General features: G+C 51.8%; 1 protein-coding gene, 1 long non-coding RNA gene and 1 pseudogene across 31 annotated transcripts; 1 reads left to right on the forward strand and 2 right to left on the reverse strand.

Moving 5' to 3' along the window:
• Positions 1–5,323: 5,323 nt before the first annotated feature.
• LOC118473446 (myosin-1-like) lies at positions 5,324–6,485 on the reverse strand (annotated as a pseudogene).
• A 4,295-nt stretch (positions 6,486–10,780) lies between these two features.
• LOC103638382 (uncharacterized) lies at positions 10,781–14,514 on the reverse strand. 23 transcript variants are annotated; one of them, XR_002265096.2, is made up of 9 exons: positions 14,267–14,509; positions 13,573–13,694; positions 13,392–13,476; positions 13,174–13,246; positions 12,983–13,080; positions 12,753–12,845; positions 11,499–11,585; positions 11,148–11,257; positions 10,781–11,005 (listed from the first exon to the last, which is right to left on the reverse strand). It is a non-coding gene; the product is annotated as an uncharacterized lncRNA (long non-coding RNA). The 23 variants fall into 23 exon arrangements; XR_004852646.1 differs by having other exon boundaries at positions 10,800–11,005; positions 11,148–11,413; XR_004852648.1 differs by having other exon boundaries at positions 10,800–11,005; positions 11,148–11,413; positions 11,499–11,590.
• A 10,807-nt stretch (positions 14,515–25,321) lies between these two features.
• Positions 25,322–52,833, forward strand: LOC103638383 (serine/threonine-protein kinase BLUS1). 8 transcript variants are annotated; one of them, XR_558742.3, is made up of 23 exons: positions 25,369–25,651; positions 25,902–26,433; positions 27,643–27,897; positions 28,372–28,496; positions 28,611–28,655; positions 28,816–28,897; positions 28,978–29,046; positions 29,118–29,288; positions 29,362–29,427; positions 30,065–30,133; positions 30,256–30,393; positions 30,484–30,560; positions 31,134–31,394; positions 32,687–32,778; positions 32,969–33,051; positions 34,996–35,121; positions 35,196–35,238; positions 35,327–35,361; positions 51,498–51,559; positions 51,628–51,679; positions 51,840–51,931; positions 52,260–52,361; positions 52,472–52,705. XR_558742.3 is itself a non-coding variant. In XM_035962542.1 (22 exons), exons 2-21 carry the CDS (start codon positions 26,263–26,265, stop codon positions 51,900–51,902), a joined length of 2,085 nt encoding a protein of 694 aa, XP_035818435.1. In that variant the 5' UTR covers positions 25,369–25,651; positions 25,902–26,262; the 3' UTR covers positions 51,903–51,931; positions 52,472–52,833. The 8 variants fall into 8 exon arrangements, 6 of the variants coding, with proteins under 6 accessions (XP_020399460.1, XP_035818435.1, XP_008659537.1 ...); XR_002264790.3 differs by having other exon boundaries at positions 25,375–25,651; positions 30,481–30,560; positions 52,472–52,833; XM_035962542.1 differs by lacking the exon at positions 52,260–52,361 and having other exon boundaries at positions 52,472–52,833.
• Positions 52,834–70,155: the final 17,322 nt, after the last annotated feature.

Here is a 70,155-nt window from a genome sequence, read left to right on the forward strand (position 1 = left end):
GACACCTATCATGATGAGCAATACTAGTAACTCTCTTATCATAAAGATAGGCATGGTTCTTTTTAGAGCTACTAGCCATGGGAGCCTTCCCTTTCTCTTTGTTGAGATTGGAAGTCCTTTGGCTTGTTAAGTTCTTGGTTCCCTTTTGGAAACCAAGTCCATCCTTAATAAAGGGGTGTCTACCAATGGTGTAGGCATCCCTAGCAAATTTTAATTTCTCATAATTATCCTTGCCAGTCCTAAGTTAAGCATTAAGACTTGCAACATCATTATTTAAATTGAGAATGGTACAAACATGTTCATTGCAAGCATCAATATTAAAATCTCTACACCTATTGCAGATTTCAACATGCTCTACACTTGAACTAGCCACATTAAATTTTTCTAGCTTAGTATTTAAATCATCATTCAAAAATTTGAGACTAGAAATAGAATCATGATAGGTAGACAGCTCAGAGGACAATATTTCATTTTTCTTAATTTCTAGAGCAAGAGATTTTTGAACATTAATAAATTTATCATGTTCGTCAAACAGAATATCTTCTTGCTTTTCTAGCAACCTATCCTTTTCATTAAGGCCATCAATCAACTCATTTATTTTATCTACCTTAGATCTATCTAATCCTTTAAATAAACCACTATAAGCTACTTCATCGTCAGAAGATTCTTCATCGCTAGAAGAAGTGTACTTAGGTGTATCTCGTATACGTAGATTCTTCTCCTTAGCCATAAGGCATGTGTGGCGTTCGTTGGGGAAGTGGAAGGATTTGTTGAAGGACGAGGCAGCTAGTCCTTCATCATCGGAGTCAGACTAAGCACAGTCGGAGTCCCATTCTTTTCTAATGTGCACCTTGCCCTTTGCCTTCCTGTAGTTCTTCTTTCTTTCCTTCTTCCCTTTCTTTTCTTCTGCCTGGTCATTGTCATTATCGGGACATTGTGCTATGAAATGACCAGACTTACCGCACTTGAAGCAGGAGCGCTTTCCCCTTGATTTGTTCTTGTTGGGATACTCCTTGCGTCCATTCAAGGCGGTCTTGAAGCACTTGATTATAAGCGCCATTTTGTCCTCGTTAAGCCCGACAGCCTCCACTTGTGCTACCTTGCTAGGTAGCGCCTCCTTGCTACTGGTTGCTTTGAGAGCAACGGGCTGTGACTCATAGAGAGGAAGTGGTTCGTTTGCAGCATCGTCCACGTACCTCGCTTCCTTCACCATCATGCGCTCGCTTACAAATTTTCCGAGAATTTCCTCGGGTGTCATCTTGGTGTATCTGGGATTCTCACGGATAAGATTCACAAGATGAGGATCAGTAACGGCAAAAGACCTTAGCATGAGTCGGACGACGTCATGATCCGTCCATCTTGTACTCCCATAGCTTCGAATCTTGTTGACTAGGGTCTTGAGCCTGTTGTAAGTTTGAGTTGACTCCTCTCCCCTTATCATGGCGAACCTCCCTAGCTCGCCTTCCACCAGTTCCATCTTGGTAATCATGGTGGCATCATTACCCTCGTGAGAGATTTTGAGGGTATCCCATATTTGCTTGGCATTGTCCAACCCGCTCACTTTGTTGTATTCATCCTTGCATAGAGATGCTAGCAAAACAGTAGTAGCTTGGGCATTTTTATGTATTTGCTCATTGATAAATATAGGATTATCAGTGCTATCGAAATGCATTCCATTTTCAACAATTTCCCAAATACTCGGATAAAGGGAAAATAAGTGACTGCGCATTTTATGAGACCAAAATGAATAGTCTTATCCATCAAAGTGTGGGGGTTTTCCAAGTGGAATAGCTAGTAAATGGGCATTTGAATTATAAGGAATGCGAGAATAATCAAAAGAATAGTTTTGATTAACCGTTTTCTTTTTTGACGAAGAGTCTTCGTCGTCGTCATCCCTTGGTGAAGAGGAGGAGGCGTCACTGTCGTAGTAGATGATCTTCTTTATGTGCCTCCTTTTCTTTCCATCTCTCTTCTTGTGACTTGAGCCTGAGTTAGTGGGATTGTCGTCTTTTAGCTCGTCGACGTATAGGGTCTCTTTCTCCTTGTTGTTGATCACCATCCCCTTACCTTTAGGACCCATCTCTTTGGGCGGTTAGTCCCTTAATGAAGAGTACGACTCCGATACCAATTGAGAGCACCTAGAGGAGGGTGAATAGGTGATCTTGTAAAAATCAACACTAAATGGCACAAACTTGGTTTATGAAATGTTAGTGGAATCAAAACCAAGGTGATATGTCTAGAGAGAAAGAGATGACTTCTTCACTCAATTGCTCTTCACAAAATGAGTATTAAACTTAGAGCAATTATCAAGTGAGTAGTAGAAGAGAGAATCACATACTAATAACAATAGGTGACACAACAATTTTTATCCCGTGGTTCAGCCAAGTAGAACACTTGCCTACTTCCACGTGTGGCGTCCCAATGGACAAGGGTTGCACTCAACCCCTTTCAAGCGATCCAATGATCCACTTGAATACCACAGTTTTCTTCCTTATATCAGATGTTTCCTTTGTGAGGAATCTGCACATGTTGGAGCCTCTCACCCTTACAATTTTGATCACAATGAAAAAACACAAGAGTAAGGGAGGGAATAGAAACACACGCGAGAGCTAGAGTCGCATCAATGACACGCACATAAGTCAAGAAGAGAGCACACAAAAACAGCGCAGCGAGTTCACAACTCAATAAGTGCTCAAATCTCAATCACAATGATCCGGATACGTGCTTGTGGAGTCTAGGTGTCTTAGGATGTTCAGTGGAGGCTTGGTGTTCTGCTCCATGCGCCCAGGGGTCCCTTTTATACCCCAAAGGCAGCTAGGAGTCGTTGGTTCTCCATTTGGTAGGCAATTCTTACCTTCTATCCGTTGGCGCACCGGACATTCCGGTGCACCACCGGACATGAACAGTGCACAATTTTTTCCTTCTTTGGCGAAGCCGACTGTTGAACCCTTAGCCCACTTGGCACACCGGACAGTCCGGTGCGGCCGAGTGACCGTTGGCTCTGGCCACACGTCGCCCGTTGATTGCGCGTTGATCGCGCTATCGACCGTTGGCGTGAGCACTGTTGGCTCACTAGACAGTCCGGTGCACACCGGATAGTTCGGTGAATTTTAGCCACGACGTCCTTAGTTATTCCCAAGAGTAGAGAGTTCATCGCTGAGCAGACTGGGCACCGGACACTGTCCGGTGCACCCGCTGGTGCTCCACTTGGTGTTTTAGCTAAACTCCTTTTGCTCCTTTTGGACTTGACTTAATTGGGTTCTTTGCACTTAGATAAGCATGTTTAGCACATAAAACAATTTACTAAGTATCTATAACTTACCTTCACACTTGATCCATCTAAATATTCCTTTGCTCAATATTATGTTAGTTCACATATAGTGTGTTGTGCATCTAATCACCAAAACAATATAGAAATGGCCCAAGGGCACATTTCCCTTTTAGTGAGGCTTTGTATTAGGAGAGGGGGTTTCTAGTTATACTCCAATTCTAGGGAATTGGGCCTCGGATTCCAAATCTCAATTCTACATGCAACCAAACAACAAAATTTAGAAAAGCTGGTTCCAATTCCCAATTTTGTGCTCCAATATCTACATCCAAACAAGCTATTAGTCAGGTTCATGATGGCTATATAAAATAGTGTTTGCCTAGGTAGTCGAAGCGAAGGTGGTGCGAACAGGTACGAAGCGAAAGCGAGTACAGATGGGTACACATAAAAAATGGTGCAAACTAACATGCTGCAAATTAAAAAAACAGATTATGACAGCGCCCTATTGGGCGCTATGCCATTCACATAAGCATGTGAAATTGTAATGAGAAACAGGCACTCAAATAGCACCACATATTTTTTCACAAAAAGGGCATAAAACATCAAAGTGGGTGCAAAAGTCTCTTTACATAACAATCTCCTACATCACATTTGCTTATGGTTTACATGTTTGGTCAATTGCATGATCGTTCGCCAGAAGCAAGTTGTAATAAGATCAGAGTTATCTGAAAATACATAATTAGACCCAGTAAATAACTACAGTCCCTCACATGTTTCATTATTATCAAGCAAAGTAAATTGATAATGACAAGTGCACTTACCCCAAAATAAAATCTAGCCTGGCTCTAACTTGCACCACCTTCAATAGGCCTTGGATGAGTCCACTACTGACGAACCCCATTTATTGAAGCCATTACATGATGGCACCTTTGAGGGAACTGTGATGAAGAAGGTAAGGCCCAACATATTCTACTTTTGGCTTGTCCCTGAACCTGATGACCCCTAGCAGTCCCCTTGCAGAATCTTGGATCAATATCAGACTGGAACATGTCCACAAAAATGATGCAACTCTTTAAAGCTTTTCTGCCTCTACAAAACCAACAATAAAGGTTATTCTATTGTTGTTGTCATTTTTTATATATCAGGTCCACGAAAATGGTGTCGTTTTGTAGCTTTTTTCTGGACAAAAAAAATCATCTAAAAGTTTCGCTTTCAGTATCCACTTAGAAGCATTGAGGATACCGTGCTTTCCCGATGAACATGTGAGCTAGCACAAGACAGGGAGATCCAAATCCATATATGAAAATGATGTTATAAAAGACTGGAAGAAGACAATGGTGTTGTACAAAACTTGGCAAAGAGGCGAAAATCATGATAGAGATAATTGGGTAATGCGTGAATGTCACCTTGGAGAAGAGGAAGCCAAAAAAGATGAGGAACTTGTAGTCTCTAAAATCTTCTATCAGTTGGCAAATAAAAGTATGCAAATATCTGAAATAGAAACTGTTATGAACGATGCACCTGCTTCAGTGATTAGTCCAAAAACTCCAAAGATAGTCACACCACATCCACACCATCTTAAAAATAGTCCATGTGAAACCGAGCAAAGTGATTTTATCCTTCAGGATCAGGTAACTCATTAACCTCTTTTGCAATCACAATGATTGTATTAATAACACTGATATCCTTGTGAAGGCGTCTTTCTTACAAATGTTACTCTTTGTGTGTGTGTGTGTGTTTTCATAGAATACATAGGAGAGCTGTATCGGCAAGCAAAAGAAACGGGAATGAAATTACCATGGCAATAGGGTCGGCATCGTCACATCACCAAAGCGACGTTTTTATGGGGCATTGTGCAACAACAGTCCAATTATTTGGATCAAAGAAAATATTAGATGTCCAGACATATGGAATATACTCTAAAACTGAATTAAAAATATATAGCTAAAATTAGTGCAACGAACTACGATTTACCTAAAGCCGACATAATATGGTGCTGAGAAGGTACAAAGAAACTTAACCAAGCCATCTAACAAAAATGGAAAGAACACAACATCAAAACCCCGTTCTAAAATTTGATTTTGCTGCACTAAAGAAATCACTGAGTTTAATCAAGTAGAGCAGCCGAACAGTTGTCCACCCCTTACTGTCGCAATCTATAACAAAGTTTAATCACGTTTAGTTTTGATTAAAACAACGAGTGACTGAGTTGATAGCATAGAAATGTAAAGAGAACTATAGTAGCGTGTATTTGATCCCCTCTATGTTCAGAGTAATAGTTAAATTGAGAAGTAGTGAAGGGGGATTGATGATCACCTGCAGGTCTTTGTGATGGGGGATCACGCTCGTGGACCATAGCCATTAAGATCTTGAGGCTCTTGTCGTAGTAGGCGATGGACCTGCAGGTCTTTGCACCCAAGCATGTCGTGCATGTCGCTGAGCTACATCTAGACGGAGAAGGCGGTGAGGGACCACTCCTCGGCCCTCTGGTTAGGCTCGACAGGCTGTAGCTGGTGGTGGTCGCCGCCGCCGTCTGCATAGGCGTTGGCCTTGGCCACGCTGCTAATAGGAGACTCTGGCGGCGGAATGACGTATGCAACGACGCACTCGAGGACAGGGATGGAAGGGGAGATGCACGAACTGCGGGAGCATCTAGACGGAGAAGGCGGCGAAGGACCGCTCCTCGGCCCTCTGGTTAGGCTCGACAGGCTGGAACTGTTGGTGGTCGTCGCCGCTGGATGCATAGGCCTCGTCCTCGCCGTCGACAGACGTCTGTGGCAGCGGCGTGATGCCTGCAGCGGCACGCTCGAGGACGGGCATGGAAGGGAGGTACACGGGTGGTGGGACCATCTAGCTGGAGGAGGAGGCGAGTGACCACTCGTTGACCCTCTGGTGGTCGTCCCCGCCGGCTACACAGGCCTTGGCCTCGGCCTCACCGTTAGTAGGCGCCTTTAGCGGCGGCGCGATGCCGGCAACAACGCGCTCGAGGATGGGGGTGGAAGGGGAGGTACAGGGGTGGCATGAGCAAGGTGGGAGAGAGAGAGAGCATTTGATGCGTTTTCGTCGTGTTCGTGAAGGTTGTGGCCGCGAAAAGGAAGAGGGACGAGGCGACTGCGATGGAGCAGAGGCAGGGCCCACGTCATTGCTCCGCCATCACTCGAGCATGGATGTGCCCATGCCCATCAGGACTTCACGAGCAGTGCAGCAGTACCTGCATATCCTAGTATTGTGAGCGGACGCAGAGAACATGACCACCACGCGTCAGGTTTTAAGGAAGTAGATGTGAGATTTTCTCTTTCACCAAACATGATGGACCAAACAAATAAGAGATGAGAGTGAACAAATAGAATTGTAAAAACAAATCAAGACCCAAGCCCCTTCCCACCTTTACTCTCTCTCCTCTTTCATAGAGGAAATGGGAGGGGAGATTTTTTATTATTTCTTATCTACAAATAAGATTCTAGAAGTACCAATGACCTTTAATCTCTACTTTTATAAATCACCAATTTCTATGGTTCTACTGTTGTACATAACATGGGTTGTTACCTTCTAGATGAGCCATGAAAAAAATGCTCAAGCCCAATATGACACGAAACCACATGCAACACAACGTTTCTGGACACTACCACCTGAACGAAGCTGAGCGAAATATAAAAAGGATAGGTTTTCTTTTTAACTCATCCTTTCCTGGACTTTTGGTTAAGATAAAGTATAGTACCTGTCGGTGTTTCGAGACCGGGGGGTCCCTGGACCGACGAGTAAATTGTCGCCGCGTGCCCCAGCGCAGATGGGTCGGCGCGAGACGGAGCGCGAAGGGGGGAGGCAGCCGGAGGGAGACGGGCGTGAGAGGTGGAAATCCTGCGGCCTTCGTGTTTGTCCCGCGCCCAGGTCGGGTGCGCTTGCAGTAGGGGGTTACAAGCGTCCACGCGGGAGGGAGCGAGCGGCCTCACGCGAGCACCGTCCCGTCCTTCCCCGCGCGGCCAACCCTCTGTAAGAGGGCCCTGGTCCTTCCTTTTATAGGCACAAGGAGAGGATCCAGGTGTACAATGGGGGTGTAGCAGTGTGCTAACGTGTCTAGCGGAGGAGAGCTAGCGCCCTAAGTACATGCCATCGTGGCAGCCGGAGAGGTTTTGGCACCCGGTTCGTGTGGTGTCGTGGCCGTCGGAGGAGCGCTGGAGCCTGGCGGAAGGACAGCTGTCGGGGCTGTCGAGTCCTTGCTGACGTCCTCTTGCTTCCGTAAGGGGGCTGAGAGCCGCCGTCGTCATAGAGCGTGCGGGGCGCCATCATTACTTGTCTGGCGGAGCGAGCCAGATGGGACACCGGTCTTGTTCCCCGTAGCCTGAGTCAGCTTGGGGTAGGGTAATGATGGCGCCTCCTGTTGACGTGGTCGGTCCGTGGTGCCCTAGGTTGGGCGATGTGGAGGCTCCTCCGAGGTCGAGGTCGAGTCTGTCTTCCGAGGCCGAGGTCGAGTTCGAGCCCCTAGGTCGGGCGAGGCGGAGACCGTCGGCTGAGGCCAGGGCTGAGTCCGAGCCCTGGGGTCGGGCGAAGCGGAGTTCGTCGTCTTCCGGGGCAGAGCCCGAGTCCGAGCCCTGGGGTCTGGCGAACCGGAGTTCGTCGTCTTCCGGGGCTGAGCCCGAGTCCGAGCCCTAGGGTCGGGCGAAGCAGAGTTCGTCGTCTTCCGGGGCTGAGCCCGAGTCCGAGCCCTGGGGTCGGGCGAAGCGGAGTTTCCTATGGCGCCTAAGGCCGGGCCTGGCTGCTGTCAGCCTCACTCTGTCGAGTGGCACAGCAGTCGGAGCGGCGCAGGCGGCGCTGTCCTCTTGTCAGACCGGTCAGTGGAGCGGCGAAGTGACTACGGTCACTTCGGCTCTGTCGACCGGAGGGCGTGCGTCAGGATAAAGGTGTCAGGCCACCTTTGCATTAAATGCCCCTGTGATTTGGTCGGTTGGCATGGCGATTTGGCCAAGGTTGCTTCTTGGTGAAGACTGGGCCTTGGGCGAGCCGAAGGTGTGTCCGTTGCTGGAGGGGGGCCTCGGGCGAGACGTAGATCCTCCGGGGTCGGCTGCCCTTGCCCGAGGCTGGGCTCGAGCAAGGCGTGATCGAGTCCCTCGAATGGACCGATCTTTGACTTAGTCGCACCCATCAGGCCTTTGCAGCTTTGTGCTGATGGGGGTTACCAGCTGAGATTTAGGAGTCTTGAGGGTACCCCTAATTATGGTCCCCGACAGTAGCCCCCGAGCCTCGAAGGGAGTGTTAATACTCGCTTGGAGGCTTTTGTCGCACTTTTTTGCAAGGGGACCAGCCTTTCTCGGTTGCGTTTTGTTCCGGTGGGTGCGCGCGAGCGCACCCGCCGGGTGTAGCCCCCGAGGCCTCGGAGGAGTGGTTTGACTCCTCCGAGGTCTTAATGCCTCGCGTAATGCTTCGGCTGGTCTGGTCGTTCCCTCATGCGAGCCGGCTGTAGCCCGGGTGCACGGTTGGGTCCCAAGTTCTCGGGCTGGTATGTTGACGTTGTCAACGGTTTGGCTAGAGCCGGGTTTGCGAGAGCAGCCCCCGAGCCTCTGCATAGGGCGAGAGAACGGTCAGGGACAGACTCGACTTTTTTACATACGCCCCTGCGTCGCCTTTCCGCAAGGAGGAGGGAGGGAAAGCGCCATGTTGCCCTTGGAGGGCGCCGAACATGGTGTCTCCGGTGAGCTGCTGGCGGGTAATCCGAGTGGACGCCCGTGCCCCATTTGTTAGGGGTCGGCAAGAGGCCTGGAGGCACGCTCAAAAGTACCTGCGGGTGATCTGCCGGACCCAGTCCCCTTTCGACGGGGTCCGAGGGCTCGATGCCTCCCTCTGATGGGATTCCGTTACAAGATCGTTCCCGCTGGTCTCAGAAATGTCCTAGGGTACCTCGGGAGCGTAGCTCGAGCCTTGGTTATGTATCGAACGTACCCAGGGTCATCCCTCGCTCTGTGTCTGAGGCGGCTGTGAACCCTTCGAGGGCCAGCCTACGAACCCCTGATCAGTAGTGGGCGCGGAGCCCGAGTGGCCTGAGGCGGCCGTTGAACCCTTCCGAGGGGCCGGCCTTCGAACCTCTGACCAGTAGTGGGTGCGGAGCCCACGCGCTCTGAGGCGGCTATTAAACCCCGCTGAGGGGCCAGCCTTTGAACCTCTGATCAGTAGGGAGGCTCGGGGCCTGTTTCCTTCACAGAGAAGGATCCTTTTTGGGGTATCCCCCTTTCCCGGTCCCTGTTGTAAGAGAGAGAAAGAGAAAGAGGAAGATGAAAAGGATACGGAATCGAATGACGTGGCGTACCTTTTTTGACGCGGTTATTATGGCGAAGGCGAAGCGTCGCTCGCTTCTCCTGCCTGAGGCGTCGCCTGTCCCGCCGCAGAGCTAATGCGACGGGGCGAATGGTTCGCGAGGCGGCCGTTGCGCGTGCGCGAGCCGTTCGAGGAACGGAACACGGGCGCGTCGTCTTCACGCCGTGAGAGAGGGTTCTCTCGCTGCCCCTGGATGGGACGTATGCTTGGCTGACGACGTGACCGCTGCTCCTGCCCGCCTGCCACCGCCATTACTGCCGGCCCATTTTTGGTCGTATTGACCGTCGCGCCTGGCTGGCACTGCTGGGCCGTACGCAGGGTTGCCTCGAGTCGCGATACTGGTTCCGCAGTCGAGGAGGCGTGGTAGTGGTGTGAGCGGCGGTGCAGTTGCTCGCACGTAGCAACCGGCGCGCCGGTTGCTTGACGCGTGGGCCTGGGCCTCCATGCTGGGTGCGTTGGAAGTCGGAGGGGCGCGCCCACTTGGCGCGGTTGCATGCCGCCTGCACGGCTGTCCGCCCTTTCACCCGCTGGTCTGGGCGAAAGTGGAGGAATACTTGTAACCGCTGGGCGGTTGCATGCACCGCGCGCGGCGGTTTGGCTTCTTCTGCCCTAGGCCAGCTTGCATGACGCGTGGGACCCAGCCCCCGCGCCGTAGGGGGAGGACCTTGGAGCGTGTTGGAGAAGACTCAGCCCACGACGGCTGGGGGCACAAGTAGGGAGAGTCGCCTTTAAAAGGAGGGTGACTCCCTTGAAAGGCGACCATGTCTTCTCGCTCCCTTATGCACCGTGTCTTTCCACCACTACAAAATGACCCCCCCTTTAGCAATGCATATATGTGTTGGTACAAATCTATATAAGCGTTGATATGGTCTATACCAACACATAATTATGTGTTGCCTATACTGTCGTTGCTGTGGGCTACTGCAACACTTATACATACGTTGGTAAGTCATATAAATAAGTGTTGGTAAACTGCAACAGATTTTTATAAGATACAACAACGCTTACATGTGTTGGTGCCGCCCGTGACTATCTCGTCATCATAGGATGCTACAACGTTTAGATTCGTGTTGTGGCAACATTTTTAAGCATTGCAAACAATAAACCAACAAATAAATATTTGAATATTTTATTTTGAGGTTAAGAGTATAACATGTTGAACAATGCACATTTAATATTTCTAGAATCATCCAGACACACATGGCAAAGAAGAAAAAATAATATATATTAAAAATCAATAATTGCATTACAAGAAGTTGATCCATAGTTTCATATATAATATATGTTCGAGACACTTTTGGTATGATAAAAATATATTTACATATGACTCATAGTCATCGGTGATCTAGATCCTAAATAAATAACCAATATGCAAAACAAATATCCATATGCAGCAAGCCCTTGCATCTTCATAGTGTTCCAGGTTCAGAACTGAAAAAATGAAGCATAGAAAATATAACAGGTTAATATATACAAAATGACAGGAATAAGTAATGCAAAGTTGAGAAGAGATGTGCAAATATCGCATTTCAAAGAAGGGGAAGGAAAAATATTATAGCACAAAAATTCATACAATGGGAAGCATGTATATCCTAGACTGATCTAATCATTATTTCTTATTTCTGCACATAGTCCCTGCCTCTTTGCCTTCAGCTCCCAAACTTCAGCTCCAAGCCTGCACAACTGCACTGCCCCAGCATGGCATGGCAAGGTGAGCCCAATAGTGCAAGGGCAACACATTAGTGATAGGAAGATTGGAAACAAATTTAGACACCAGCCATGATGTTTTTGCCGTATTTTGCTTGCGCTCCTCACCAAATGCCCAAAGCTTTCCTAGGACTAATGCACTTGATTATTAACTACAGTCAGCATGATATTTTACACATATAAAATTTTAAGAGAACAGAAGGACCTGAGTGAGCACCTTGGATGCATTACTGTTGTTTTTTTGTTTTAGTGATGCAGAAATTGTAGCTTGGAGTCCTTCGCGTCGTGGTTGTGGTGGATTGCTCTGCACTTCAAGAACACACAATTACATGTGAACTACTTGGGAACATAGTTTAGGAAATCTGTTGCTTGCTGCTACTTTCAGCATGTATACAATATGATATAAACAATCTTATTCCTAGACAGATCATACATTGTTGTTATTTAGTTCAAGTAATTCCTATAAAAAGCAACCTTGGTACAGAATATCCTATGACTACTGCCTACTTTACCAATGATATTGCAATGAGGACATAATTAAACAACCTATCTTGTCACTGTTACTGCAACAATTAAGAATCATTCAAAACATACATAAAAAATCCTAATTGCCCATTGTTCCTAAATGTAGAAGCACAAACAATTCATAGATGGATCTAATCGCACAACATAACCATGCACCCTCATGTTAAAATCTGCAAGATTTCAAATAGTGCAGTCGTTGCACACCCAGATTTGATCAAGAAGAAATGTTGTTTAATTACCTAGTTATATGATAGCCCCTGCAGCCAGCATTAAAACCGAACCATCCTAATCCCAGAAAAACATATCATACCACAAGATGCAGAGTTTCACTAATAAGAATTCAGGCAAGAATTCTCTCTAGAGCTAAAATCGGGCTAAATCTTTCGTTGCTGAGATTTATAATCTGCAGACAAGGCACAGGAGGGACCTTGGAGAGCTCAACTAGGGTAGTTCTATGCAACTCAGGGTTGCAAAGGTTGAGCATATTATCTCTGAAAGCAATAGACCTATTAGAAACAAAACCATGTCTATATCAAAGAGAAATAAAAACAACATACTAAAATGCTAGAATAGAAAGCTTCAAGGTCTGCCAACTAGCTAGGTATATTTCAAAGAGAAATTGGGCTATGATGGATACATGAATACCATGGTCGATGAACCAACAACCATTTTATTACCAGTAATGAGAGAGCACAGACATATTTCTTTAGCGAGGTGTAAAGACCATGTAACTTTACTTTCAGTTTTTGTGTTTAAGTTCTTTAAAGATGAGCTGCTGATGCAAAAATCAGTATTTAAACACTTTCAGTTATCTGCAGTAAAAGCAAAGAACGCTGACAGCACCACCATTGATGGTATTCTTCTTAATATAATGTTACTCAACTCTCCTACGTGTCCGGCAAAAAAACACCATTGATGGTACTGAGGGGCTGTAAAATAGGGACACCTGAGAGTCATTTGCTTCTGAACCATTGTTTGTGAAGAAAACTTTCCCCATTTCCCTTGCAGTGAACATGCTAAGGATCTCCAGCGCAAGATCCTGAAAGGAGCAGCAAAATTCCAATGGTCAGTTTTGGAAATTTGGCAAGTAAAGTTTTTAGAAAAGAAACCAGGATAGAGACAACGATTTCAAATTTGAAGAAGCCAACAACCGACGCGTGGTTCAAGAAAACTTACCAACGAAGGTTTTGTTGTACGGTTCTAGAAGGAATGGTAGAAGGGTAATTTGTTTAATTGCTCAGTTGCTGCTTTGACTAATCGAGGCTCGCTACCACCTAAAGACATAACGAACACAGATGATGCAGAAGTAACAGGTGCAAAGACATTGCTAAAGCCCAGAAACAAACACAAAAGTCGCGTGCACATACCTAAAGCTGTGCACCATAATCCTGCAAGAGAGTCCAGATACTTGTTCCCATTAATGTCATAGACATAGGAACCCTGCATAATCAAAATGGTGATAAGCTAGACTGTGAAATATATTCTGTAAATGTAAAGATTAAAATCTACTTCTCCACAACTGAACACTGCATTTCAAGAGATGTAACAGAAACTATGGTGTAAAGTTCAGATTCAGAGTGACAACCTCAGATCTCTCAATGATCAGAGGGTGCAAATCATTGCTCTACCAGCCAGCTGTAAAAGGCGCCAGCATGCCGTGGCCCTTGAACCTGGAAGAATCACCTTGTAGATCAGAAATAGATAGTGGTGACATGGCCCTTGAGCCCAATTATTTCGGTTCCAGACAAGAGGAAAGGACTGTGTACCCATTTTCTTCAGGCTGAGCAGACGGTGCTGAACCAAAATGTCTGACTGTCGCATCCAACAAGCTATCCGCATAGCCTTGCAAACTTGCGGTGCCAGTTACATGCTTCAATAAGCTGCTTGCCTGTGATCAAGAGGAAAAAAAAGGATCACACATGAGCTATGTGACGAACGCAAACCGCGAAACATTGGCAAGTGGACGTGGTGTTGCCTGGACAACACAATTAGGTCAAAAAGAATATGTGATGCTCACATTAGTACTGCCTTGAGGTGCTTTGACGTGAACACATATCCCGAATAAAGGAACCCTACCTTTGCATCTCGAAAGTACTACTACTACTATCTGTGCTAAATTAGGAATTGAATATACAAAACAGTGTAATCGCACGTACTCGTAAGTGCGATTTTTAAGACCAGGGATTCGGGATTCCTACAGTGTAATCTGATACCTCGACTGCTAAAGTAAGTAGCTGGCTCCAAGCAGAAACAGAAACTGTATAATTTATTTATCGTACTAGTTTGCAACCAAAGATCGAAGCATGCATATTATCCATCGAATACCAGCCACACCAAGTCCCCACTTCCCCTGAGGCGGCGAACGCCGAGGATTCCTTAAAAACGCGGTTTTTTCCTTCCCGTCCAGGGCGATGAGAAAGGCGGCTCCGTAGGACAGGAGGAAGGTTCATGGATGATCACCTGGGCGGGGGCATTGTTGGATCAGAGCAGGCGTCGCGCGATCATCATCGCTCCCGGAGGCAGGGGCGGACGGCGCCCTCGCGGGTTGTTGGAGGCTGGCGGGGGCAGGAGAGGAAGAGCACGAGAAGCGAGGCCCGAGGGAGGCATGGGGAGGGGAGGAGACTTGTAGGAAGGAAGGCGAGGAGGACGCGAGGTTCGCGGAGAAGAAGACGTGCCCAATTTTGTCCAGGTATCTGTATCTCTCTCCCTGAGTCACCATGCTCCGCTCTGATAACGGCAGATCGGACGACAGAGGAAGCACGCCACCACCCTGGGGTGATTGATTGGTGTGGTTAGCTAGTTAGTTCATATCACTTCCCCCACTTTACACATTTTTTGCGCAATTTAGCATCCCAACTACAATGCTTTAGTTAAAAATAAAGGCACAATTGCAAAATTGCTAAAGTACCAAAATTAATCTACAGATATAGTTTGCAACACATGTAAACGTTACAAGCATTCTAGTTACTCTACGCATATGGCTGCAACACATGGTAATCGTTGCTATGATCGTATTTAATCTACGCATACAGTTTGTAACGCATGTTAAATGTTGCCAGTACCATTGTAATTCAACAGATATAAGTTGCAACACATAAAAAGCGTTGGAACCTAATCACTTCCAACGCATATAATTGTACGTGTCTAGGTATACGTTGCTATAGGGGGGTTTATTTTGTAGTGCACCTTCCGAGCCCCCAGATGGGGAACACCCGCAATCCTTCCGCCTTGTCGTTGGAGGAACGCAACTTCGTGGAAGTTGGTACCTTTCAGCCATCGCTCGGCTTCAAGGATTTTCATCATGCATCCCGGCTGCACCCCCTCGCCGGCGGTCACCCAAGACGGTGACCTCCAGTTCGATGGCGGGGAAAAGCAAGCCGGGCTGCGGCCTCTGCCCCTCCCTCAGCTTCAAGGATGCTTACCATCCTTGCTGGGGCGGAGAGCGAGGCGAGCCGGGGCTCTACCTCCCGCACGGGTCGGCTGGCCACCTCCTCTTCCAGCTTCTGGTGGTGGAAACCATCCCCCAGCTCTGCGGAGGAGGCGTCCTCCAGCCATGCCGGGGAAGGCGAACTGTTGCTGCCCAGCTAGGATGCAACAGTCCGCCCTCTTCCTCGTTTTCATGGCGAGGACGGGAGCGAGGACCTGTCGGTGCGCTTTGGAGCGGCCCGCTCTTTGGCTTTGATGTTTGGTTCGCGTCCTTTGAGCGAGGACGCGAACGAGAGCCTTCCGGTGGCCGCGTCCATCCTAGGACCATAGCTGCTGTTGCAGAGGTCGCTGGCGAGTCGCCCGGAACTTGTTGCCCCGCAGGCTCCCCGGTGTGGAGGTTGTTCATACCCGCGGGGACGGAACCGGAGTTCCGTTTGTAATGGCACCTTAAATGCCGGTCTTTTTGTTCATTGTGGCTGTCGAGGCCTGAACATGTATGTATTTTCGGCATGGAGCCGTGTTTTTTCCTCATTTCGAGCACTAAGACTCGTCTGTCGGTTATCTGAACCGCTTCACCAAGCGTGAGTCGCCCCGTGCAAAGGTGACGAGTGAGGTATCTGTATCCCGGAGGCGTAGGAGTCCCTCGGCTCGGTCGGCCCTGCTGTCCGAGGCTTCTCTTGCTTAGTTAAAGGAACCCCTCGGCCGCTCTTCGATGAGCCAAAGCCGGGGGTAGCGGTGTTAGCTCGAACAGAGGCAGAGTTGGCTCGAAAAGAAGACTTGGTTGACCAGAGCCTGGCCGGGTCGTCCACTGGCGGGATCGACGCCGGAATTGAGTTGCCGAGGCCTCGGGCCGGGCTGATGTCTTCGGGGGACAGCTGGCCGAGGCCTCGGGGTGACCGGCCGAGCCGTCTGCTCGAGCCAGATTCCTGGAGAAGACCCTGGCGGCGATGGCCCGGGCGTGGTGCTGATGTCGTCCTTCAGAGTGGAGATCCTCCGACCGCGTCACCGTCCGAGGCTAGGTCGGACCTCGCCGAAGGTGTAGTTGACGCCGAGGGTGCTGCTGCTCCCTTCAACTGTCAAGATCCGAGCCTGTAGGATCAGATTATCTTGTAGCGTGTGTTTTCTGCGGCCACCGAGGCCCAAACACACCACCGTCGTGTTGTAAAGCTGCGCTTCTTTTCCTCTTGTTTCGAGTATTTGGACTTCTTTGTCGGTAACAGAATTGTCTGTGCGAGCGAGAGTTGCTTTTCACGGAAGGCGATGAGTGAGGTATCCGTATCCCGGAGGCGTAGGAATCCCTCGGCTCAGTTGGCCTTGCCGCTTACCCGCACTCTCACCCGTCCATAGGGTTCTGTCACCGACGCAGTCGAGAAGGCCCGAAGAATCGCTTCGGCAGAGGAGCTTTCGAGCGTGAAGACTTGTTCGGTCCGCGGAATCACTTATTCGAGCGCGAGTTACTTATCGCAGAAGGTGATGAGTGAGGTATCCGTATCCCGGAGGCATAGGAGTCCCTCGGCTCGGTCAGCCTTGGCTGCTTACGTGCACTCCGTCGTTTTCAGGGTCCACTTTCGAAGTAGTCGAGAAGCACGAAAGACATTCTGGCAGAAAAGATCTTTTTTCGAGGAAAATTTCGACGCAGAGGGGGTTCCCCCCTTTTAGCCCCCGAGGGAGGGTCGGGCTTTGCCGAGGCAAGGCTGACCCTTCCTTGATGACTAAACTTTGCGTGGGAACGAGGTATACGAACAAATTGAAAGCATCTTAAGGGTAGAAGCGACGTAGCTGTTGGATGTTCCAAGCATTGCTGTAGACCTCGCCCTGACTGTTGGCCAGCTTGTATGTTCCGGGCTTCAGAACTTTGGCGATGACGAACGGCCCTTCCCAGGGAGGCATGAGCTTATGCCGCCCTCGGGCATCTTGTCGCAGCCGAAGCACCAGGTCGCCCACTCGGAGGTCTCGGGACCGAACCCCTCGGGCGTGGTAGCGTCGCAGGGACTGCTGGTACCGCGCCGAGTGTAGTAAGGCCATGTCCCGAGCCTCTTCCAGCTGGTCCAGTGAGTCTTCTCGATTAGCTTGATTGCTTTGGTCGGCGTAGGCCCTCGTCCTCGGGGAACTGTATTCTAAGTCTGTGGGCAAGATGGCCTCGGCCCCATAGACTAGAAAGAACGGCGTGAAGCCCGTGGCTCGGCTCGGCGTTGTCCTCAGACTCTAGACCACCGAGGGGAGTTCCTTCATCCATCGCTTGCCGAACTTGTTGAGGTCGTTGTAGATCCGAGGCTTGAGTCCTTGTAGAATCATGCCGTTGGCACGCTCTACTTGCTCATTCGTCATGGGGTGAGCCACGGCGGCCCAGTCCACCCGGATGTGGTGATCCTCGCAGAAGTCCAGGAACTTTCTGCCGGTGAACTGGGTGCCGTTGTCGGTGATGATGGAGTTCGGGACCCCAAAGCGATGGATGATGTTGGTGAAGAACGCTACCGCCTGTTCGGACCTGATGCTGTTTAGGGGTCGGACCTCGATCCACTTGGAGAATTTGTCGATGGCGACAACAGGTGCGTATAGCCCCCGGGTGCCTTCTGCAAGGGGCCGACGAGGTCCAGACCCCACACAGCAAAAGGCCAGGGGATGGGTATCGTCTGCAGGGCCTGAGCGGGCAGGTGGGTCTGCCTTGCGTAGAACTGACACCCTTCGCAGGTGCGGACAATTCTAGTGGCGTCGGCCACCGCCGTCGGCCAGTAGAAACCTTATCGGAAGGCGTTTCCAACAAGGGCTCGAGGTGCTACGTGATGGCCGCAAGCCCCCAAGTGTATCTCTTGTAGGAGCTCCTGGCCTTCGGCGATGGAAATGCATCGCTGGAGGATGCCTGAGGGGCTGCGGTGGTAGAGTTCCTTCCCGTCCCCCAGCAAGACAAACGAATTGGCGCGCCGCGCCAACCGTCGAGCTTCGGCTCGGTCGAGGGGTAGCTCTCCTCGGTGGAGATATTGCAGGTACAGGGTCTGCCAGTTTCGATTAGGCGTGACCCCGCTCCGCTCCTCCTCGATGCACAGTGCCTTGCCCTCGGGGGCCGAGGGTGCCTCGGGCTGAGCCGAGGGTGCCTCGGGTTGGGCCGAGGGTGCCTCGGACTGAGCCGAGGGTGCCTCAGGCTCGGCCGAGGCCTTCTCGGGCTCGGGCGTGTCGTCGGTCTTGACGGAGGGTTGATGCAGGTCTCGGGAGAAGACGTCCGGGGGAACCGTTGTTCGCCCCGAGGCTATTTTAGCCAGCTCGTCCGCAGTCTCGTTGTAGCGTCGGGCGATGTGGTTGAGCTCGAGCCCGTAGAACTTGTCTTCCAGGCGCCGAACCTCATCGCAGTAGGCTTCCATCTTCGGGTCGCGGCAGTGGGAGTTCTTCATGACTTGGTCGATGACGAGCTGTGAGTCACCGCGAGCGTCGAGGCGTCGGACCCCTAGCTCGATGGCGATGCGCAAACCGTTGACCAGAGCCTCATATTCAACCACATTGTTGGACGCCGGGAAATGGAGGCGTAGCACGTAGCGTAGGTGCTTTCCGAGGGGCGAGATGAAGAGCAGGCCTGCGCCTGCTCCTGTCTTCATCAGCGACCCATCGAAGAAAATGGTCCAGAGTTCCGGTTGGATCGGAGCCGTTGGGAGCTGGGTGTCGACCCATTCAGCCACGAAGTCCGCCAAGACCTGGGACTTGATGGCCTTCCGAGGGGCGAACGAGATCGTTTCGCCCATGATTTCCACCGCCCACTTTGCAATTCTACACGAGGCCTCTCGGCACTGGATGATCTCCCCCAGGGGGAAGGATGACACCACAGTTACCGGATGAGACTCGAAGTAGTGCCGCAACTTCCGCCGCGTCAGGATCACCACGTACAGCAGTTTCTGAATTTGTGGGTAGCGGATCTTGGTCTCGGACAGTACCTCGTTGATGAAGTAGACTGGCCTCTGGACGGGCAATGCATACCCCTCTTCTCGTCTCTCAACCACAATCGCGGCGCTAACCACCTGAGTGGTCGCGGCGACGTAGATCAAGAGGGCTTCTCCGGCAGCGGGGGGCACCAAGATGGGCATGTTTGTAAGGAGCGCCTTCAGGTTCCCGAGGGCTTCCTCGGCCTCAGGGGTCCAAGTGAAGCACTCGGACTTCCTTAAGAGGCGGTACAGAGGCAGGCCTCTTTCGCCGAGGCGCGAGATGAAGCGGCTCAGAGCCGCAAGGCATCCCGTGACTCTCTGTACACCTTTCAAGTCCTTGATGGGCCCCATGCTGGTGATGGCCGCGATCTTCTCCGGGTTGGCCTCGATGCCCCGCTCAGAGACGATGAACCCCAAGAGCATGCCTCGGGGAACCCCGAAGACACACTTCTCGGGATTGAGCTTCACGCCTTTCGCCTTGAGACATCGGAATGTCACTTCAAGGTCGGAAAGGAGGTCGGAGGCTTTCCTCGTCTTGACTACGATGTCATCGACGTAGGCCTCGACCGTCCGGCCAATGTGTTCGCCGAACACATGGTTCATGCACCGTTGGTACGTCGCACCCGCATTCCTCAAGCCGAACGGCATGGTGACATAGCAGTACATGCCGAAGGGTGTGATGAAAAAAGTCGCGAGCTGGTCGGACTCTTTCATCCTGATTTGGTGATACCCCGAGTAGGCATCGAGGAAAGACAGGGTTTCACACCCAGCAGTGGAATCCACGATTTGGTCGATGTGAGGCAAAGGGTAGGGAACCTTCGGACATGCTTTGTTTAGACCAGTGTAGTCTACACAAATCCACCATTTCCCTCCTTTCTTTCTCACAAGCACAGGGTTGGCAAGCCATTCGGGATGGAATACCTCTTTGATGAACCCTGCCGCCATTAGCTTGTGGATCTCCTCGCCTATGGCTCTGCGCTTTTCTTCGTCGAATCGGCGCAGAGGCTGCTTCACGGGTCGGGCTCCAGCTCGGATATCCAGCGAGTGCTCGGCGACATCCCTCGGTATCCGAGGGACTCCACGCGAAAACGTCGGCGTTCACGCGGGGAAAGTCGACGAGCACTGCTTCCTATTTGGGATCGAGCTCGGAGCCGATCCGGATCTGCTTGGAGGCGTCGCTGCTGGGGTCGAGGGGGACGGACTTAACCGTCTCCGCTGGCTCGAAGTTGCCGGCGTGGCGCTTCACGTCTGGCGCCTCCTTAGAGAGGCTCTCCAGGTCGGCGATGAGGGCCTCGGATTCGGCGAGGGCCTCGGCGTACTCCACGCACTCCACGTCGCATTCGAACGCGTGTCAGTACGTAGGGCCGACGGTGATGACCCCGTTGGGGCCCGACATCTTGAGCTTGAGGTAGGTGTAGCTAGGGACGGCCATGAACTTCGCGTAGCATGGCCTCCCCAGTACTGCGTGGTAGGTTCCTCGAAACCCGACCACCTCGAACGTGAGGGTCTCCCTTCGGAAGTTGGAGGATGTCCCAAAGCATACGGGAAGGTCGAGTTGTCCGAGGGGCTGGACGCGCTTCCCGGGGATGATCCCGTGGAAAGGCGCAGTGCCTGCCCGGACTGAGGACAGATCAACACGCAGGAGCCTGAGGGTCTCGGCGTAGATGATGTTGAGGCTGCTGCCTCCGTCCATGAGGACCTTGGTGAGCCTGACGTCGCCGATGACGGGGTCGACAACGAGCGGGTATTTCCCTGGGCTCGGCACGCGGTCGGGGTGGTCGGCTTGGTCGAAGGTGATGGGCTTGTCGGACCAGTCTAGGTAGACTGGCGCCGCCACCTTTACCGAACAGACCTCCCGACGCTCTTGCTTGCGGTGCCGAGCCGAGGCGTTCGCCGCTTGCCCACCGTAGGTCATGAAGCAGTCGCGGACCTCGGGGAACTCTCCTGCCTGGTGATCTTCCTTCTTATCGTCGTCGCGAGCCCTGCCACCCTCCGCGGGTGGCCCGACCCTGTGGAAGTGGCGCCGAAGCATGGCGCACTCCTCAAGGGTGTGCTTGACGGGCCCCTGATGATAGGGGCACGACTCCTTGAGCATCTTGTCGAAGAGGTTGGCACCTCCGGGGGGTTTTCGAGGGTTCTTGTACTCGGCGGCGGCGACAAGGTCCGCGTCGGCGGCGTCGCGTTTCGCTTGCGACTTCTTCTTGCCTTTCTTCTTGGTGCCGCGCTGAGTTGACGCCTCGGGGCATCTTCCGGTGGGCGGCCCTGGGGCTGCTTGTCCTTCCGGAAGATAGCCTCAACCGCCTCTTGGCCAGAGGCGAACTTGGTGGCAATGTCCATCAGCTCGCTCGCCCTGGTGGGGGTCTTGCGACCCAGCTTGCTCACCAGGTTGCGCCAGGTGGTGCCGGCAAGGAACGCGCCGATGACATCTGAATCGGTGATGTTGGGCAGCTCGGTGCGCTGCTTCGAGAATCGTCGGATGTAGTCCCGGAGAGACTCTCCCGGCTGTTGTCGGCAGCTTCGGAGGTCCCAGGAGTTTCCAGGGCGCACGTATGTGCCCTGGAAATTGCCGGCGAAGGCTTGGACCAGATCGTCCCAGTTGGAGATCTACCCTGGAGGCAGGTGCTCCAACCAGGTGCGAGCGGTGTCGGAGAGGAACAGGGGGAGGTTGCGGATGATGAGGTTGTCATCGTCCGTTCCACCCAGTTGGTAGGCCAGCCGGTAGTCCGCGAGCCACAGTTCCGGTCTCGTCTCCCCCGAGTACTTTGTGATAGTAGTCGGGGTTCGGAACCGGGTCGAGAACGGCGCCCGTCGTATGGCGCGGCTGAAAGCCTGCAGACCGAGTGGTTCGGGCGAGGGACTCCGATCCTCCCCACTGTCGTAGCGTCCCCCACGCCTGGGGTGGTAGCCTCAGCTCACCCTCTCGTCGAGGTGGGCCCGACGGTTGCGGTGATGGTGCTCGTTGCCGAGGCGACCCGGGGCCGCAGGCGCCGTGTTGCACGTGCGCCCGATGTGGACCGAGGCTTCCCGCATGAATCGGGAAGTCGCAGCGCGATGTTCCGAGGGGTACCCCTGCCTTCGGGAGGCGGAGCTTTCGGCCCGTCGGACCGCGGCGTCCTCCAGGAGATTCTTGAGCTCTCCCTGAATTCACCGCCCCTCGGTGGTTGATGGCTCCGGCATCGCACGGAGATTCATTGCCGCTGCAGCCAGGTTCTAGCCGACTCCACTGGAAGTGGGTGGCGACCTTACCCTGACATCGTCGGCGATGCGGTGCTGGATACCCTGGGGTAGATGACGCACTTCTCCGGCCGGAGGTTGGCCCGCCCATTCCTGCCCGATGTCCTAGCGGATCGGCTCAAGTGTTCCTGCTCCCTCGTCGAGCCTGGCCTGCACCCCGCGGATTTGCTCGAGCTGTGGGTCATGACCCCGCGCCGGAACAGGGACCACAGCTAGCTCCCGTAGGATGTCAACGCGAGGCTCAGGCCTAGGGAGATCACCGTTCTCCGGCATACCAAGACGGTTGCCTTCGGAGGGACCCCCTAGATCGACGTGGAAACATTCACGACTTGGGCCGCAGTCCTCGTCGCCGAGGCTGCGGCTACCGTCGGAACAGTCGGAAAGGCAGTAGTCACACGCGGTCATAAAGTCCCGCATGGCACTGGGGTTACCAAGTCCGGAGAAATCCCAACAGAAGTCGGGCTCGTCATCTTCCTCGGACCCTAAGGGCCCGTAGGTCGAGACGTCCATCAGCCGGTCCTAGGGTGACCGCACACGATACCCCAGAGGGTTTGGACTCGCCTCTACGAGAGCGCCCACCAAAGCGAAGTCGCTTGGCGGGTTGAGGCTGAATCCAAAAGGCGTGAGATGGGAATCGGTTGGTACCTCTTGGTCGATGGGCGGTGACGAAGTCACGTCAGGTACTGACTGCACCATCATCTCAGGTACGAGGGTGACGTCCAGCAAGTCCTTCGCGAGCGTGCTGGCGTCATCCGTTTGCTTGGGATTGGCGTGTTGCGGGGAGAGGGCGCTCGTCTTCGTCTCAGACGCGAGGTCGATGCCCGACGTGCCTCCCGTTGGGGCGCCGGCGCCGTCGACCCGCTCGACAGCCGACGAGGTGCCGCCTCCTGCTTGGCCTTGGTTGCCCCGCCTCCTCCTCCGTCGGCGGGGGAGGGGACGGGGTGACCTTGAACGTTGTTCTTCCACCACGTTGGGAAGACGTCGTCGATTCCGCCGCCGGTGGGCGGGCTGTCGGCCGCCATTGTCGCTGCCGCACGGCGGGGGAAGGAGTATCATGTCGTAGCTGCCGTTGAGGGACATGAACTCAAGACTCCCGAAACAGAGCACCGTCCCGGGCTGGAAAGGTCGCTGGAGACTGCCCATCTGGAGCTTGACGGGAAGCTGTTCGTCAACACGCAGCAGGCCCCTACCTGGCGCGCCAACTGTCGGCGTTTCGAGACCGGGGGGGTCCCTGAACCGACGAGTAAATTGTCGCCGCGTGCCCCAGCCCAGATGGGTCGGCGCGAGACGGAGCGCGAAGGGGGAGGCAGCCGGAGGGAGACGGGCGTGAGAGGTGGAAATCCCGCGGCCTTCGTGTTTGTCCCGCGCCCAGGTCGGGTGCGCTTGCAGTAGGGGGTTACAAGCGTCCACGCGGGAGGGAGCGAGCGGCCTCACGCGAGCACCGTCCCGTCCTTCCCCGCGCGGCCAACCCTCTGTAAGAGGGCCCTGGTCCTTCCTTTTATAGGCGCAAGGAGAGGATCCAGGTGTACAATAGGGGGTGTAGCAGTGTGCTAACGTGTCTAGCGGAGGAGAGCTAGCGCCCTAAGTACATGCTATCGTGGCAGCCAGAGAGGTTTTGGCACCCGGTTCGTGTGGTGTCGTGGCCGTCGGAGGAGCGCTGGAGCCTGGCAGAAGGACAGCTGTCGGGGCTGTCGAGTCCTTGCTGACGTCCTCTTGCTTCCGTAAGGGGGCTGAGAGCCGCCGTCGTCATAGAGCGTGCGGGGCGCCATCATTACTTGTCTGGCAAAGCGAGCCAGATGAGACACCGGTCTTGTTCCCCGTAGCCTGAGTCAGCTTGGGGTAGGGTAATGATGGCGCCTCCTGTTGACGTGGTCGGTCTGTTGTGCCCTAGGTTGGGCGATGTGGAGGCTCCTCCGAGGTCGAGGTCGAGTCTGTCTTCCGAGGCCGAGGTCGAGTCCGAGCCCCTGGGTCGAGCGAGGCAGAGACCGTCGGCTGAGGCCAGGGCTGAGTCCGAGCCCTGGGGTCGGGCGAAGCGGAGTTCGTCATCTTCCGGGGCCGAGCCCGAGTCCGAGCCCTAGGGTCGGGCGAAGCGGAGTTCGTCGTCTTCCGGGGCTGAGCCCGAGTCCGAGCCCTAGGGTCGGGCGAATCGGAGTTCGTCGTCTTCTGGGGCTGAGCCCGAGTCCGAGCCCTGGGGTCGGGCGAAGCGGAGTTTCCTATGGCGCCTGAGGCCGGGCCTGACTGCTGTCAGCCTCACTCTGTCGAGTGGCACAGCAGTCGGAGCGGCGCAGGCGGCGCTGTCCTCTTGTCAGACCGGTGATTTGGTCGGTTGGCGTGGCGATTTGGCCAAGGTTGCTTCTTGGTAAAGACTAGGCCTTGAGCGAGCCGAAGGTGTGTCCGTTGCTGGAGGGGGGCCTCGGGCGAGAAGTAGATCCTCCGGGGTCGGCTGCCCTTGCCCGAGGCTGGGCTCGGACGAGGCGTGATCGAGTCCCTCGAATGGACCGATCTTTGACTTAGTCGCACCCATCAGGCCTTTGCAGCTTTGTGCTGATGGGGTTACTAGCTGAGATTTAGGAGTCTTGAGTGTACCCCTAATTATGGTCCCCGACACAGTTTGATTTTTTTTGTTAGAGAGAGACTACTTTAATTTTAATTTTTTTTATAGGGAGGGTGCTTTTTAATTTTTAATTTATTTTTTGTTAGGAGGATCTATCGTATTTGTCTGGACCCTCGTGTCGCGTATCGTACAACCGTTGCACTATATTTTGTATAGTGTCACAACCAACATACATTGTACTAGTCATTATTTTACAAGCTACTTAACTATATAATTAAATTTTAAACGTACTAATGAAAGTTCCTAAAATGCAATATACCGCTAACGCATAACTTAAGGCATCTAACATATATTGAATTATATATATATGATGATCTGTCAAAAAAATGTTAGAAAGAAAAAAAAGATAGTATATACTTTTATTTGGTTGCCCATAATTCAGCACAAACCAAGTTCCACGAGACCCACACGTTTCTTTACCCTAACCTTTTCAATGCTCCAGCGAAGGAACAGTCGCCGCCATTTCTTCCCATCTCCATCTTCCTCGCAGCTTCGACGCTCCATCTTCCGCTCCCTCCCTTACCCGCGGTCGGCACGCAGGCGACGCCGGCGGCGCTCAGGCTCGGGCTCTCATCTACTGCGTCAGCAGCTTCCCCTCCCGCATCTCGCCAGTCGCCTCGCGCTCTCACCTCCGGTCTTCCGCACACTGGCCGGTGACCCTGCGTGCGTGCCTCTCTCTGTCCTCCCGCCTCCGGTGGATCCTCAACGGCGCCCGGCCCCGGCGGCTGTGCCGCGCGCAGCCTGAGGCAGCGGGAGCCAGCAGCCGCTGCTCCACCAAGGCGGTCGCGCTGCTTTGGGATCGCTTATGCCCCAAAGCGAAGCGTTACCGTCCTCTTAGCGCTTCAGCGCATTGAAGCGTGCGCTTAGTGCCGCTTTTTGGAACCCTGATGCTTTCATATTCCCTGCTTTGCAGCTTATAATATTCTGCCACATCACTCTGGGTGAAGCAAGATTGGGTAGCTTTCCGGTGCCTACTTCATTCTTGAGTTTGTCAATATAAGCCACTGAAGCCAAGGATGCATGAAAATTAACCCAATGAAATAAATGCTCCTACATGAGTCCAAGCATTTACCTATCAAACTTGATAATGCTGGATGCTATTCTCAGGCAGACCTATATGGTGATCTTGCCATTTATTGTCGTGTTTCTATGTTATGGAAATTTTAAGAGCGCTGATGTTACCTGTAGTGCTCTTTAAATTTGGAACTTGGAACATGGAGCATGTGCTGATTAGTAGAAGGTTTCCAACTGATCCTGCTCTCTAAATTTGGAACATGGAGCATGTGCTGAGTAGTAGAAGGTTTCCAACTGATCCCAATGAGTATAAGTTATATGAGGAAATTGGAGATGGTGTTAGTGCCACAGTATACCGAGCTCTTTGTGTCCCACTTGACATCTTGGTTGCCATCAAAGTGCTTGACCTTGAGAAATGTAACAATGACCTGGTAAGTTGTGTTCTATGGCAAATTTCATTGATTCAGTTATTCACATTTCAATGCAACATTTTTTTGGAGAAAAAGATGTAAATTCTTGTTTCTCTACCATAGATTGAGAAGTAGACTAACCAAAAGGGCAATTTTGCCACCGTAAGTCTCTTTTTCGTTCTTACTGAGTATTGATGATTTGTTTTATCATATGGATAGGCTTAGATAACACGTGTCAATGTTCGTTGTTTGTACAGAGATTCTAAAATTTGCAGTAGGTTAGAAGACACATATTACGGTTTTCAAATAGACTATAAGCTTTGTATAAGAAACTTGGTTTTGTTATCAAAGCGACGTTCGTTAAGGTTCTTAAGCTGGTGTTTGCATAAAATCCCAGCTTATGCAAATTGGAGTTTGCATGAATATGTGTGATGGATTGAGTGTTATTAATTGAAGGGAGCAATAATAGTAGATATCTCATGGGTGGAAGAATTGATTGTTATAATGTAGTGTTAGGAAGCTAAAAGAACATTTTCATAATAATGGAGTGTTAGAGCTTGTCCATGCATTTCACTACATGCATCTTATACCTTGTATATACCAGCAGTCGCTGAAAGCATGTTCATATTTCTTGAAGTGTGTTGTTGAAAGTTGACCTCTAAGGCTGTACAATTGTTTCTGCCTTAATAATTTTAAGGCGAACTTCTTGGTGATACTACATAAATATGGGTTTGATAATAAAAATATAAGTGGCTGAAATGTGGGATCCTCACTTCGAAAGCTATTTTCCAATTTTGCATGTGTTCGGTGTTAGTAAGATAAAATGGTCAAATATTTTTTATTGATTTGTGTGGTAGTTGTAAGGATCAGATATTTCTTGCATGCAAAGTACAAATGGCACCATGCAAACATTTGTTAGTCTTTTGCTGATCAAAACTGTCACATGGAATTTAAACATCATTCCTGCAACACCACGACACTTTGTATACTGATGGAAATGCAATACATACTGTCTCACTTTATGCTTTAGGTTCAGATATGTTCCTTTGTGCATGTGTGTTTTTGTGTACCATAACTTGTAAGATACATTTATCTTTTATCCTCTGACGAATACAATTACTTTTTATTTTCTCTGCGAGCATGATGAATTGATGATATCAAACTAATGTTGAGTATTTCCATATTTTGGGATTTGTGCTTCTGATCCTTTTTGGAATCACCAATCTTTAGGATGGGATAAGACGGGAAGTGCAAACTATGAGTTTGATTGATCACCCAAATCTTCTTCGTGCATATTGCTCATTTACAAATGGGCACCAGCTTTGGGTTGTCATGCCTTACATGGCTGCTGGATCTGCTCTCCACATTATGAAAACTTCTTTTCCAGAAGGGTTTGATGAGCCAGTCATTGCTACTCTTTTGCGTGAAGTTTTGAAAGCTCTTGTCTACCTACATTCTCAAGGACATATTCACAGAGATGTCAAGGTAATATATATATATATATATATATATATATATATATATATCTATGTATGTACCTTCAAATCTCCAGTTATGTATTAGAGCAGAAGCATTACATTCAGTATCTGGATTAACATGTCCGGAAACAAATTCTAATGATACATAAAATCATTTCCCATCCTCCACCCCATGAATTTGAGATAGGCTTATATCTGAACATTGGAAAGTGGTGGAATGCTAAATTCTAAGCTAAATAGGTTACTTTATTAAGTAAATTCCAATTCCTCCAAAATGAATGGATCCAAACGGCCCGTAAGGGAAAATACGAAGACTTAGGATACTAGTCATCTCATGTTTTAACTGTTTGTGCTAACTAAAATACCACAGCTGGATATTCTGACATGGATAGATCATGCTATATGTTTCAGTTATCTGTATTTTTTGATCATTATTGAGTGCATGTTCTAAATTATTTTCGGCATTACTAATCAATTTCAGGCTGGAAACATCTTAATAGATACAAATGGGGCTGTTAAGCTAGGAGACTTTGGTGTGTCAGCCTGTATGTTCGATACTGGAAATAGGCAAAGAGCAAGAAATACATTTGTAGGGACGCCTTGCTGGTGAATATTTATACCTATTAATTTGCATATCATTATTTTGAATGTGTAAAGTTATTTTCATTCTTCGCTTGAATGAACCTTCTACTGATGTTACATTATCCCTTGCATCATCAGGATGGCTCCTGAAGTCATGCAACAACTGCATGGTTATGATTACAAGTAAGTACATGACTAGAGCCTGTAACTGTGTATGAAATGATACATAGTTCTTCTGCGTGTTCGAGAAAAAAAAGAGAGCCTGTAAATGTGGATAACCTTTACTTTTCAGTCTGTATATATTTTTCTCTTTTTCGCTTATTTTTTTATGATTTACAAACAGAGCTGACATTTGGTCCTTTGGAATAACGGCATTAGAACTAGCACATGGTCATGCTCCATTTTCGAAGTACCCTCCAATGAAGGTCAGCACTGAAGAATATCTATTTTGCATTAATTTTTCTCCCAAACTTCAGAATAGTATCGACATCTTTCCTCTTTGTAGGTGTTGCTTATGACCTTGCAAAATGCACCACCAGGTTTAGATTATGAGAGGGACAAGCGGTTTTCAAAGGTTTGTTCTATTGTTGAATTTCTTTTGAGTAATGTGTAGATTCTATGTTAATGCACATCTTCTATTTGTAGTCTTTCAAGGATTTGGTTGCTACATGCTTAGTCAAGGATCCACGCAAGCGTCCTTCGTCTGAAAAGCTGCTGAAGCATTCTTTCTTTAAGCATGCTCGCTCAGCTGAATATCTGGCACGGAGTATTCTTGATGGCCTCCCTCCATTGGGTGAACGCTTTAGGGAACTGAAGGTGCAAATACATGTTTGCCAGGTGTCATGACATTGCTGTAACCAATCTGACGTTTGTTTTACTTCTTTTGTAGAGCAAAGAGGCTGAGTTGCTTCTCAATAACAAACTTGGTCAGGAGAGCAAGGAGCAGCTATCACAGGTTAGAGTTTGCTCTTTTGTTCTGTGATATCGTACATCTTCACGATTACTAGAAATTAGTGTTTTGTTCTCTCAGCTGGAAGTTCCCATGGCCTTAGGTTTGAGTTAAAATAGTAGGATGGGGTCTATTGTTTATCTGAGGATTGCCTACTTGATAGTTGTTACAAACATTTTTTCCCTATAGCGAGACTCCTATTTGTTTTGAATGGAAGGAAATCAAATAATTCATTTTAAATGTGGCAATCAGTTTGAAAATGTTTATGTGAAATTTTGGTAGTCTCATACACTCGTGGCAATCAGTTTGAAAATGCTGCAAGAGAAATATTTTGTATTGTTTGGTGCTTGGAACTATGATGTTAGCACTGTTTAAAAGGCATCGCCTAGGCGTCCAGGCGGCGGTCCAACGCCTTGTCTCGCCATACCGCTTTAAAAACCATGGATGTTAGCAACCATCTTCTTACAGTATCTTTTCGATTACAAACTAAATGAACTTTTCATGGTTGAAAATTGAACTATGCACGCACATGTTCCCTTTGCTGTCACTGACAAGCTTTTCTTTGTTGAAAATTGAACTATGCAAGTATGCATGCACATGTTGTGTTTGCTGTCACTGACAGATGCAGTTATTTGCCTTTCAGAAAGAGTACATAAGGGGCATCAGTGGCTGGAACTTCAATCTAGAGGACTTGAAAAATGCAGCTGCCCTTGTAAGAATCCAATTTTGGGTGCTAGATTGTACTAGCTATTAACAGTTGACATAAATCAGCCAAAAGAAAAACTGATTGCTAAAAATCTGAGTTTTCTAATTTAAGTGTGTATTATTTGACAGATAGACAGTTCAAATGGCACTTGTTATTTAGATGTCAGGGAGAACAGAGTTAAGGATGACTCACAAGAAGCTTACAATGGTCCAGAACATATTTACCAGGAAAGGCTCAACCATGTTGCTTCTAGAAGGCCTGAAGAGGTACTCTGTTTTTTTCATCATAGTTACCCAACTGAGACTCCATAAACTAGCTTATGTTACATTAATTGTCTCATGGATCCAACTTAGCAGGATGAGATACAAGAAGTTGAAGCCTTGAATGATGCTGTCTCCTCTTCGTTTTCAAGCCGCTCCCTTGAGGCACTAAAGTAAGCTCTTCTCACTGCAACTTTATCATCAATTCATCATGTTGACCCTTAGTTTCAGCATGCTTTTATAAATTATGTTGTGTTGTCTGTGTATACAAGTTATTGTCTGAACATATTAAATCATGTTTACCAACCTGGAAGTTAGAGGGAGTATATTTTTTTACGCTGTGAATTTCCTTTAAAAGTCAGGGATGATCTTGCCTATATTACTGTTTGTCTTGTCTATATATGCAATTGGTTGGTGTGTTTCTTCTAGATGAAACAAATCATCATTATTGTCTTTTCTAACACTGAGGGATAAATGTCTTTGCATATTTTGTTTGGGGTGTACTGTGAATCATCTGGGTGCAGAACTGCAGATATATTGGTGCCTGAAGCTATCATACATGATTTATTGACGTGGAGCAAAATCTCAATGTTAAATCCTTGTGGAACAGAATTCAGAACATTGACTGCTACCTTCACTGTTTCCATTTGCTCTATACTATTATGCTATCTTTGCCATGTTTGAGTTTTGTATTATTATAAAGTTAGTAGTGAATAATGATTGATCTTCCCTGACTATTGATACAGATCTTGCTTTGATGTTTGTGGTGTTGATGATCCGAGCCCAACTGCTACTGATTCAAGAGCGCAACCAAGTGTCGGAACTTTACCTTTCCAGCAGTTGCAAAAATTTGAGCATTGTAAAAGTGGCGACTGCAATGGTGAAAGCTTGGAAAGAAGCGTTTCTGTACCTACGAATCTGGTCACTAGTGGATACCACAAGCATTCAAGTGGTTCTCTTATACCTGAGCAAGTTCTTTCTCCCTACTTGAGCAGTGATTTGGAAAGGTATTTTTTTCTGAAGTTTATCTTTCCATGTCCAGTTAGTATCAAGTTTTCCTAGTCTATATACACTACATAATAATAGGATATTGAGGTGAATTCTACTCTTTTAGACCTCAGAGAAGGGCAGGCCTGGTGTAGTGGTGAGAGCTCTCACTGAGTCACCAGGTCTTGGGTTCGAAGCAGCCTCTCCGCATTTGCAGGGGAAGGTTTACCTCGGTTTATCCTTTCCATAGACCCCACTCATGTGGGAGCCTTTGGCATTGGGTCTGCCCTACTTTTTATAATGTTCTGAAAGTGCTACTGTGCTTGGCCTTAGGTGTGAGGGCAAGTTTCACTTCGTTTACTGTATTTTCCATCATTCCATGTCAACTTGTATGTTTTCCCAGTGATTCCTACTCTAAAATGTAGAATAGTCAATAGTGGGTGTTTTGGTTTTGGGTGGATTATATCCACTTCCTCATAAAGGATTCTAACTCTGTATTATATATCACTGCAAAAAGCACTGTCCTGAAAGGTACTACTGGGCTACATCTAGGTGTACTCTGGTAGCTTTTGGAGCAGTGGTTGCTGGTGGCACATGCTAATATGTGCCCGTGGTGGTGGCAAAAGAAAAAAAAGAATGAAAATAGTGACCAAAAGGGTCTTGCTAGCATTGGAATGCTAGTCAATGTGCATAACTGTTGACCTGCTTGGTCTGAGTCAGGTTTTGTATGGACATGTGCATTGAAGGTAATTGATGTGGCTACATATCTTAAGTTTCTGTGTAATGATCTCTGGGAATGTATCATGTGCAAACCAACCACTTGGTGCAAACGTGCAAACCAACATGGTGGAGGCCAGGAGGTGGGAATGTGTATTTGAAAATATACCAGGGGAGTTGGAAGGGTCGTTTTGAAAGTTGATGCACGTGCACGGTGAAAGGGTTGTTTTTAAAAACTATCATGACTGCTTGCATGGTTTGCACATGATACGTTTCCATGATCTCTAGCCTTAAGTCTTTCTGCGCAGATCCTTCAAACTCTCAACCCCTGATCTAGTCCGAAGACACTTTTAAACTTCCACTTGATATTGCAAAATAGAACTCTTCAATATTTGTTTTGGCAACTAAGTTGTTAGAGCATAGCGTATACTCTAGGGATATCTAGAGAACCAAAAAATTAATAAGAACATAACAAAGAAGCATGGGTCTATCCATTCATTCTTTTGCTTCAATGTTCCCTATTATGTATTTTTGCCATTCAAAATGAGTAAATAACTATTCAAGGCTGGTAACACTTGTACTTTTGTCATGAAAGGGATGGATTTCGTCAGAAAAACTTAAGCAGCAGGAACTGTAGTGGCCCTTTATTGTTCCGCCAAATGAAGGATTCACGCACACATCAATCTGGTAAGTTGATTGATACTTACATAACCCCTTTCTGTCTCATATGTGTGTGGTTGGGTGAATGTAGCAAGCATGATCCAGTTCTGCGGTGGTTAAATTTAAATTTAACTGAAAGCTAGGTTATGATCTTGCTTTTACTTGCTACTTATGCTTCAGACTCAATTTGGCTTATCACATCCATTTTTGAGAGCAGTTGCGCCAGACGAGTCGTCGGAAGGAAAAATTATCCGTCGAAGGGGGCGCTTCCAGGTTACATCAGATAGTATTTCTGAAAAGGTACTGAATTATTTAGTTGAAATGTCTCAGTTGACCAGCATAGTAAAATTTTATTGTATTTCCCTTTTTGTCTTTATTGGATTCTAAACTTTTTTACAGTCAAGAACTTGTGTAGCTTGAATAAACACTCACACTACCCACTAAAACTCCATGGGGGTGAGGGGGGGGGGGGCAGGCCTTATGAACAGGGGCTGGCAAGAAGGAAAGACCCCTGACCCCGGCAAGCTCCCATTTTCTTCTCTCCTCATCAGACTGCGCAAGGATGGAGGGAAGACTAGGAGCCAGACCATAAAAAACACATCGGTTTTGATGGTTCCAGATCATCCAGGCCCCCAAGATTATAAGTGAGTTCAGACCTTTCTTAACCATCCCATGGACTTGCTCAGCAGACTCCTCCCACCAGTCCAGGAAGGAAATATGCCCCGGCTCAGGGGTTAAACTGTGCAACCCAAACTTTCTCAGTAACTTGTACCAGTATGTCCTTGTAAAAACACAAGAAACCAACACCTTTAATATCGGCTATCCAGTTCCTGTTCAATAAGGCTTCTTGGACTGTTCTCCTTTTTGTGATTCTCTTTGGGATTATGGAGAACAGCCTAGGAGCCAAAGTAGAGATGCTCCTCCCCTGCAACCAGTTATCAGTCCAGAAGAGAGTGTTTGAACCATTCCCCACCTCAGAGATGAGGACCTTAGAAAAGAAAGCTCTGGCCTTGCTAGTAACCTGTATAGGGAGCCCAGCCCAAGGCCTTCCAGAGTATGTTTTTTGTAGCCAAAGCCATCTCATTCTAAGAACCAATCCCAATTCAGGAAGACTTGAGATTCCCAGCCCCCCAATTGAAGGGGTCTACAGACTTTTCCCCAAGCCACCAAACAGTGTCCCCCTCTAACTTCCTTTCTTCCCCTCCACAAAAAGCCCTTTCTAATTCTATCAATTGCATCCAAGGCCCAATGGGGTATGTCAATTGCCATTGCAAGGTACACAGTCATACCAGGAAGCACATGCTGCACCTGAACCCTTCTTCCTGCTCTGGTCATCAAATCAGCTTTCCAATTGGGCAGTTGCTCTGGTTGGACCTGCTGCTTGGTCAGCTTGTGCAGAGAAAGAGGAAGACCCAGGCATTTACAAGGAAAAGTAGCAACCTCACAAGGGAGCAGGTTCTGAATTTCCACTATAGTTTCAGCTGAACATTGGATGTGGTAGACATTAGACTTTTCTGCATTATTCTTGAGCCCAGAGGCCTCACCAAAAAGTTTTAAAATATCCAAGGTAGGCATTGTCATCAGCTGAAGGATGAAGAGGGCCACATCATCTGCATACATAGAAAAAAATCCAGATGTCCTTTCCTGACCTTGGACAAGAAGCTAAGGGTCACTGCTAGAAGCTTACAAAGCTGGAGTGCTAAGCATGTAGGCCATATCAGAACACAGCTAGCAGGCGCCATATCAGAACACAGCTACCTCCCCTTCCTCTTGCTCTCATCCTCAGTCCTTCCTAGGTCCTGCTGAGTCCTGAGCGGAGTGGAGCCACTGAGCGCAGCGGCGCATGTGGAGCAGTGGATGGGGAAGGGGAGGTGAAGGAGGGGAGGGGGTGGCAGAGGATTACTGTGGCGGTTTGTCATCGGAGAAGTTGCTGGCTATGGCGATTTGTCCACGACGTTCAGTTTTCCTAAATATTATATGTTCGGTTCACCTCCCTAAACTCTGGTCATTCTATATGATGCCCAGTCCGATGCCGTGGCGTCCTCGCTACGACGCCATACTTTCCAGTTAGGCATCATTCTGGTGTCAGGCGATGTGTCGTGACGAGTCCGGCTGGGTGCCTTGGCTCGCCTAGGCGACGACACCATAATAACACCGTTTTCTACCTTCTGAGAGCATATACATCTTTAAATTGTCTTCTACCAGATGAAAAAGTGTGAAAGGAGTTTTAAAACTTGTTTTTAGGTAGCTACATCATCCTGCAACAGCAGCAGGATAAATCTACCAATTGATGCAGCACGTTCAAGTCCCAAGTTGTCTGCAATTCTTCCAACTTTGCAATTCTTGATGAAGCAGAATACTATGCAAAAGGTATTGCTATGTTTATGATTTGATTTTAGAAAAGAAGCTTTTTTTGGCATATTAGTAATCCTTTGTTTTGGCAGGAAGTACTCAGTAGGCTGATTTCTTCAATTGAGGAAACATCTGGTATGCATGAATATAGTAGTTTGTTTTGAACTTGGGTGAAAAGTTTCAATCAATACTTATGGGTTTGCCTGGGGCTATTGTCTGACAGATGATTCTGAAGCAACCGGAAGCAGTTCATATCAGGTGTGTAACATTTTAATGTGGACTGTAGTCTACTTTTGTTTTTTTTTCTCGAAACACGCAGGTGAACTGTGCCCCATATATAATATATTAAGAAGATTTAGGAAAAGGTCTAAAGAAGACCAGAAACAAAACAGCTTCTTTACGGAGGCCAGTAGCAAGCATACAGAAAAGAATCCATCAAATATAAACAAAGGAACACCTTAGAAATCAGTTAATGGGGCAGCGAGAGAGCAAAGGCCTTTTGCCTCAGTTGTTTCCCCAACGACTTCTCATCAGCAGATGCCAAGATTGACGATAGACATGGAGTCCTTCCATTGAAGACACATTTATTTCGATGATTCCATATTGTCCAAGCGCCTAGGATGATAAGGGAATCAAGACCTTCTTTAGTAAGGCCAGAAATCACATCTGAAACCTCTTCCCACCAACTCCAGAAGGAGGTGACAGCCGACTGAGGGGCAAGGGAGTGCAACCCAAATTTTCTCAGAAGCTGATACCAGAAAATTCATGAAAAAGAACAAGTCACAAGGAGATGGTCCAAAGTTTCTGCCTCTTGGTCACATAAAGGACATTTCTCAGGGTGGTTTATCCCTCTCTTAGATAATCTGTCAGTTGTCCAACATTTGTTTTGAGTAACAAGCCAGATGAAAAAACGACACTTTGGCGGGGCCCATGTTTTCCACTCTTTTGTAGTGCCTAAAAGAGACTGATCCCAGGAACATTCCATTGTAAGCAGACTTTGCAGAGTAATTTCCATCTGGTGCCATGCTGAATATGCTTGTCTTTAATTCCAGGCTGCAGCTCGAAATCAGATAGCAGGTCCCAGAGTTGAAGGTAGTTAGTCAATACACCAACTGTGAGAGCCCCTTTTATATCAGAAATCCAATTTCTATTTGTAATTGCTTCTTGCACAGTCCTGCTATTAACAATCCTCTTTGGGATTACTGCAAAGAGCCTTGGAGCAAGATCTGCATTTTTTTACCCTGTAACCACTTATCTTTCCAAAATTTGGTATTGGTCCCATCCCCAACTTCAGTGAACACAACCTCTTCAAAGAAAGCTCGAGCCTTTTTTGGAACTTGAATGGGGAGACCAATCCAGGGCCTTGAGGGGTCGGTTTTGAGCAGCCAAAGCCATCTCATTCGGAGGGCCCAACAAAGTTCTGATAAACTAGAGATGCCCAACCCACCAAGCTGAAGGGGGTGACAAACCTTCCCCCATGCCAACAGGCAGTGGCCACCTTTTGCCTCCTTTCGACCTCTCCAAAGAAATCCTTTTGTAATTCTATCAATGGCATCTAAACCCCATTGGGGGATGTCCACTGCCATTGCCAGATAAACAGTCATGCTGGTGACGACGCGTTTAACTTGGACTCTTCTCCCTGCTCTTGTTAACAAGTCTGCCTTCCAATTTGGGAGTTGATAAGCAATTCTGTCAACCAAAGGCTGGAACTGCTACCTGGATAACTTGTTTAAGGACATGCTCTCCTTTTGTTTTCATGTTTACCTGACATCTGAACTTTAGAATGAGCTGAGTGCTTGAGTCTAAATACCTGTGATGTGTCTTAGTTATGCAAACATGAAGTTGTCTTGTATGGTATTGATGGAAGCTAAGAAAGGAAACCCTAACCCTAACTAGGTTTGGGATGTTGTATTAATAGGTAGAAACATATATGGGTTGGGTGTAAGCCCATTACGTCTGTGATCCACAAACACATGTCTAACACCCCCCGTAGTCGCAACTCTAGTCATTACAGATGTTTTTGAGACTTGACAGAAACTTCGAGAACACCATGGATGGGAGCCCCTTGTGAAGATGTCGGTGAAGTGCGAAGTGATTGGTGCACAGAGGACATGAACATCGCCGATGGTGACACGCTCACTGACGAAGTGTAGGTCGATCTCCACGTGCTTTGTGCGCTGGTGTTGCTCGACGTTGGTGGAGAGGTAGACCGCTGGCATTGTCGCAGTAGACGAGCGTGGTGCGCGCGAGGGGGCTGTGGAGCTCCCGGAGCAGCTGTCGAAACCAGGACGCCTCGGCCACGCCGTTGGCCACAACAAGATACTCGACTTCAGTGCTGGAGATGAGGTTGGCGCCCAGGAACACGATGTAGCTGCGTGTTGGGGCAACCGACCTAATCATCATTGGTGTAGACGATCAACTCAGAAGTCGGATGGCCAAAGAAGGCCATAGACGTGGGTGCCACAGAGGTAGTGAAGAATCCGCTTGCCAGTGGTGAGGTGGGGCTCCCTCGAGGTGTGCTTGTGAAGGCACACCTGCTGGACTGTGTAGGCGATGTCGGGCCTGGTGAAGGTGAGGTACCGAAGAGCCTTAGCGAGGCTCCGATAGGTCATGTCACTGGTCGGGACACCGTCATCGTTGAAGTGCCGGAGGACCCAATGAGCCTTGTACTAATCTAGGGAGCTGTCGACCTTGAGCTTGTGACAGAAGATCCACTTGTCGGTGAGCATGTTGGTGCCAGGGGGACACGACACCAAATCCCAGGTGTGATTGGCCAGTAGGGCCGCATACTCCTCCATAGCATAGCATCAGCGCCTCAGTGGGGATCGGCTAGCGTGACGCAAACGGAGGAGGGGACATGTGAGGAGTCGGGGCAGCGTCGACCGTGAGCACCAACCGGTCGGCGGGGCTGAGAACACCGGCCAATCGTCGCGTCACCATCGGGTGCACGTGGCGTGGGTCACGGTAGAGAGCGACCGAATGCTACACCAGTGGTTCATCCCGGGAGCGGTTCGAGGCACAAGCAGGCTCCGTGGAGGAGACTGGTGGACCGAGCTATGCACGCCGCTGATAGACGCGTGCAAGATCGGCGAAGCGAGCCGAAGATGGTGGGGGCGGGGGGGGGGGGGGAGGAGAGTCGTGTGGGTGGAGGTGGTGGGTAGCACGGGTAGAGGCATAGACAACGGGGTAGCGCGTGGCAGAGGCGACAGACCCGCATGCGGCGCAAAAGAGGGCAGGAGAAGGGGAGGAACGCCGACTCAATCGACATCGAGGGAATCAAGGTCGGGAGGAGCTAGCAAAGGGGAAACATCCTCATCAAATGCAACATGACGAGAGATGATGATGCGATGGGTGAGAAGATCTAGGCACCGGTACCCCTTGTGATCATTGTACCCGATCGTGGTGAAAGTTTGAGGAGCGTGGCAGAGGTGTTGGGATAGCAGGCACACTCGAAGGTGCTCATAGGAGGGGATGGTGTCGAAGAGGGCGAAGAACGGAGTGGGATGGGGACCGCCTTGGAGGGAAGACGATTGAGGAGGTAGGTGGCTGTGTTCAGCGCCTCAACCCAGTACCGGGCAGGAAGAAAAGCTTAGAAAAGGAGGCAACATAACATATTGGTGGTGTTGCGCATCATGCGCTTAGCTCGACCATTCTGAGAGCATCTCCAAGAGAGTCCTAAAATTGGGTCCTAAAATCGAAATAGGACATGATTTAAGTGATTTAGGCCCTGTTTGGTATAGCTTTAGGATTTTTAGTGGACCAGGTCATTAGGTACTTCAGAAAATCCTGGAGTTGTAAGCCTTTAGAAGACATTTAGATAAGTCATATTGTTTATTATTTAGATTAAAAATAATTTTTAAAACTATTTAAATTGATATTAGAAATTACAGCTCCACACTGGAGCTGGAACCTGGAGCCATCCCAAACACCCCCTTAGGATCCAACAAAATTTCTTTAATCCAACAACGAGCCCTATAATCACGATACTTTAGTTAAATATGGTTTACCTATGTCATTTGTCTTCGGGTCCTGCACGCGCCAACGCCACCGCTGGAGAGTGAGGCGCGCAGGCTGCTCGGTAGCAAGGCACATCGACAAACGAGGAGCGAGGTGTGCAGGCTGCTCGGTAGCAAGGTATGCCGATAGGCGAGGAGCGAGGCGTGCAAGCTGCTCGGTAGCAAGGCACGTCGGTGGCTGATTCGTAGGCCGCGTAGGCAGGTGGGGAGGGAGCCGCAGTCACCTTCTAGTCTCGCGTGCGGCAACGCTGACGTCAGAGAGCGAGGAGCGCCAGCGGCTGGGCCACGAGCCCTTCCGCCCCACGCTCGTGCTACCCCGCGGTGTTGGAACTTGCTCTCCTGGGCAAGTTGATCCAACGGGGGAGTGAAAGCAACGTAAACAAGGTTTCAACTCGAGATGGCAAAAGCTCTGTTAATCCAGCCTCTCAAAGGCACTGTACGAGGGTATTTATAGGTGCCTGAGTGCCCAACGTCTCAATTTAAGGACGCATGTACCCTCAGACTCCTAGACTATCCCCGGAATATTCCTGTAAAGGAGGGTTACATACTGTCATTACAGAAAAGCTATTACAAATCGGGCCCGTAATGCACTTAGCCATGCGGGGCCTGTTACAATGGGCCGAATTCCACGTGGGCCTTCGTGCTTGACGAGGACGTGGGACGTGGGCGACCTCGTCGTAGGCCTTCGTCTTGCAGTGTAGTGGACGAAGGGTGGAAACCGTCTCCGTTTTGCCTCCGTTGGTACAACGAGATTGGCGAAGGCCTCGAGCGAAGGGTAGTGTCTTCGCCTTCGCCCCAACATTTGCCCTCCGAGGGACCAGTTCGACTAAGTCATCTGGTGCCGAAGACGTCGCTAGATGGTGGAGACGCTGCCCTCGCTCGAAGTGGTCCCGCGGGGGTTTTTGATGTGACCGTTGACGGACGCGGTACTGTTGGACTGCGGGTTTCCCGAAGCGTCGCGTCCTGTGTATAAAAAGGGGGGCGGGGCGGCGCGTGCTAGGTACTCTTTCTGCGCGCCGCGAAACCCTAGCCTCCTTTTGAAACCGTCGTTCGCTCGCCTGCCCTCCTTGCTCCTGCTCATCGGAGATCTGGCCCGCATCAAGCAGACCGCCCACCGCCGCCGACGGTGCGTAGCCATGCCGTCCTCTTCCTCATCTGCTGCAAGTACGCCGCCGACCGGCGCATCGTCCGAGGACAGTTTGAGCAACTTGGCGGCGGAGGAGTTACATCCTGGTGATACAGTGGAGTTTGGCGCGTCGCGGATTTCCTCGGTCCGCGTTCAGGATATGCAGCAACTTGGATATTTTGGACACTTTGAGCAACTTGGCGGCGGAGTTACATCCTGGTGATACAGTGGAGTTTGGCGCGTTGCGGATTTCCTCGGTCCGCGTTCAGGATATGCAGCAACTTGGATATTTTGGCAGCGGAGTGGGGCGTGTCCCGGGGGCGGAGGAGGTCCCCGAGCCGGAGGGCGAGCTGGTCGTGTTCGAGGCGTTTTTCGCCGCTGGTCTTCGTCTGCCTGCACATCGATTCGTGGCGGAGGTCCTGCGGAAGTTCGAGGTCCAGGTCCACCAGCTGACGCTGAATGCTGTGGTGGCCCTGGCGAAGTATGTTTGGGCGACGACCTCGTATGGCGGTCAGCCCTCTGTGGAGGTCTTCGCAAAACATTACTGTCTGCATTGGCAAAAGAGGAAAATTGGACATGAGATTGCACAATTTGGATCGTGCACATTTACGCCGAGGACCGACAAGACTTCGATGGAGGTCGTGGAGTTGGTTCCCTGCGCCCGCAATAAGTGGGGCAACTGGTGGGATTTCTGGTTTTACGTTTCCGAAGGCTCAGTCGAAGACCACCCAGGGCTCCCCGTGGCTGTCATGTGCTCGCATTATTACGTAGCGTACCCGCGGTTTGAGGTGGCTGAGGATGATGAAGACGAAGGAGCCCTTCGGCGCGCTACCCGCATGAGTAGCGGGCGCGACTTAGTTGAGGAGTTTGTCGGGTATGGGGTATGGCCCTTGGCGTATGGCTGGGCGCTGGGCGAAGTATGCCCTCGCGAGATGCCCTCCCGGGGCGGGCAACGGGTGCGAAGTCCTGCCTTCGTGTTGGATTTGCGTGGCCGGGATCCCGCCGCATTCGTGCGGGAAGCAGAGGACGGTGCAGCGAGGATCGTGGGGCGCTACGTGCCGAAGACAGAGGGTCTGCGGAGCTGGGATATTCGTGGGTCCAACGACAGATTGAATCGGGTCTTCGAATTGAACCGCTTGCCATATGGTGGTTATCCCGGGGAAGACGCCACCGACCGCCGCGGGAAGAAACCGATGGGCGTGACCGAGGAAGGGCCTTCGTAGGAGGCTGCCCCGGCCACTAAGAAGAGAAAATTAGGTACTATAGTGGGGGGAATGGGGGTGTCTGATAGTTTTGCTGTGGATTTGATGGGGACGTGCGCAACCCTCGGGGGAAGGATGTCTTCGCCTGAGCTCCGGGAGTCTTCGGCGCGAATGCTGGAGGTTACCGGGGGTCGATGGCCCAAGAATGTTCCGATCCCCCGCGCGGCTGGCGAAGACTTCTATACGTCCCGCATGGCACGCGACTTGAAGGTGTTTCCTTACAGACGGAATATTGCTGCTGTTGTGTCGGCAGTGATGAACAAGGACCATCAAGACGCTGCGCAGAAGCGCCGGGCCGTCGTCAGGATGGTGGATCCTGCGCGCGAGGCGAAGAGGGCGCGAGGGAGCGCGAAGGCTGCTGCCTCCGGCAGTAGCAAGCCGTTGCCTGCTGCGAAACCGGCTGCACCCGGACCCAGCGAGGCGTCGACGGGCGCGAAGACTGCAGCCGCTGGCGGAACCAAGCCTCCCCCGGGCGGACCCTCGAAAGGACGGGAGCCGTCATCACCCGCGAAGCTGCCTTCGCCGGGGAGACGTGTTGCTGACTTCGGCACGAATATCAGTGTCGAGGATTATGTTGTTGGTAAAGTTTTTTTTGATCGGAGATATGTTGCAGGGTCGGGTGAGGGACAATTGGTTGTTGTCCCGCCTTCGGTTGCAACCACTTCGCCATCGACGGTGGTAAGGGCGAAGGGAGCCGCGCAGGACCCGTGGGCCGCCTTCTGCGCGAGCGGCGAGATTCTGACAGCCGCTGCCGCTAAGGACGTGGCGGGCACCATGTCCCAGCGGCTGAGGGAGGTGTCGCAGCAGCTGAAGCAAGTAAGTTGTGCTGGGCTTCGATGTTTGTTGTTTCCATGAATGTGTGGGTCTCATTTGTTTTTGTCAGGCGGCCGACTTCGTCGACCGTGTTGCATCGGGTGTCCTGACTGCGGACGTTGCTGCCGAAGTCGAGAGGCTTCGGACGCAGCATGCAGATGCTGTCCGGGAGAAGTCGGCTGCGGAAAGCAAAAACCGCAGGCTGGCGGAGAAGGTGGCCGCCTTGGAGGCCGAGAAGACGGACCTCCGGCGCCGGCTGGCGGAGGAGAGGAGGGAGGCTAACCAGGCCGTCGCTGAAGCGCAGGCTGCGCAAGCGGAGGCTAAAGTGGCGCGGGCGGAGAGCAGTCTCGCCAACCAACACGCCGAGGAGTGGGAGGCGAGGTTCAACGCCCTGCGCGACCGCGTGGACAAGGCCGAGGCTTCGGCGCGCTCGGAAGTCGAGCGGACGCACGCGCAGTTCGTGGATGCGTACCGCGATCTAGGTGCGCGGACTGCAGACTTCAAAGTACCCGACCAAGAGGCAGGCCTTCGCTTCCTCGAATGGTTGCAGGAGGAGCTGCTGGTGCTCCCGACCATTGTGCAGGGTTTCATGTCCTTCGCCTCCCTCGTCATCTGCGAGGGGACCCTGAATGCGTTGTCCCGCGAGGGGTGCCGACACTACGAGGTCTTCGACCAATCAGACGAGAACTTTGAACGTGAAATTTTCAAGGCCGAAGACCCTGTGGTGAAGCAGTCAGCGGGGGCACTCTTCGATAGGATGTGGGGTCCGCACGGTCGGGAGGCGGTTAAGGAGCGGTCTAACCGGGCGATAGAGCAGGTAAAGGTTATTTTTGTTTTGTGTGGTTGTGTGGGTATGTGTGGTTTTGCTGAATGAGTGTGCTGTTGCTGCAGATGGCGCGTGTCGAGGATGTCGAGGACCTTGGAGATCTGGTCGGCGCGCCGCCCAAGGCTGAGGTCAACCCGGTGCCGCCTTCGAGTGCCGGTGAAGGCTCCTCGGCTGCGCCCGTGCCTACCGTGGCCGGTGAAGGCCCTTTGCCAGCCCCTGCGCCGACGGCCGAAGATCCCCCGAAGGTGGTGGCTGAGCCGACAGCCGAAGACCCCACGACCGCGGCCGGGCCTTCGCAGGTGGCTAAATAGGTGCTGGGGAGTTTGTAAATTTTGTCTGTGTGTGTACTGAACCTCGGTTGCTGCGCAGGTTCAGGGTTTTGGGCCTGCGCACGCAACCGCTACTGACAATGCTAATTTTGTGGCGGCTTCGACTGTGGTTGCTGAAGGTGATTCTGATGATTATGTGTCTAAGTTTTGTGAGTCTGATGATTCTGGGAGTTCGATTGTGTGGACGGAGGGGTCTTCGGAAGAGGACTTGGATTATTTTGCAGCGTTGGATGTGGCTGCGGCAGAGACTCCTCCACGTGTGATGGGCGCTGAGGTTCATCCTGGTGCGAGTGCTGGGTGTAGGCGGCGAAGAGCGGTGGCGAAACGGGGAGTGGGTGAATTGTCACGAGGTGAAAGGCGTCATCGTGGTGAGATGGAGGGTGGTCGTCTTCGTGTGGATGTGACTGGCAAACGGGAATTGTTGTCCTCGCCGGCTGGGGCGTGTGTGGGTGAGGGGGAGCTGCGAAGTCTGTTTGCGGGTGAGGAATTGAGGATAATGTTGTTCAACTATAGGGAGATGGATATAATCCCGAAGGTTGAGCCGATGTAATGTGTGATGCCCTCGCTGTATGTATGTAACTATAATTTGTATGGTAAGGCTGCGTGCCTTCGCTGATCCGGCCACGCCCGTAGGCGGCCTGTGCACTTGATCTTGCGCATTTATTGAGTTGGTCCGGCTGCACCCGTAGTCGATTTTTGCACGGAGGATCCGATTGCACCCTTAGGCGACTTTTGCACGGATGGTCTTTTGAGGAAGACTTCGATTTTGTGCATTTGTTGTGCGGGTCCGGCTGCACCCTTAGGCGACCTTTGCACGGATAGTCTTTTCAGGAAGACTTCGATTTTGCGCACTTGTTGTGCTAGTCCGGCTGCATTCTTAGGCGACTTTTGCACGGATGGTCTTTTGAGGAAGACTTCGATTTTGCGCACTTGTTGTGCTAGTCCGGCTGCACCCTTAGGTGACTTTTGCACGGATAGTCTTTTGAGAAAGACTTCGATTTTGCGCACTTGTTGTGCTAGTCTGGCTGCACCCTTAGGCGACTTTTGCATGGATAGTCTTTTGAGAAAGCCTTCGATTTTGCGCACTTGTTATGCTAGTCCGGCTGCACCCTTAGGCGACTTTTGCTCGGAGTGTCGCACGCGAGGGTAGTCAGCGCTACCCCTCGCGGTGACTTAGGTGTGGTCGAATGCCGAAGACCGTCGATGCAGTCTTTTTCGACATTGTTTCAATTTTTTGCGGGGGATTTTTGCGTGTATTTTACATGGCGCCGCCTCATTAAAAACCTCACCCCCCGGGAGGAAAAGAGTGTGGGCCGGAATAAGACTGTTTGGTGAATTACAAGGGCGTCTTAGCCCTGAGGAGTCAAACAAAAAATTTACGAAGATTGTCAATATTCCATGAATGCTCTAAGTCTTCGCCGGATGGCGTTGTTAGCCTGTACGCGCTGGGGGACGCCTTCGTCTTGACGATGAAGGGGCCCTCCCACTTTGGCTCCAGCTTGCCCCGTGACTCTGTCCGAGTTGTCCGGACGAGTACGAGGTCTCCTTCGTTGAATTCTCTCGGGACGACTGTGTGGTCGTGCCATGCTTTTGTTTGAGCTTGGTATTTGTTGAGGGCCTGTAGGGCGAAGACACGGTCTCCGTCGATGAGGTCCTTCGAAGTTGGCTCGTCTACGTCGGGGACGGTTGAAGTGCTTGTCCGTGGTGACCCATGTTTTATTTCTTGCGGGGTCATGGCCTCCGATCCATATAGCAGGCGGAAAGGAGTGAACCCAGTCGCCCGACACTCGGTCGTGTTCAGCGCCCAGACTGCTTCAGGTAACAGGTCGGCCCATTTGCCCTTCTTGTCGTCGAGGAGCATTTTCTTGATGGCTGTGAAAATTTTACCATTGGCGCGCTCCACGATGCCGTTGGATTGTGGGTGATATACTGAGGCGAAGGCAAGCTTGGTGCAAATTGAGAAGCATAAGTCTTTGAAGTCCTGGCTGTCAAATTGTTTGCCGTTGTTAACTGTGAGCTCGGACGGGACTCCGAATCGGCAAACAATGTTTTGCCAGAAGAATTTCTGGACAGTCTTCGATGTTATCGTGGATACTGCTCTCGCCTCGATCCACTTGGTAAAATACTCGACGGCGACGAAGGTGAACTTGAGGTTCCCTTGGGCCGTGGGTAGCGGCCCGACAATGTCCAGGCCCCAGCGCTGAAGGGGCCACGTGTGGGCGATTAGCTTTGTGAACTGCGAAGGGTTTCTCGAGCGTGGAGAAAATTTCTGACAGGCTTCGCAGGACCTCGTCACCCGATTCGCGGCGCAAATCATAGCAGACCAGTAAAAGCCTTAACGAATCACTTTGGCAGCTAGGGCCCTGGGCCCTGCGTGAGAGCCGCAAGTTCCGCTGTGGACATCGCGCAGGATCTGGACGCCTTCGGTCTCGGTGACGCATTTAAGCATGGGTTGACTGACCCCCTTCTTGTAAAGCTGTCCCTCAATGAGTGCGAAGTCCCGGCTTCGGTGTTTGAGGCGCTTGGCCTCGTTGATATCGCTTGGCTGGTAGTATCCCTGCAGGAACAGGGTTATTGGTGCCCGCCAGTCCTCGGTCATGATGATGACTACGCGGTGACCCTCGGTGTCGTTGGTTATTTGGAGGCCCTCTGGGCTTCGGACGGCTGGCGTGCCGATGACATGGTAGAACACGTCGGAGGACAGTGCCTCGCCTCTGGCGGTTGCCTTGGCCAATGCATCGGCCTCCTCATTCTTGGCTCGGTCCACGTGCTGCAAGGTAAAGCCCTTGAACTGTCTCTCGAGACTGCGGACAGCCGCGAGATACTGCATAAGTGCGGGGTCCTTTGCTGCGTAATCTTTCTCGACTTGACCGGCGACCACTTTGGAGTCTGTTCTGATTATGTAGGTGGTGACACCAAGTGCCCGTAGCTTGCGAAGGCCGAGGATGACAGCTTCGTACTCTGCTACATTATTGGTGCATCTGTCGGAGTCCAGGGCAAAATTGAGTCATGCTGCATATCTGTGCTTGACCCCTGTGGGTGAGGTAATGACTGCAGCTACGCCTGCCCCCGCATGGCACAATGCGCCGTCGCAGTGGATGGTCCACACCTTCTCTGCAGACGTGTCCGACTGCGTTATTGGCCCGGTCCAATCAACGATGAAGTCTGCCAGGACTTGTGACTTGATGGCTGTCCTGGGCTCGAAGGTGATATGGTAGCCGGAAAGCTCGGCTGCCCATTTGGGGATCCGGACAGATGCCTCCGGATTTCTGAACAATTCGCCGAGTCCCCTGTCCGAGGTGACCCGTACCTTGAACGCTTCAAAATAATGGCGCAACTTGCGCGAAGCCATAACAACTGCGTAGGCGATTTTTTCCAGTTCCGTCATGTTGCATTTGGATGTCGTGAGTACTTCGGAGACGTAATAAACTGGACACTGTCTGGTCGTGCCCTCTCTGTCCTGCTCCTGGACCAGCGCTGCGCTGACCGCGTGCGGCGAAGCTGCGACGTAGAGCAACAGGGGTAGCGAGGGGTTGAGGCTTGTAAGAATCGCCAGCTCTGACAGGGGCTGCTTTGGTGAAGCGAAGGCCGTCGCTTCCTGTGGTCCCCATGCGAAGTCTTTTGCACCGCGTAGCGTTTTGAGGAAGGGTAGACTTCGCTCTGCGGACTTGGAAATGAATCTGTTGAGGGCAGCCAATCTGCCTGTCAGTCGTTGGACGTCTCTGGCTGACTGCGGGGGCGTCATGTTGATGATGGCCTGGATTTTGGACGGGTTGGCTTCGATCCCTCAGTGCGACACCAGGTAGCCCAGTATCTTCCCCTGACGAACGCCGAAGACGCACTTTTCGGGGTTTAGGCGAAGTCGTGCGTCCCGCATGTTCGCGAACGTTTCTGCGAGGTCAGCCAGATGGTCTTCTTTGCTTTTGCTGGCGACAACGATGTCGTCCACATACGTAAATATGTTTCTGCCGACTTGGCTCTCGAGCACCGTTTTGGTGAGGCGAGAGAATGTGGACGCATCGTTCTTAAGTCCATCCGGCATTCTGATGAAGCAATACGTGCCGAAGGGTGTTATGAAACTGGTGCTGGCCTTGTCTTCCTCCATATATATTTGGTGGTAGCCGGAGAAGCAATCAAGGAGCGACATGACTTCGCACCCGGCCGCGCTATCGACAATCTTGTCGATTCGAGGCAGCGGGAAATTATCCTTGGGGCAGGCCTTGTTGAGGCCGGTGAAGTCAATGCACATCCGCCACTTGCCGCTCTTCTTTTGCACCATGACTACGTTGGCGAGCCATGTAGGGTAGGCGACTGGCTCGATGAAGTTGGCCTCAAGCAGGCGGTGTACCTCGGCCTTGGCGGCTTCTGTCTTCTCATCAGACATCTTGCGCAGCCGCTGCTTCTTCGGCCTCACCGAAGGGTCGATTCCCAAGCTGTGCTCGATGAAAGAGCGACTGACTCCGACCAGGTCGAGAGCGGACCAGGCGAAGACGTCCTTATTCTTGGACAGACAGGAGAGGAGTCTCTCCTCGTCATGCGAAGTCAGGTCTTCGCTTATGACGACCGTTTGCTTGGGCGTGGCCTGGTCAAGGGGAACAGTCTTGGTCCCATCGTTGCTCTGCAGCTGTGCCTTTTCATGCTCTTTGGCGGTTGGGCTGGTAGCCTCGGGGACCTCGCGCTGCATCGTGAGGTAGCGTACGTTCCTTTGCCCTGGAACAAAGTCTCTTTCTATGTTGCGCGCGGCCTGCTGGTTGCCGTAGACTGTGATCGCGCCTTGCGGACCCGGGATCTTCATGCACAAGTAAAGTCCGTGAATGGCTGCCTCAAACTTGTTGATGGAGCCCCGACCCATTATGGCGTTGTACGGGTACACCATGTCGACGATGTCGAAAGTGACTTGCTCACTTCGTGCATTGGGTGCTACACCGAAGGAGAGGGGTAGCTCTATTTTGCCGACAGGAAAGGTGCCCTTGCCGCCGAAGCCATACAGTGGGTTGTCCGAAGGTTTAAGCAAGCTGTGGCTGATGCCCATGCGGTCGAAGGCGTGGAGGAAAATGATATCTGCCTGGCTGCCGTTGTCAACTAAGACTTTGTGCAGGTCCCAGCCTGCCACGCTGCAGTTGATAACCATGGCGTCTATGTGGGGTGCGCTGCGCAGGTCGACATCTCTGGCGTCGAAGGTCAATGGCACATGGGACCACTTTGTCTGCACGGCTGGACCGGTGATGGCGACGTGGTTGATGCTGCGGTAGTGGTCTCTCTTCTGTCGCTTCGTGTCAAAGTCGACGCTGGACCCCCCAGTGATCATGTGAATGACTACGCAATACGGTTGATCAGCGAAGTCTTCTTGTTTTGGTGCTTGGGGGTGGTTGGGGTGGTGGATGTTTGGCTGTTGTGGAGGTGGGAGTGGGGGAGGTACGATTTGTACCTCCTGGTGGTGTTGGTATGCGTGGTTAGGTGGATGCTGAGCGGGGCCGTGGTTGTATGGTTGTGGGAGTTGTTGATATGTGTGTGCGATAACTCTTGGGTTGTCGGCTGGTTGCGCCGGAGACATCCTGTCTCTGGTGGCCTTCGTTTCCGGGCAGTCCCTTGTTGGGTGCGCACAGTCTTTGCCGTGGAACAAGCAGTAAAATCTACGCGGCTGCTGCGCCCGTCCTCGGCCCCGACCACGAGTTCCGTTGCCGCGGCCCTGGGGGGATAATCTTGGCGGCGAGGGGCCTCACCAGCGGGGTGCTGGTTGGCGATGTTGTGTACCTGCTGCTGACTGCGGCCGTCCCGACCGGAGTCTGACTGCGAAGGTCTCGTCCACGTTCGGCTAGACTGCGAAGGGTCTTTGGGTTTCCTCTGGGACTCGACCTTGCGCTGGTGGAGCTCTTCGGATCTGGCGTATTTTTTGAACAGCTGATACAACTCCTGGAGGTTCTTGGGTGGATCTCTAATGCAATGGCTGTAAAGGACGCCAGCCCGAATGCCACTGATGGCGTAGTGAATGACGATTTGGTCATCAACCGAAGGCAGTTGTGACTTTAGAGTCAGAAACTTGCGGTAGTACTCTCGCAGAGTTTCTCTTTCCAGCTGCTTGCAGAGTGACAGTTCAGCCAAGGCGTCGGTGTCTAGGCGGTACCCTTGGAAGTTGAGCAGAAACTTGTCCCGGAGACTTCTCCAGGAGTCAATGGACAGCGGGGGCAACCTGGTGTACCAGGTGAGGGCCGGGCCTTCGAGGGCGATGATGAATGACTTGGCCTTCGTGGCGTCGTCCCCTCCGGATGATGCAACGACGACTTGATAGCTCATGATATACTGCGCTGGGTCAGTGCTGCCGTTGTACTTGGGGTAGGTCCCTGCCCTGAAGTTGGCGGGCCATGGTGACACTTGCAGGTGCGGCGCCAGAGGACTCCGCTCGTCAAGGTAGTTGACACCTTGGAATGCTGTGGCGTGCGGGATGGCGGGTCCGCGCTGAGGAATGAACAGGTCTTCGAATGGCGCGCTCTGTTGGAAGGGTGGGCCGTGTTGCAGATCAAGTTGGCCTTCGCGCTGCATGAGCGCAATCTCCTGCTCAAGCTCTTGAGCCCTCTGCTCCTCGTCGCGTATCATCTGGCGCACCTTGGCCTGCGCAGAGACACGTTGGCGCTTGGCCTCGAGGATCTCTTTCTGCTTCTGGAGGTTCCGATTCTTGATGCGCAAGGCCCGCAGCTGTAGCTGTTCCTCTGCTGAAACGCCGATGACTTCGCCATCCTCAGTGGCGTCCTCGCCCTCTAGTGGAGCGAAGCCTGCGGGAGGTTGTGGTTGTCCTCCGGAGTTGCAGGTGCGGAGGGTGCCTTCGGGTGTAGGTTGTTCATTGCGCTGTCTCTTGCTTAGTGCGTCGTCTTCGCAGGCTTCTTGGTGGGTGGTGTCGACAAGGGCCTTGCCCTTTTTCTCGGCCAGCAGCGTTGCCTTCGCTGCTTCGTCAACGGATGAGGCTGCCTTCGAGCTAGCTCTCTTGGGTGCCATCACGGGTGATTTTTTCGTAGCACGAACGATGGGCGCCAAATGTTGGAACTTGCTCTCCTGGGCAAGTTGATCCAACGGGGGAGTGAAAGCAACGTAAACAAGGTTTCAACTCGAGATGACAAAAGCTCTGTTAATCCAGCCTCTCAAGGGCACTGTACGGGGGTATTTATAGGTGCCTGAGTGCCCAACGTCTCAATGTAAGGACGCATGTACCCTCAGGCACCTAGACTATCCCCGGAATATTCCTGTAAAAGAGGGTTACAAACTGTCATTACAGAAAAACTATTACAAATCGGGCCCGTAATGCACTTAGCCATGCGGGGCCTATTACAATGTGCCGAATTCCACGTGGGCCTTCGTGCTTTACGAGGACGCGGGACGTGGGCGACCTCGTCGTAGGCCTTCGTCTTGCAGTGTAGTGGACGAAGGGTGGAAACCGTCTCCGTTTTGCCTCCGTTGGTACAGCGAGATTGGCGAAGACCTCGAGCGAAGGGTAGCGTCTTCGCCTTCGCCCCAACACGCGGCTCTACGTCCTTGACCATGATTGAGAAGCACCACGCCCCTAGCAGCTGAGCCTCCACCCCGACAAAGGAGCGCCATGCCATTGATGGCCGAGCCCCTGCCCCGATTGCAGCTCCGACATGAGAGTGCCGTGCAGCCAAGCCACTTAGGCCCCCCACGCCAGGTAAGCCGCCCCCATTCGCCAAGGCCGCGCACGAGGAAGAAAGCCGTGCACGTGAGGAAGATGTGGGTCAATCCTGTTTTTTCGTTTTGGGCAGATGCGTTGAACCCACATCTGCATAAAATATTCCCGCCTGGGACTAACTCAACCCACTGACCCTAACCAAACACCCTAAAAAATGTGTCTGATCCACTCCAACCCCCAGACCAAACACACGCTAATGGCTAGTTTGGGAAACTCATTTTCCCACGGGATTTTTATGAAATTAGTTCATTTTATCACGGAAAAATAGAAATCTCTTGGAAAAATGAAGTTTCCAAAATAGCCCTAAGTGCTTAATCTATCTGCAGTCTTCTGGAGGGCCTGCCCGAGAAAAGGAATTGCATTTGTATGTTCTCCAATTGCAGCGAAGGTACGAAAAATTTGTGATAATGGTTCAGCATATTTTCAGACAATTGATAAATTTGTGGAAATTTACAGTGTCACCGAACTTGCTGAGGAAGTGCAAAGATTAAAGCTCCAAAACAATAAGGTATTTATCTTCCTGCAATAGATTTCTAATAGCTGCATTTCGTTCATAAGTTCTACAACAACTGAACCAATAGAATTGGTCTGATATTTTGAAAGTGAATTTAATCTTAAAGGTGCTTAGGCTTTGATTCTAAACATAACATGGTTTCCCTGCATGACAGCTTGAGCATCAGATCAATATATTGTCAAGAAAAGATGAAAGGTCGTCAACGCAAGATAACTGACAATGATGATATGCCCCTTCTACCACATTGTAATTCGATTACCCAATTTTGCTTTGTTAGAAAGTTATTTTTATTCCCTGCAGTCAGAGTTGTATCATTGTAAGTTGTAAGTATTTAGCGAAGTGTGAAATCATAGTAATTTTGATCTGTACAGCTTTGTTTGGTTAACCATGAAGATATAGTTCTTGTGTTATAAGTAATGTGCTGATAATATTGTTTTGCGTGGAAGTTTGTGAAAGTTTATCTGAGCATGGAACATTGTGTTGCGTGAAGTTGGTTGGAGTAGTATTTGCGCTGGCAGTGGTGTTGGATCCGACATAGGGAACAGCTAAGGATATGGAATTATGTTTTTTTTAGGAAATGGAAAAGTTCAGGCCTCTGCTCTTACACGCAACGAGTCTTACAAGTTTGTTGCTCAATTGCTAATCAAGAATAGACGGGAAATGAACATAATAAACGGTAGGAAAAATTATATACAAAATCTATTATTGCTTCTCCATAGTGTCCAGAGCGACAACCTTATAATGCTCTGCTCATGCTCGCTAATTTTATTCTCTATTTATTTCCAGAAAGTGAAGCTGTGATCCTTCGAGGCTGAGGTATACAACAATTGAGAATGTTGTGGTAGTTGGAGGATTTTGTATAGCCATTGTACTGCGCTGTCAAATAGAATCTTTTGTCTAGTAACTAGCATTCATGTTTGTCGTCTCTTATCTAGACGCCACTAAAAAGATATGTTCTGTATCTGCGGCTAAAATTGTGGTAGCCCCTACCAAACCGTTGCCGAAGTTTTTTTTTGTTAATCACCTCTGTATCAATACTGCTAGTGCTAGGTTTGGGGGTTAAGAGCAACTCTAAAAGGCTAGTGCTAGGTTTGGGGGTTAAGAGCAACTCTAAAATGATGTTAAAAATTTTACCCCAAAATTGATTATTAAGAGCAGGCTAAAAAATTTTAAGAGTGAATTATGATATGTACTCCAACAGTTCCTTTAAATGTGACATGTGATGCAATCTGTATAGTCGTCGGGAGGCCGTGGATGATCTGATACGTTGATGAATGGATTGGAGAGGGATAGAACACACTAAAATATGAGAGAGGATTGGGGAGGGATAAAACACACCAAAATATGAGGGAGATGCGACTGTGGATGCGGGACACTAATTTTTTGAGAGAAGAATGAGGGAGCTGTTGGAGTAAGAAAAACTACTATTCTTGACTAATATTTATTTTGAGGTTAGTTTACAGGTTCTTTTGGAGTTACTCTAACGGTAGCTAACTGATGGATGGAAAGATGAGTTTGCCCTTGCTGAGGCCACGTTGGACATTCGGCCATTTTCTCTTCTTCAGCGACAGCATACATGTAGATCTCCGCTATATAAAGCACAAGTTTCACTGTCGTCGTGTCTCCTCTTTTCCACTTTATGTTGTGTTTTATTAAAACAAACTCTACATTTATAATATGCATAAATATGGAAAACTGGAAACCGTAGCAATGCACGTAAATGCAACTGGAGAAGATGTAGACTAGACAAGGTATATCGGCACACTATGCATGCCAAGCTATCAGCAGCGTTTTAGTTTTAAAGAATCTTCAAGTGCCTTTCAAACTTGCTCTAAATTAACATTTCGAGGGTCATTTGAAAAAGTCGACCTTTATATATTGTAGTCTTTAGCAATTTCTCTATATTTTGTGCACATTCTAGAAAGTCGGTCTTACTCTTTATCTTTGACAAGCTGAATTCTAGAACAATATATTTAGAAATCTAATTAAATAAATTGTTTGAGGATATAAAGAGATTTATAGAGTTGCTCTTAGTGCTCCACTTTTTAATACTCTTGTTCTAAGTAAAACTTTGTTAACTTTAACCAAAATTATAGAAAAAAGAACAATAGTTATAATATTTAATTAGTAGTTTATATATTAAGAGCCCCGGGCTTCCAATAATAGAGTAAGCCCAGGCCAGTCAATATGCACTTTTGGTTGAAACAGACCTGGTCAGCATATACACAGTCACGGTCGCCGTTAGCCACTGTCCCCGTTAGCCACGCACGTCTCCCCCGTTTCCCGGTTTCCAAAACTGTCTTCGCGCAATCAATAGAGATAAACCCGCGCGAGTCCATAGGGGTTTCTAGCTTCTGCATCCACCGAACAGGAAGGAAACCCCTTAATCCCGGCGACGAGGCAACTTGCCAGGCGACTTCCGTCGCTTCCATCCATCTCCGCTCCTTCAATCTGCGAACTTTGGAGCCCCGATTGAAGAGCCATTGCTTTCTCGTGAAGTTCCAGGTAATCGCTCCAACTTGAAACACATCGAGGTTTCCGTCGATCTTTGAGGTATTTTTGTCGATTTGAAGTCGGTTTGATTGTTTCCCTTAGTTATAAGCTGTGTGTGATTTGAATCCGTTTCTACATTTCTCCAATCGGGTGCGTTATCTTACAAAAAAACCTCTCATTGCATATCTCTTTGGTTCTGGACGCCCCGATTAAAGAGCCTCTGCAGCTCTTTTAGATCCGCGGTATCGCTCGACCTTCAAAGACTTCGGCAACGTCGCCGGTTCAGGTATTTCTTCCCGAGTTCACAGAGATTATTTTTACATACTCTTAGTAATATATATATGCATATCGGTACTGATATATATGCATATCGGCAATGATGTTTATGCACATCGGTACAACTATATATGAACATCGGTTATGATAGTTATGCACATAGGTATTTTTCCCGCTATCTAAAACATTAGTTTACACACCCGTTGTATTATATATAAATGCACACATGTACTATTATATATGCAATATTTATTTAAATATTCATGTTTGAATATCATCAAATTGTGTATATTAATATGAACTAGTTATTTAAATATTTTGTATAGTTAGTTGATGAAAATAGATATTTTTTATCATGCACCAGTTACAATTATATAAAATAGTCAATTAATATTTATGCTTGTATATAACCATGGTTCATTAATATTATGGCATATAACTGGAAAATGTAGTTTAAGATACGTAACTCCATTTCATATTATGTAGTATGCATTGTAGACAATTATATACAATATTCGATTTGTTTCTGGCATATATTTATGCATAAATCATTTTACTTAAATCCAATCATTTTTTTACAATATTCGATTTGTTTTTGGCATATATTTATTGCTTGCTGAACCATGAGGTCCGTTGATCGCCCACTATCTAATGCAAAAAGATTAACGATTGAGTCAAGTCAGGAGGTGTTTTCTGTTGACATTTCAAGACGAACACGATCTAGCAGCTCAGCCCAACATGCTAATAATCCCCATAACCAGCAGCAGATTGATCCTCAGCCAGCATCAGTTACTCGTGTCCGTAGAAAGGCACTAGCTTGTCGGGTCAAAAAAAAATCCTCCTATAGCTCCATCCGCATTGTCTGGATGATTTCATGGATGCTCCAACATTGAAGCGCAATTTCAGATCAGCTACACCCTCCACTTCAGTAAATAACCATTCAAAGAAGAAGTCTCGTGTATTTAAAATGGACATCCCTCCCCCACAAGTCCCCATTGTGTCCAGCAGATCAAAGTCTGATATTGATGTCAAGTCAAAGATCATTATAAAAACAAGCTCACCCAAATAGAGGGGACACCCAGAAAATCCCAGGTACTATGTATATATTTATGTTTGTTTAGGTGTTAATTTTGGTGCACAATCAATGTTGTATTACCCGAATGTTACATTTTATATATTATTATTTTGGTATGCTTTTTATTTTGTTAGTGTTGTTAGACTATAGTTATTTACAACCATCTAATAAATATTATATGTATATCTATATTATCCTTGGTTATAACAATATATATACACTGTGTATTAATACATATTCATTTATTCCAGCAGAAATTGAATATTTGTTGCATCCTGTATGATGTCATTGTGTCAACTTGGATAATGAGTGATCAACAGCGTGACACTATTGCTAGGTTGGGATTTCAAAGTATATTTGATTCGCTCATAAGGTGGTTGATGGATAAGCTGGATCCAGACGACATGACAATACGCCCAGGGGCTGGTAAAGAACCCAAGATCACAAAAAGACGGTTCGTCTTATATTGGGATTGCCAAGTGCTAGAGGTGGCAGGGATTTCACTGATTGGTATGGTGAAATTGACGCTGCTACAAAACTGAGACGGGATCTCAACATTTGTAAAGAAGAGTTTGATGTTGTTAAGCTACAGGACAAGCTAGTTATTGGGAATGATGATGAGTTATCCATCAGATGTTTTTTTTTTTGATTTTCTTCAATCGCCTTTTATTCCCATCTGCTTCATGGGGTATTACGAACAACGAGGTCCTAATGACAACAAACATGGACCGGATGACTGAGATTGATTGGTGTGAACTAGTATATACTGATCTGTGTGATGCTGCCAGTCGTTGGCACAAGAGGAACAGAACAAACATTACTGCAACAGTTTATGGATGTTCACTCATTATTCTTGTAAGTTACTCTCTGTTTACCAAGTCTATATATGCTATCCAAATATTTGTTTTGTACTTACATACATAATCATTTATAACATTCATACTAAATATCTATGATTGTTTTTCTATTTGGTTCAGATATATTACCTTGACCATTTACACCACCCTGCATCACCTGAGAACAAGTATGGTACTCCCCGCATCAAGATTTGGCTAGGGGTGACATACGTGGCCCCCGCCAAACTGGAGAACAATTTGGTCATACAGAGGTTAGCCATAAACATTTTTTTTCCTGTTCACGCAGATGGTAAAATTCTAATACATGGTAACAGTTATAACTTGGATTTAAACAGTTTCGTAGCCGCACAGAGACATGTTATGTCATTGCTCTAGAATGACCGGTTTCTAAAGTATTCAACATATATGTGACACGCATAAAGCATTTGATTGGCAACAAGCTGAAATGTCTGCCCTCCCAGCATCGCCCCATGTTCGAATCAATGTTTGATGCGCATGACAAAGAGGTGGATAAGTACTGTGCTTCTCTTTAGCAGAGCCATCAGATGCTTGTTTCTAAGCAGATTGAACTATCTGAGACATTTGGCGAAATGATCGACAGAGTTCTAAGGGCTGCCACGCAGCGTGATACTCAGCAAGAAGGTATTAATAGTTATGCTTATTTTTTCTTATATTATTCAGCTCACTGATAATTCAAACTAAAGTTGTATTTAGGTATATGATTTTAAATACATTCTTTTAAGCAACATATTATATATTACTTATGCATTCATTTGCATTACTACATCACCAGTACCTTTCTTGTATAATTAGCTTCACGTATGTCCAATTCCTCATTTGCTGAATTTCATTTGATTTTAGATGCACCCTCTCATTTTGTTTTACGCACCATGATATTATGCGGATGTAGTTTGTTCTAATATGTATGTATAACCATTATTTTATTACTCTACATTTCTATTTCTAGTTCATATCAGCATCAACTAATTTATCATGTTATTGTCCACATGTAGATAACCCACCCACTACCTCATCGCCCCCGACAAATGACCCTGTATCCACTCCTCCTGTTCGAACCCCTGATCATCAGCATCACGATCAGCCAACCCATGTTCCTACTCATGATAATAAAATATCGGAACATGTAATTTTTTTTCGTACAAACTTTAATTATGAAGCATATATAAAATATAGCATACAAGTTCACATGTACACCAACTTCATATGTTCCCCATACAGGTATTCAGTGGAAACGTTTGTATAAAAGATTCGGTCATGGAAGTCCCAATATTTGACAAAACTCTAAAATCAAAAGTTTGTTTTATTTTATTCCCAATGATTATACTTTTAATTACAATATGTGACAGTAACCCTAATATATCTGAATGTTTTTATTTATTTTTTCACAAGGCTCCCATAACCGACAAGAGTGCTGTCTCAGAAGTAACTCTACCCCTAAATACTGTCAGTATTTATTCTTCATAATATTATGTGAATATTAGTCATAACATATGTTTGATTGTGTATATTTGTATACTTTTATTGTGTTTCAGGAAGGACAAAATCCTGTTGTACAGGATCCTCCCACATATGGTGCACCAAAGTTTGACAGACCCCCCCTGACAGAAGTTAGTCATGTCGTGTCATGTTCTTATCTTTCTTATATATGTACACTACAATACATAATCATTTATGCCATTGATTACTAACAAATATATATATTAGGCAACTTCTGAACTTGTTGCAAGGAATATTTCCACTAAATCTGCAGTTGCTGAACCTCTCCATGTATCACATGAAGAATATGCTCGCCAATTATTTAAGTTCATTTGTTCAGGACAACTAGACCCGAGCATGCATGCATTCATTATTCTACCTTCAATTAAGTATCATTGGTTATTTGAATTTCAAGTTGCAATTTTTTTAGGTCTATCATTGATTTTGGAGGATATGGTGGTTATGTCTTGGATGTTGTCCAATCTTTTGGCCCTAATAAATGCCTTGAGAACTTTTTCATGCAGGGATTCATTGACTGTATTCGTGATGATGATATATTATACAATCCAGATACCATAATCAACACACTCATACTAAATGTCAATGTTGGGGTAATGTTTTTGTATTTTACTCTTCAAATATTTATCATGTTTCAATTCTTAGTGTCGGCGTTTCGAGACCGGGGGGTCCCCGAGCCGACGAGTGAGTGTGCTGCGTGCCCCAGCCCAGATGGGTCGAGCGCGTGGGCGAGCGCGAAAGGGGGAAGAGGCGAGGTGGCCGGAGACGGGCGTGAGAGAGGTGGAGATCCCGCGGCCTTCGTGTTCGTCCCGCGCCCAGGTCGGGTGCGCTTGCAGTAGGGGGGTTACAAGCGTCCACGCGGGTGAGGGAAGCGAGCGGCCCCAAGAGAGCGCCTGTCTCGTCCTCGTCCCCGCGCGGCCAACCTTCTCTAAGAAGGCCCTGGTCCTTCCTTTTATAGTCGCAAGGAGAGGGTCCAGGTGTACAATGGGGGGTGTAGCAGAGCGCTACGTGTCTAGCGGAGAGAGAGCTAGTGCCCTAGGTACATGCCAATGTGGCAGCCGGAGAGGTCTTGGCACCTTGCTGGCGTGATGTCGTGGCTGTCGGAGGAGCGACGGAGCCTGGCGGAGGGACAGCTGTTGGAGCGGTCGAGTCCTTGCTGACGTCGCCCTGCTTCCGTAAGAGAGCTGAGAGCCGCCGTCGTCACAGAGCTTGTGGGGCGCCATCATTGTCCATCTGGCGGAGCTGGCCAGATGGGACGCCGGTCTTGTTCTCCGTGACCCGAGTCGGCTCGGGGTAGGATGATGATGGCGCTTCTTGTTGACGTGGCGGGCCTGTGCCCTAGGTCGGGCGACGTGGGGGCTCCTCCGAAGCCGAGGTTGAGTCTGTCTTCTGTTGCCGAGGCCGAACCCGAGCCATCGGGTCGGGCGAGGCGGAGGTCGTTCGGCCGAGGCCAGGGCGGAGTCCGAGCCCTGGGTCGGGCGAGGCGGAGTTTCGTCGTCTTCCGGGGCTGAGCCCGAGTCTGAGCCATCGGGTCGGGCGAGGCGGAGGTTGTTCGGCCGAGGCCAGGGCGGAGTCCAGCCCTGGGTAGGGCGAGGCGGAGTTTCGTCGTCTTCCGGGGCTGAGCCCGAGTCTGAGCCATCGGGTCGGGCGAGGCGGAGGTTGTTCGGCCGAGGCCAGGGCGGAGTCCGAGCCCTGGGTCGGGCGAGGCGGAGTTTCGTCGTCTTCTGGGGCTTAGCCCGAGTCCGAGCCCTGGGGTCGGGCGGAGCGGAGTTCGCCGTCTTCCGGGTCTTAGCCCGAGTCCGAGCCCTGGGGTCGGGCGGAGCGGAGTTCGCCGTCTTCCGGGTCTTAGCCCGAGTCCGAGCCCTGGGGTCGGGCGGAGCGGAGTTCGCCATGGCGCCTTTGGCAAGGCCTGACTGCCTGTCAGACTCACTCTGTCGAGTGGCACTGCAGTCGGAGTGGCGCAGGCGGCGCTGTCCTTCTGTCAGACTGGTCAGTAAAGCGGTGAGTGATGCCGGTCACTTCGGCTCTGCCGGGGGACGCGTGTCAGGATAAAGGTGTCAGGCCACCTTTGCGTTAAATGCTCCTACAACTTAGTTAGTCGGCACGACGATTTAGTCAGGGTTGCTTCTAAGCGAAGCCAGGGCCTCGGGCGAGCCGGATGTGTGTCCGCCGTTAAAAAGGGGGGCCTCGGGCGAGACGGAAGTCTCTCGAGGTCGGCTGCCCTTGGCCGAGGCTAGGCTCGGGCGAAGCGTGATCGAGTCACTCGTGTGGACTGATCCCTGACTTAATCGTACCCATCAGGCCTTTGCAGCTTTATGCTGATGGGGGTTACCAGCTGAGAATTAGGCGTCTTGAGGGTACCCCTAATTATGGTCCCCGACAGTAGCCCCCGAGCCTCAAAGGGAGTGTTAGCACTCGCTTGGAGGCTTTCGTCACACTTTTTTGCAAGGGGACCAGCCTTTCTCGGTTGCATTTGGTTCCGGTGGGTGCGCGCGAGCGCACCCGCCGGGTGTAGCCCCCGAGGCCTCGGAGGAGTGGTTACACTCCTTCGAGGTCTTAATGCCTTGCGTAATGCTTCGGCTGGTCTGGTCGTTCCCTCATGCGAACTAGCCGTAGCCCGGGTGCACGGTCGGGGCCCAAGCTCTCGGGCTGGTATGTTGACGCTGTCAACGGTTTTGGCCGGAGCCAGGTTTGCGAGAGCAGCCCCCGAGCCTCTGCACAGGGCGAGAGGACGATCAGGGATAGACTCGACTTTTTTACATACGCCCCTACGTCGCCTTTCCGCAAGGAGGAGGGGGGAGAGCGCCATGTTACCCTCGATGGGCACCGAACATGGTGTCTCCGGTGAGCTGCAAGCGGGTAATCCGAGTGGACGTCCGTGCCCCGTTCGTTGGGGGTCGGCTAGGGGCCCAGAGGCACGCCCAAAAGTACCTGCGGGTGATTTGCCGGACCCGGTCCCCTGGCGACGGGGTCCGAGGGCTCGATGCCTCCCTCCGATGGGATTCCGTTACAAGATCGTTCCCGCTGGTCCCGGAAATGTCCTAGGGTACCTCGGGAGCGCAGCCCGAGCCTCGGTTATGTATCGAACGTACCCCTGGTCATCCCTTGCTCGGTGTCTGAGGCGACTGTGAACCCTTCGGGGGCCAGCCTTCGAACCCCTGATCAGTAATGGGCGCGTAGCCCGAGTAGCTTGAGGCGGCCATGGAACCCTTCGGGGGGCCGGCCTTCGAACCCCTGACCAGTAGTGGGTGTCGGGCCCACGCGATCTGAGGCGACTGTTGAACCCTTCGGAGGGCCAGCCTTCGAACCTCTGATCAGTAGGGGGGGGGCTCGGAGCCCGGTTCCTTCACAGAGAAGGATCCTTTTCGGGGTATCCCCCTTTCCCGGTCCCTGTTGCAAGAGATAGAGAAAGAGGACAAAGGAAAAGGATATGAAATCGAACGACGTGGCGTACCTCTTTTTTGACGCGGTTATTACGGCGAAGGCGAAGCGTCGTCCGCTTCTCCTGCCAGAGGCGCCGCGTGTCCCGCCGCGGAGTTAATGCGACAGGGCGAGTGGTTGACGGGGCGGCCGTTGCGCGTGCGCGAGCCGTTCGAGGAACGGCTGTTTTCGCCTCGCGCTTTTCGAATCCCGCGTCCGATCCGGGCGGTGCGCTGGAAACGGTTTCGCCCTGGCCTTCATATACTCGAGAGGGGGTCCGGTGACGGTTCTTTGCTCTGCTCCCTTCTTTTCCCTTTAGGTTTTCGCAACCCGGGAAACTTTAGTCGGAGAAGAGAAAAACCCGCCCTCCCTGCCCCCCGCGCCGCCATCTCTTCCATTTTGGTGATGGCGGATCGAGTGACCATAATCCCCCCGCGCGATCCGTGGCCTTTCTCCACGGTGACGGCGAGTGATCTGGAGGAGCTGGTCGGCGAGGGTTTGCTCCGCCCCCTCACCGACAAGCAGCGGCCAGAGTGGATTCCTCCCGTGGGCGGAGCCGCTCCGTCCCCACCGCCGGGGTACGTCGTGAGCTTCGTCTCCTTCCATGAGCGGGGATTCGGTGTGCCGACGGGCCGCTTTATGCAGGCCATCCTATTCCACTACGGGGTGGAGTTGCACAACCTCTCCCCCAACTCCATCTCGCAGGCCGCTATCTTCGTAGCGGTATGCGAAGGGTACTTGGGGATCGCCCCTCATTGGGATTTGTGGACTCATCTCTTCCTCGCCGAGCCTTTCGCCTTGTCGACGGGGGAGAGGAGGATCCGTGCAGCGGTGCGGGCCGGCGGCTGCATTCTCTTGTTGAGGCAGTCGCGGGCGTTACAGTACATTCCAGCCATTCTTGCGTCTTCGAACAAGGGGTGGCAGCGCCGGTGGTTCTACCTCCGGAATGACGGTGAGTTGCTCCCACCGTTCTCCCAGCGAGTAGTTACTGCTGCCACCGACGCCTGGCGCCACGGGACCCCGCACGAGAGGCAGAAGAATCTCGAACCCCTTCTCCAGGCCCTGAAGGAGTTGCGGGAGGGGGGACTTACCGCTGCGGGAGTGATCGCCGCTATCCACCGTCGGAGGGTGCTTCCATTGGCGGAGAGGCGGCTGCCACTCTGGGAGATGACCCCGGAGGCTGACTGGGAGGGCTCGCGAATGTCCCCAGATCCTCTCCCCTTCAACGCCCTCCAATGGCGGGTGTCGGCTGCGATGGGGAAGCCGGACCCCCACGCATACTCCCAGCTTCGGATGCGCCCCGACCAGGGGTGTGTAACTTTGGTGAGTGTTCGCTCCTTCCTTCTTCGTATATCGGGTCGCTCCGGGTCCTTATGATCGGGTTCCTTCCTCCCCTCCTTTTAGGATGTGGGGTGGCACAAACCCTCCCAGCCACGGGTCCCGGAGGACGCGGTGGACCGTGCAGCGCGGCGGGTCGCCGCGGAGGAGAAGAAGAAAAAGAAGGACGCAGAGAAGGCCCGGGCCCGCGAGCGGAGGCGGGCTCGGGACGCCTTGGAGAAGCGCCGTCGCCAGCAGGAGAGGGAAGGACTCCCGAGGGAGCCGTCGCCGGAGACGCCCGACGACGACGATGACGACGATGATGAGGAGGAGGACGACATGGCCGCCCGTCTTGGCCTCGGCCTCGGCTCGGGGTGTGGCCAGGAGTCGTCGAGCCAGCCCCCACGCGGGCCGACACCATCAGTCCCCGGAGTTGGGGCGTCAGGGTCCCAGTCCGAGGCACGGGGGCGACCCGAGGCGTCGCCCGTTCCCTTGGCCGGAGGAGCTGAGGTGGCTCCGGAGGGCCTGGTCAGGGTATTCGCTCCCCAGGGGCCGCCGCTCGTACCGGTGGCGCATGGGGGTGACCCTCGGGTCACCGCGACCGCGCCCGGGCAATCTACTCCCCGGGCGTCCACGGCGAGGGTGGCGCCGAAGATACCGGCGAAGCGGACCTCGACGGCCGTCTTGGGGGCTGGGATTCAAGAGACCTCCCCCCAGGCGCGGTGGATAATGGCCCGAAGTGGGTGAGTATCTCGGAATGTTTTCGTCTTGGCTTCCCATTCATATGTCTCGGCCGTGATCTTTCTTTCCTCCTCTTTTTTTTTCTTTTGTCCAGTAAGCGCAGTCATGGCCAGACCGACCTGGCGCCCCGGAAGGCCCTCAAGACGGCGCCGGACTGTGTGGCCAGCGCCGCCCCGGACCTTGTCATCCTGCCGACCCCTTCGCGGGGTACTTCACCGCAGGGGGCTCGGGTGTCGCCGGTCTCTGAGGAGCGGGCTCCCGAGGCCGGCTCTTCTGCCGAGGCGGCCATCGTGGTTGAGGAGGCGTTGGCGTCAGCCCACGTGGCCCTGAGCCCGCCTGTCCTGCCGGCCACGCCGGCGCCCGCCACCGCCGAGGTTGCCGCCGTCCCTGTCGGAGAGCGACCAGTTGCTGCCGGCGTCGGGATGGCTGATGCATCGGCACCCAAGGCCTCAGATAAGGTGGGCGCGGACGCGCGGTCCGTCCAACCGGGTGACAGCCTCATCGCTGTGCGGCGAAACTCCGAGACCCGGCGCCCGTTGCTCCGATTCCGGACCCGCGAGGCCTCGGACCCTGTCTTCGTTCTCGACGATGAGCAGGAGGACCAGTCCTGGGACGAGCTCCGCGAGTGTGCGGAGGCAACGGTGGGGTCGCTCCGGTCGTCGCTGGAGGTTCTCTGCAGAGACGTCCCCAAAATCCTCCAGGTAGCAGTTTCAGGCGTACCTTTTTCCTTCTGCGAGCGAGACACTCGTCGTGACGCCCTGTTTCCTTTCCCCAGGATCTGACGGACCGGAGCGCCGCCAAGTCGTCGTTCATCCGCCGCGAGGTCGATGTCTGGGGCTCGCTGCGATCCATGAGGTCCTCGCTCGCCGGGGCTATCGCGCGCCTTTCTCAGCAGGATGCCAAGGTAGCGGACCTCCAGCTGCTCTGCGCCGATCTGAGAGCCGAGGCGGCAGCAGCGCGTGCGGAGGCGCAACGGCAGCGATCGGAGCTCGCCCAGGTCATTGAGGAGCGGGACCAATCTCGGGGCCGGGCTACCGAGGCCGAAAGCCGAGCTGAGACCCTCGCGGCCGACCTAGCCGCAGCCCAGGTCGCGGCCTCGGAGCATCGTGTCCGAGCCGGAGGTACGTCTTGGTCCTCACCGGTTCTTGTTCTTGTCTGTTTCCTTTGCTTGTGCTTGAGGTGTTTCTCTTGGTTGCTCACAGAGCTCGAGTCCGCCCTTGACGAGTCCGCCAAGGAGCTCGCCGAGGCGCTTGCTGGAGCTGCCGAGCAGAGGGAAGCTGACCTCGTGGCCATGTCCGAGGCTGTCTCGGATTTTTACCGTACCCTCGGCTCCGGCGACGTCCCTTCAGGAAGCTCCCCTCAAAGCCGCCTTCGAGCCTTGGGTGATCACGCGCGCAGCAGAGTCCGCGAGGCGCTACACCATGGCGTCAGGCGGGCCTTCGCCGTGCTTGCTTCCCACTACGTCGTGGACCTGGAGCGGGTTAGTGAGGGGTACTGTCTTCCTGACGAAGACGATGCTGCCCTGGCAGAGGTCCAGCGGCTTGACGCGGTTGCCGCGGGTCCGAGCGTGGTGCTGGCGACCACCTTCGAAGCGGAGATCCTTCCCCCTCCGCCGTCACCGGAGGCCGAGATAGACCTCACCGACGGCGGGGACGGAGCTGAGGGCGCGGCTCCTTCCCAAGGCGGCGCTTAATTCTTGTTTAAACAATTTCTTGTTGGATGCGTGTCCCACCGCGGCCGCTGAGGCCTGAACACTTTGTCTTTCTTGCATGAAGTCGTACTCTCTTTTCCTTCCATCTGCGTGTTCGTCCTAGCTTGTCAACAATAGGGCGGCTTCTCGAGTTGGGTCATTTTTCGTGGCAGGTGATGAGTGAGGTGTCCCTAACCCGGAGGCGCAGGAGTTCCTCGGCTCAGTCGGCCTCGCCATTTACATGTACCCACGTTCGCTCCTCGAGACCCTGCTTCTGACATTGCCAGGAGAACGCAAGGGGCCTTTTTTTGATTGAAAATTTTCGGCGCGGAGAAGTATGCCCAATCTTGATGCAGAGGAGTTCCCCCTTTTTAGCCCCCGAGGGAGGGTCGGGCTCTGCCGAGGCGAGGCCGACCCTTCCTTGATGACCGAGGCGCAGAGGCTGCCTGACGGATCAGACTCAGGTCCGAGTATCTAGCGAGCGCTCGGCGACATCCCTCGGTATGCCAGGCATGTCCGAGGGACTCCACGTAAAGACATCAGCGTCTGCGCGGAGAAAGTCGACGAGCGCTGCTTCCTATTTGGGGTCGAGAGGGACGACCTTAACCGTCTCCGCTGGCTCGAAGTTGCCGGCGTGACGCTTCACGTCTGGCACCTCCTTGGAGAGGTTCTCCAGGTCGGCGATGAGGGCCTCGGACTCGGCGAGGGCCTCGGTGTACTCCACGCACTCCACGTCGCATTCAAACGCGTGTTTGTACGTGGGGCCGACGGTGATGACCCCGTTGGGGCCCGGCATCTTGAGCTTCAAGTAGGTGTAGTTGGGGACGGCCATGAACTTTGCGTAGCATGGCCTCCCCAGTACAGCGTGGTAGGTTCCTCGGAACCCGACCACCTCGAACGTCAGGGTCTCCATTCGGAAGTTGGAGGGCGTTCCGAAGCAGACGGGGAGGTCGAGTCGCCCGAGGGGCTGGACGCGCTTCCCAGGGACGATCCCGTGGAAGGGCGCAGCGCCTGCCCGGACGAAGGACAGATCGATGCGCAGGAGCTTGAGGGTCTCGGCGTAGATGATGTTGAGGCAGCTGCCCCCATCCATCAGGACCTTGGTGAGCCTGACGTTGCCGATGACGGGGTCGACGACGAGCGGGTATTTCCCCGGGCTCGGCACATGGTCGGGGTGGTCAGCCTGGTCGAAGGTGATGGGCTTGTCGGACCAGTCTAGGTAGACTGGCGCCGCCACCTTCACCGAGCAGACCTCCCGGCGCTCTTGCTTGCGGTGCCGAGCCGAGGCATTCACCGCATGCCCTCCATAGATCATGAAGCAGTCGCGGACCTCGAGGAACTCTCCTGCTTGGCGATCCTCGTTCTTATCGTCATCGCGGGCCCTCCCACCCTCGGCGGGTGGCCCGGCCCTATGGAAATGACGCCGAAGCATGATGCACTCCTCGAGGGTGTGCTTGACGGGCCCCTGATGGTAGGGGCACGACTCCTTGAGCATCTTGTCGAAGAGGTTAGCACCTCCGGGGGGCTTCCGAGGGTTCTTGTACTCGGCGGCGGCGACAAGGTCCGCGTCAGCGGCGTCGCGTTTCGATTGCGACTTCTTCTTGCCTTTCTTCTTGGCGCCGCGCGGAGTAGACGCCTCGGGAGCCTCTTCCGACTAGCGGCCCTGGGGCTGCTTGTCCTTTCGGAAGATAGCCTCGACCGCCTCCTGGCCAGAGGCGAACTTGGTGGCGATGTCCATCAGCTCGCTCGCCCTGGTGGGGGTCTTGCGACCCAGCTTGCTCACCAGGTCGCGGCAAGTGGTGCCGGCGAGGAACGCGCCGATGACATCCGAGTCGGTGATGTTGGGCAGCTCGGTGCGCTGCTTCGAGAATCGCCGGATGTAGTCCCGGAGAGACTCTCCCGGCTGTTGCCGGCAGCTTCGAAGGTCCCAGGAATTCCCGGGGCGCACGTATGTGCCCTGGAAATTGCCGGCGAAGGCTTGGACCAAGTCGTCCCAGTTGGAGATCTGCCCCGGAGGCAGGTGCTCCAACCAGGCGTGAGCAGTGTCGGAGAGGAACAGGGGGAGGTTACGGATGATGAGGTTGTCGTCGTCCGTCCCACCCAGTTGGCAGGCCAGGCGGTAGTCCGCGAGCCACAGTTCCGGTCTCGTTTCCCCCGAGTACTTCGTGATAGTAGTCGGGGGTCGGAACCGGGTCGGGAACGGCGCCCGTCGGATGGCCCGACTGAAGGCCTGCGGACCGGGTGGTTCGGGCGAGGGACTCCGATCCTCCCCGCTGTCGTAGCGTCCCCCACGCCTGGGGTGGTAGCCTCGGCGCACCCTTTCGTCGAGGTGGGCCCGACGGTCGCGTCGGTGGTGCTCGTTGCCGAGGTGGCCCGGGGCCGCAGGCGCGGTGTTACGCGTGCGCCCGGTGTAGACCGAGGCTTCCCGCATGAATCGGGAAGTCGCGGCATGAGGTTCCGAGGGATATCCCTGCCTTCGGGAGGCAGTGCTCTCGGCCCGTCGGGCCGCGGCGCCTTCCAGAAGATTCTTGAGCTCTCCCTGGATTCGCCGACCCTCGGTGGTTGATGGCTCCGGCATCGCGCGGAGGAGCATCGCTGCGGCTGCCAGGTTCTAACCAACCCCGCTGGATGCGGGCGGTGGCCTGACCCTGACATCGTCGGCGACGCAGCGCTGGAGACCTTGGGGCAGGTGACGTATTTCTCCGGCCGGGGGTTGGCCCACCCATGCCTGCCCGGCGTCCCGACGGATCGGCTCAAGCGCTCCTGTTCCCTCGTTGAGCCTGGCCTGCGCCTCGCGGACTTGCTCGAGTTGTGGGTCGTAACCCCCCGCCGGAACGGGGACCACAGCTAGTTCCCGCGGGATGTCAGCGCGAGGCACCGGCCTAGGAAGATCACCGTCCTCCGACATGCTGAGATGGTTGCCTTCGGAGGGATCCCCTAGCTCGATGTGGAAACATTCGCGGCTTGGGCCGCAGCCCTCGTCGTCGAGGCTGCGGCTTCCGTCGGAACAGTCGGAGAGGCAATAGTCACATGCGGTCATGAAGTCCCGCATGGCACCGGGGTTGCCAAGTCCAGAGAAATCCCAACAGGTGCTGGGATCGTCATCTTCCTCGGACCCAGAGGGCCCGTAGGTTGAGACGTCCGTCAACCGGTCCCAAGGCGACCACATACGAAACCCCAGTGGGGTTGCACTCGCCTCAATGAGAGCGCCCGCCAAAGCGAGGTCGCTTGGCGAGTCGAGGCCGAGTCGAAATGACATAAGATGGGAGTTAGTCGGTACCTTTTGGTTGACGAGGAGCGACGTAGTCACATCGGGGACTGGTTGCACCGTCATCTCAGGTACGAGGGCGACGTCCTGCAGGCTTTCCGCGAGCGCGCTGGCGTCGTCTTCTTGCTCGGGATCAGCGTGTCGCGGGGGGACGGCGCCTGCCTCCGTCTCGAACGCGAGGTCGACGCCCGGCGTGCCTTCCGTCGGGGCGCTGGGGACGTCGATTCGCTCGACAGCCGACGAAGCGCGGCCTCCCGCTTGGCCTTGGTTGCCTCGCCTCCTCCTCCGTTGGCGGGGGAGAGGACAGAGCGAGCTCGAATGTTGTTCTCCCGCCACGCAGGGAAGATGTCGCCGATTCCGCCGCCGGCGGGCGGGTTGTCGACCGCCATTGTCGTTGTCGCGCGGCGGAGGAAGGAGTATCATGTCGTAGCTGCCGTCGAAGGACATGAACTCAAGGCTCCCGAAACGGAGCATCGTACCGGGCCGGAGAGGTTGCTGGAGACTGCCCATCTGGAGCTTGACGGGAAGCTGTTCGTCAGCACGCAGCAGGCCCCTACCTGGCGCGCCAACTGTCGGCGTTTCGAGACCGGGGGGTCCCCGAGCCGACGAGTGAGTGTGCTGCGTGCCCCAGCCCAGATGGGTCGAGCGCGTGGGCGAGCGCGAAGGGGGGAAGAGGCGAGGTGGCCGGAGACGGGCGTGAGAGAGGTGGAGATCCCGCGGCCTTCGTGTTCGTCCCGCGCCCAGGTCAGGTGCGCTTGCAGTAGGGGGGTTACAAGCGTCCACGCGGGTGAGGGAAGCGAGCGGCCCCAAGAGAGCGCCTGTCTCGTCCTCGTCCCCGCGCGGCCAACCTTCTCTAAGAAGGCCCTGGTCCTTCCTTTTATAGTCGCAAGGAGAGGGTCCAGGTGTACAATGGGGGGTGTAGCAGAGCGCTACGTGTCTAGCGGAGAGAGAGCTAGTGCCCTAGGTACATGCCAATGTGGCAGCCGGAGAGGTCTTGGCACCTTGCTGGCGTGATGTCGTGGCTATCGGAGGAGCGACGGAGCCTGGCGGAGGGACAGCTGTTGGAGCGGTCGAGTCCTTGCTGACGTCGCCCTGCTTCCGTAAGAGAGCTGAGAGCCGCCGTCGTCACAGAGCTTGTGGGGCGCCATCATTGTCCATCTGGCGGAGCTGGCCAGATGGGACGCCGGTCTTGTTCTCCGTGACCCGAGTCGGCTCGGGGTAGGATGATGATGGCGCTTCTTGTTGACGTGGCGGGCATGTGCCCTAGGTCGGGCGACGTGGGGGCTCCTCCGAAGCCGAGGTTGAGTCTGTCTTCTGTTGCCGAGGCCGAACCCGAGCCATCGGGTCGGGCGAGGCGGAGGTCGTTCGGCCGAGGCCAGGGCGGAGTCCGAGCCCTGGGTCGGGCGAGGCGGAGTTTCGTCGTCTTCCGGGGCTGAGCCCGAGTCTGAGCCATCGGGTCGGGCGAGGCGGAGGTTGTTCGGCCGAGGCCAGGGCGGAGTCCGAGCCCTGGGTCGGGCGAGGCGGAGTTTCGTCGTCTTCCGGGGCTAAGCCCGAGTCTGAGCCATCGGGTCGGGCGAGGCGGAGGTTGTTCGACCGAGGCCAGGGCGGAGTCCGAGCCCTGGGTCGGGCGAGGCGGAGTTTCATCGTCTTCTGGGGCTTAGCCCGAGTCCGAGCCCTGGGGTCGGGCGGAGCGGAGTTCGCCGTCTTCCGGGTCTTAGCCCGAGTCCGAGCCCTGGGGTCGGGCGGAGCGGAGTTCGCCGTCTTCCGGGTCTTAGCCCGAGTCCGAGCCCTGGGGTCGGGCGGAGCGGAGTTCGCCAT

Source organism: Zea mays, chromosome 9, assembly GCF_902167145.1.
Source record: "Zea mays cultivar B73 chromosome 9, Zm-B73-REFERENCE-NAM-5.0, whole genome shotgun sequence".
Classification (NCBI taxonomy): domain Eukaryota; kingdom Viridiplantae; phylum Streptophyta; class Magnoliopsida; order Poales; family Poaceae; genus Zea; species Zea mays.

What these genes read in the sequence shown, in the direction of transcription:
- LOC103638383 (XM_020543871.3), top strand. Translation starts at nt 26,263, where the DNA reads ATGGAGCATGTGCTGAGTAGTAGAAGGTTTCCAACTGATCCCAATGAG. An exon ending in AGAAATGTAACAATGACCTG is followed by an intron (nt 26,434 to 27,642) that starts GTAAGTTGTGTT and finishes ACCAATCTTTAG; the next exon opens with GATGGGATAAGACGGGAAGT. An exon ending in TTTGTAGGGACGCCTTGCTG is followed by an intron (nt 28,497 to 28,610) that starts GTGAATATTTAT and finishes TTGCATCATCAG; the next exon opens with GATGGCTCCTGAAGTCATGC.